The sequence below is a fragment of the Cervus canadensis genome, chromosome 4 (genome assembly GCF_019320065.1).
Source record: "Cervus canadensis isolate Bull #8, Minnesota chromosome 4, ASM1932006v1, whole genome shotgun sequence".
Classification (NCBI taxonomy): domain Eukaryota; kingdom Metazoa; phylum Chordata; class Mammalia; order Artiodactyla; family Cervidae; genus Cervus; species Cervus canadensis.
The window spans coordinates 86,482,970-86,544,492 of NC_057389.1; the positions used below are offsets into that span (position 1 = coordinate 86,482,970).

Sequence of the window (61,523 nt, forward strand, 5' to 3'; positions counted from 1 at the left end):
ATTCACACAAACCAACAGTACTTGAGTGTCTATTATGTGCAGAGCATCTTTTCATGTGCTTAGTGGTTACATGGAAATTCATATCATCACCTTTGTTTTAACAGATGAAGAAATGGGAGCTCAGAGAGGGCTGGCCACTTCTTGAAAGACACATAGCCTGCAGGGGTGTGTGTGTGTGGTGAATGGAGACCAGACAGTCTGATTCTTACCTACTAGCTTAAAATGAGACTGCTGTGAGCATCCGTGTACAAATCTTTGTATACTTTTGTTTCGGTTGGGTAAATACCTAGGTGTGGAATGGCTAGACCCCCTGATAGGTGTATGATTTTTAAGAACTTTTTGAGAACCTACCACACTGCTTTCAGCAGAGGCTGCCCCATTTTGCTCTCCCACCAGCCACTGTGGATGAGAATCCCAGTTGCCCTCTTCTCATCAGCATTTAGTATGCTCAGACTTTCCCATCTTAGCCACTCTGGCAGGTGGCATCTCACTGAGGTCTTCCTGGACTTTTTCCTAAAATTCTTATTGACCATCTGCATGCATTTTGTTGTTGTTGTTGTTAGAGTAAAAGTTAATATTTATGGAGCTGTGCAGTAAACATGCATTGCTAGGTAGGACATGGAAGCAACCTAGATGTCCATCAACAGAGAAATGCATAGATACATATGCATGTACACATATACAATGGAATGTTGTACACATAGACAGCGGAATGTTGTTGCTGTTGTTTAGTTGTTAAGTTGTGTCTGATTCTTTGCAACCTCATCGACTGCAGCATGCCAGGCTTCCCTGTCCTTCACTATCTCCCAGAGTTTGCTCAAATTCATGTCCTTTGGGTATGGTTATTACTCATCCATAAAAAGGAACAAAATGGGGTCATTTGTAGAGACATAGATGGACCTAGAGACGGTCATACAGAATTAAGTTAATCAGAAAGAGAAAAAGCAAACACTGTATATTAGCACATATGTGTGGTATCTGAAAAAGTGGGTATAGATGATCTTGTTTACAAAGCAGAAATAGAGACACAGATGTAGAGAACAAACCTGTGGCTACGGAGCAGGGAAAGGGGAGTTAGCTGGCTCGGGAGATTGGGGCTGACACACCAGTGACACTGTGAGCATGGGTGTGCGCTCAGCCTGTCAGTTACGCCGTAGTCTTTGGGACCCCATGGACTCTAGCGCACCAGGCTCCTCTGCCCATGAAATTTGCCAGGTAAGAACACTGGGGTGGGTTGCCATTTCCTCCTCCAGGGCATCTTCCTGACCCAGGGACCGAACCCGCGTCTCCTGCATTGCAGGTGGATTCTTTACTGCTGAGCCATTGAGGAAGCCCTGGTATTATGAGTATCTACTGTAAAACACAGGGAATTCTACTCAATGCTCTGTGTTGACCTTAATGGGAAGTAAATCCAAAAAGAGAGGATATAAATATACATATAGCTGATTCATTTTGCTGTACCGCAGAAACTAACACAATATTTTAAAGCAATTATACTCCAATAAAAAATTAAAAAGAGGAAAAAAAAAACATTCATTGCATGTTTGCTGCAGGCCAGGCCAGGTCAGACAGACACCAACCCCTCACTCTGATCTTTTTGGGTGGCAAGAAAAAGGAAAAAAGGACAAATAGAGACCCTCTGGGATTGCAGGTTGGGGTGTAAGGCAGGATAATGATGCGACCCCCTCTGGTTCCTCTGATGCTGAGTGTCCATGAGACATGGGTGATGAACACCCTATTTTCAGCTGTGAGGACTGGAGAAGGGCAGGGGCTTGAACACAGTGGAATCTGCCCCCAATTCCAGGGCTGTGCTCTAGCCTCTGATTTCCCCCGATCCCTGGCCTGTGTGCCCCCAGCCTGGCCCCATTCACCTTTGCTCCTGTTCTCAGCTCTGTGCCAAGAAATGGCCTTGCTCCCTGGCCCCTGGACCCCCTCATAAAATTGAACCCCTCAGGGCATGGCAGACCAACTTCCAACGATGGAGGAGGGGAGGAGGCAGTGGGGACAGAAGGATGGGGCCTCCGAGCCATCGAGGCGTGCAGCCCTGGACTTTGTCTCTCTGGGCCTCTGGGTGGAGTAGCCAGAGTTAGTAATTAGCCACCAGCTGGGCCCTGGGACCAGCTCACCATCCCTCTGTGGGCCTCCCTTCCCCATCTTTTCCCCACCTGGTCCCCACCCAGGTCTGGCACAAGGAAGATGCTAAGTGAATGGCTGAGAATGACAAGCCACCCCCTGTGGATTCTGCTCCCTGTTTCAGTATCCTTTAAAACATTTAAGCACTTATTAAGTACCTACTGTGTACTTTACAGGGCTTCCCAGGTGGCACAGTGGTAAAGAATCTGCCTGCCAGCGCAGGAGATGTAGGAGGCATGGGTTTGATCCCTGGGTTAGGAAGATCCCTTGGAGGAGGAAATGGCAACCTACTCCAGTATTCTTGTCTGGAGAATCCCATGGACAGAGGAGCCTGGCAGGCCACAGTCCATAGGGTCCCAAAGAGTTGGACACAATTGAGTGAATGAGCAGGCATACATGTGTACTTTACGGCTACCACCTCCTTGGACACCTCTTATTTTGGCAGCTTTATGAAGGTGTAATTTACATGCCATGAACCACCTGTGTTTAAAATGTACATCTTGATGAGTTTTGTTATATGTCCACCCCCATGTAACCATCGGCACAAGATAGTGAACAGGGGGCATGGGTTCAATTCTTGGTCTGGGAACTAAGACTCCATATGCTGCATGGCGCGGTCAAAAAAAAAAAAGAAAAGAACCCAACAATTTCTCCCTTCAATACTTACTGAGCACCTACTGTGTACCAGGTTTGGGTCTAGAAGCAGCAGTGATCAAAGCAGAGATGCCCTGTAGTATGGTGGGAAGAGGAGAGGAAAGGAAGAGAAAAGATGATTTCACCTGGCAGAAGGGCTCTAGGGAGCCCAGCAGGGTGGTGCTGGGTGGGGATGGCATTGGAAAGTGTGACCAGGGAAGGCCTGGCCCCACTGCCTTCCCTGGAGGAGGGGACAATGGAGCCAAGGTGCCTGGAACCAAGTTTTTGTTCGGGTTTCCTGGTTGTTGGGTCTTTGTTCAAGTGGAGCTTGCCTCTATTGCGGGGATGAGGGGGTACCCTGGGGGCCCCTACCCTCACTGCATGTCCAGCAGGGGTGCCCCCAAGATGAACATCTCAAAGAATCAACCTTTCCTCAGTCCCAATCGACTAATAAATGGAGACTTTGACCTTCCTCTCTCCCATTATCTCAAGACAGGCGAGCCCAGTGTATCAAGGTACAGCTTGGAAGGTGTGTGACGGGATCTGGGCAGGGCCAGGTGGGGAGAGAGTGGGGGTTCTGGCCAGGTCAGGGCTGGGACAGGTGTGCAGAAGGGTACCTCGGGTTCCCCATCTGTGAGGTGGGTCTCCACTTCAGGCATTCCCCCCTCCCCTTTTCAATCATTCAAAACACATGGATCAAAAATGGCTATGATTTTACATTACATTATGATATGCAATGGGATGGCCCTCCAGGTTCCTGTGTTCATGGGATTTCCCAGGCAAGAATACTGGAGTGGGTAGCCGTTCCCTTCTCCAGGGGATCTTCCCAACCCAGGGATCAAACCTGGGTCTCCTGCACTGCAGGTGAATTCTTTACCGCCTGAGCCTCCAGGGAAGCCCAAAGGGGTTACAGGGTGAAACCAAATAAGAACAAACTTTACAAAAAGGCATATCCTAATATGCATATATGGCAGTGAAAATATGTCCCTTTTTGAAACTAACCTTAAAAACCTCTAGAGGGACTTCCCTGATGCTCAAGTTACTAAGGTTCTGAGCTCCCAATGCAGGGGGTTGTGATTTTGATCCCTGGTCAGGGAACTAGATCCCACATGCTACAACTAAGAGTTTGCATGCCTCAACTAAAAAAAAAAAAAAAAAAAGGAGAAGATCCTGCACACCGCAACTAAAAAACCTGCATGTTTTGATGAAGACTGAACATCTCACTTGCTGCAACTAAGACCTGATGTAGCCAAACAAACAAAAACATATAGGAGGGTGAGACACACTGGCACAGCCACCTTAGAGAAAAGGTAGCATTTGAGAAGCAGTTGCAGTGTAGCACCCAGTTTTGAGGGAGTTCATTTGCATTGATCAGTTAGTAGCCCTAACTGAATGCCAATTGTTTGCTGAATATTGTTAAGAAAAAAAGAAACCCTGTCAGATAAAAAACATGTGAGAGCTGCCAGTGTCTTTATTTATAGTATTTTTGTTTATGAATTTTTTTTTAACAATTCCAAGAGTGAATTTTTCTATCTGATGCTTTAACTATGTCTTTCCCATTTGGGTGATTTCCAGATCCCTGTTGTTGACAGCAATGTCATATTTAATTTGAATCTCATTATTTTATTTTTCAATTTATTCACATCCTTTTTTTCTTTCTAATTACCTATTAGTCTGATACATAGTAGATGTTCAATAAATGAGAATAAATAAGCTAAAAAAAATACATGGATTGTGCACCTACTGTGAGTTTAGACCCCATCCTAGGTCTCTTTTCCGAAGATACCAGATAGTAAATATTTTAGTGATGCTGCAAAAACTCAACTCTGCCCTGGTGCAGGGTGAAAGCTGCCAACCTCCATAAATGAATGGGTGTGGCAATGCTCCCATAAAAATCAATCCTGCAGTACCTGGTTTACAGTAGGTGCTTCATTAATGCTTGCTCCCTGCCTGGAATACAGCATGCAACTCACTAATGCCTGATATACAGCAAGTGTTGCATTAATGCATGGTGTGTGCCTAGCTTACAGTAGGCATCACACTGTTTTCTGCCTGGTAATCCTCAGTTACACAGTTGCTGTTCAGTCGTGTCTGGCTTTTTGCGACCCCATGGACTGCAGCAAGCTACACAGTAGACACTACATGAAAAGCTGGTCCATGCCTGATATACAGTAGGTACTGCATAAATGGCTGGTAAATGCCTGGTATACAGCGGGTACTCCATTAATGCTCGCTCCATACCTGGCATATTAGCAGGCTCTGTATAAATGCTAAGCCCAAGCCTGGTATACAGGAGGCGTTCCATTAGTGCTTGTTCCAAGAACGGATGAGAGGAAGTTTTGTTTCCGGTCAGGCATTGCCAGGGAGCCCCGGGAGGCCGTGAGGGCTGGTATCCGAGAGTCTCACGTGGGGCCTGGGTCGCTCAGCCCTGCGACCGCAGCGATGGGTCGAAGACCCCTGCTCCCGGGCCAAGCTGGCCGCCGGTCGGAGCGGGGCCGAGTGGAGCCGAGCACAGATGAGCCGGCCAGCCGAGTCGCCAAGCCGAGTCCTCCACATTCCCAGAATCCCGGGCGGCCCCGCCCAGCTCCCGGGTGCGCGTCCCCCTTCCCACGTCGGCGCAACCTAACCCGCGGGCGCGCCCGCCTCGCTCCGCCCCTCCCCGCCCGCGCGACGCCCCGCCCAGCCCGACCGCTAGTCCCACCCCCGCGGCGGGCGCGCGGGCCGCCGCCCACTCTCATTGGCCGCACCGGCCGCCCGTCGGCGCTGTCCGCTGGCGGGTTAGGTTGTGAGGTGCTGTCGCTCGGTCGCGGCGGCTGCGGTTGGCGGCGGCGGCGGCGGCGGCGGCGGCAGTGGCGGTGGCGGCGCGGGTGGAGGGCGCCCGGGCGGGACCAGCGGCCGAAGGGGACCGGCGCTCGGAGGCGGCCGAGGCGGACCGCCGGCCCGGGGGCCGAGCGCCGAGGGCCGGGCGGGCGCGGCCGGGGCGGCTCGGGACCAGGGCCGGGCCGGCCGGGGGGCGGCGGCGGGGGCGGCCGGTGAGCGGCCGGGGCCGGGACGATGACTCTGGAGTCCATGATGGCGTGTTGCCTGAGCGATGAGGTGAAGGAGTCCAAGCGGATCAACGCCGAGATCGAGAAGCAGCTGCGGCGGGACAAGCGCGACGCCCGGCGCGAGCTCAAGCTGCTGCTGCTCGGTGAGTGGGGCCGGGGCCTGCGGGGTCCCGGCCGGCTATGCGCGTGCCGGCGGGCGGGCGGGCGGGGCGGCCCTGCGTGCTCTCTAGGGCGGGGTCGACCCCCGAGGGGTCAGCGCCTACCCACCTGTGCTGTCCACTGCACGGCCCGGGTCTGGGGTCGGCCCCTACCTTCCTGTGCTGTCCGCTGCGGGCCAAGGTCTGGGGTGCTTTCTGCTGCGGGCCCGGGTCTGGGGTCATCGCCAGGCCACCTGTGCTGTCCGCTGCGATCCCGGATCTGGGGTCAGTGCCTATTCACCTGTGCTGTCTGCTATGGGCCGGGTCTGGGGTCAGCGCCTACCTACCTGTGCTTTCTGCTGCGGGTCCGGGCCTGGCGTCAGTGCCTACCCACCTGTGCTGTCTGCTGCAGGGCCCGAGTCTGGGGTCAGACCCTGCTTACCTGTGCTGTCCGTCTCTGGGCCACCCCATCCCTGTCACATGTGCTGTCTAGTTGAGCCCCTGACGTCAGAGGGGCCTGCCTCTGCCTCTCTTGTCCACATCAATGCCCTGGACCCTCGGAGTGTGCCTGTGCCAGCTCTGCCCATGGCAGGTCCCCAGTCCCTGCAGGGCCAGCCCCTGCCTCAGCTGCCCAGCTGGGGTCCCTTGGGCCCTTTGGGATCAGTTTTGTCTTGGCTGTCCACCTCCAGTCCCTTCAGGGACAGCTTCTGCTTCCAGGTCCGGCCCCCAGAACCCTCGAGGGTCTGCCCTCTGCTCCTTCTCACGAGACCAGCCCCCTCCCTGCACTGGGCTGGCCCCTGTCCCTACCCCGCCAGGTGTGCCCCCTGGCTGACCCTAGCATCTGTTTGGGACCAGACCTTTGGGCTGTAATCCATCAGACGCACCCTTGCTTCCTGGGATCCCTTCTCGACTCTTCCCACAAGGTGGAGCCCTGTTCCCTGCACACGGCCTGTCCCCCTCCACACACACACACCACCATCCCCTCCCCTTTTCCCTCTGGTGGGTCCCCCACCTCCCTTCCCTCTGCCGGGAAGACCTGTATCCCTTCCTTTCCCAGTGGAGTATAGCCCGTGGGGAAGAAGACAGCCTTTCCTTTCTTCTTGGGGCCGGGGTGGGTGGAGCCCTGAAGGAACCTGGGCAGCTTTTCAGAACTGGCCGACTCCTTGACCCCTCTCCTTAGTCCTGGTGGGAGCCTAGGTCCTCCTCCCCATCCTGAGGGAGACCCCTCTCCCAGTCTCCGTCTCCCCACGGATCACCTGTTGCAGGGAGCCGGTTGGCCTGGCGGTTGGCACAGTGTTGTCACCCCAAATAAGGGCTGTTGGAGGACTTACCTCCGCAGTCAAAGGTAAGAAGTGGCACCTGCGAGGACAGCATGGTGCCAGCTGGCTTTTTGCCAGTAGAGCTATACTTTATTCAGAGGTTTGGGAGTTACGGCACGTTAATGTCACCAGGCAGAGGGCCTTACTTGGGGGCTGCGTGAGCTTCCGCCTGCCCTGGGTGCACCCAGGCTCTGAACTGACCTGGGGTTCCAGGATGCGGGTTGGCGGCCTATACTCCTGCACCCTTGCTGGGCATGGGCCGAGGAGCCTGGCAGCGGATCAGAGTGTGTCCAGGGTCAGGACGGGGCATCTGCACCCGCCCAGGAAGCTGTTAAGTCCTAGGCACGGGGGCAGATAGAAAGATGAGCGCTTGCAAGTCCAAGGTGAAGGTTAATGACCCCAGGAGGGCGGCTGTAAATGTGGGGCAGAAGTCCAGGGAACGTGCTGCGAGGGGTGGGGTGGGGGGTGGGGATGCTGAACAGCAGCCCCGCCCACTCGACACCAAGAGCACCCCAGGTCCTGACAACCACAGACGTCCCTGGTCGTGGCCCCGTGTCCCCGAAGAGCAGGGTCACCCCCGTTTGTGTTATTGGAATCAGCTCTGCACTGTGTCAGTACACAGAGTACAGTGTATGTGACAGAGCCGGTGGTGATCGGTGTAGGTTGTTTTGTCACGTGTCTGGGTGCTTAAAAAGTGACTGTTCTTGTTTGTATGGTCCAAAGCCACATATATGCTTGCACTCAACACTCAGTATGTCTGCGAATGTGGCTGATGATTCAGTTTGGTTGGTCTCGTTACTCCTGGCTGCGTCCTTGTGGACAGTCGTCTGTGGTGGGGATCAGGTGACCCCCCAGGTTGGGGACACTGCAGAGGGTAGACCAAGGTCGCCATGGCTCAGCGTCGCTCTCCTGCTTTGCAAGAGAGACCCCAAGCCCAGGTAGAAGCTCCTGGCGGGGATCCCGGGCAGGCTGGCCAGCTTTCACTTCCTGGGACCCCTCTTGGGGCAAGTGCGGAGACCCATGGAAGAGACCCCTTAGGGCAGGTTTCTGCTTCTCAGAGCAGGTTTCCCTAGAGAGCTGAGGCCTGCCACGGGAAGCGCCGCTCTGGGAGCTGAGCAACAGAGCGGCTCGGGGATTTCTAAATAAAGCAGGGCGGTCAGTTCCACAGGCTTCCTGTCCGGCCGGCGGCGGTGGAAAGGCCCGGAATCCGGCCTGGGGTGTGGTGGCCCCAGCGGGAAGGGTGTGCCTGCCCCGCTTTGAGGCACGAGTGGAACGTGGCCGTGGCAGTTGGCGGTGGCCCTGCGTGTCCTCCATGGACCCCGAGAGCTGGACGCCTCTGGGCCACCCCTTGTGGCCCTCTCTCACAACCCACCCCAGAGTGTGTCTTAGGGCCTTAAGAGCTAGGTAGGCGCCGTCCCTGGAGGTGCGGGAGCCTGGACCCATGTCAGGACGCCTCTCCCTCTGTGCCCTGTGTGCTGCGTGGGAGGGAGGCACTCTCCCTTCCCAGGGCCCCCAGGCTGTCTCCAGGCTTGTCCCTGGGCCCTGACTCCTGTACACAGACACGTCCCAGTCTCCAGGAGCCTCGGCTGAGCTGCTGAGAGCCCCGAGGAAGTGCTCCGCTTGAATGTTTAACCACAGGAGGTTTCACTTTCTGATTTTTGTGGTGGAGCCCTGCTCCCTGCAGGTCGTGGTCACTGCTGCTCCGGAGCTGGGGGCTGGGCATTTGGAAGCGGCTGCAGTGGGGACCCCTGGCAGGAGGGAGGGGAGCCCACTTGTCCCTCCTCTGCCCCACACAGTCTTGGGGGCAAAGTTCAGCCCTAGGTGGGTGGGTCTGGTCTGGGCTGAGCCTGGACTCGTGTGTGGAGCCCAGGGCAGTGGTGTGTCTGGTCCCCGCAGGGCTCCTCTCCTATTAGGACAGGGAGCCATGGGCCTGTTGGCCTGGTGTCCATGGTGGGACACCATGGCGTCCGGGGCATCTCCGTGAGCTTTGGGGGTGCCCACGTGCAGGGGTATTTTTCTGGTGGAACTCCGGCTACTCAGCACTGGGACCCCGGCCTCAGGCTTGCCGGCTGCAGGAGTTTGTGCCCCCATGCCCCGGCCCCTCTGTCTCCCAGGTGTCCACAGCCTCTCCTCTGCAGGGCACCTGGCCAGTCGCTGCCAAGGTGTCCCCATTGTTCCCCTCATGACGTGCCCCCTCTAGGCGCCGCCACCCCTCAGCCAGCACAGAGCCCTGCAAGCCTCTGAGACGTTTGCTGGGTGACTCTGCTCAATTGAACACAGTTCCTCCAGGCAGGAGGAATGGGGATGACTGGGTGCCCCAACTTGGACGTCCTCACATCTCTCCTGTGTGTGAGGCTTCCTGCTCAGAGGCCTGTTGCCAGTGCCGGTGGCCCTCTGCTCCGGGGCATGGACAGACGGTGACTCAGGACAGCCCACAGTTCCCACCTGCCTGAGGCCTCCTGCGAGCGGGTGTGGAGGGCCTCCTGCCGTAGCGCTGTCTGTGGGGGTGAAGGCTGTGATGCCTGCGCGGTGCTTGGTGCACAGTGGTGCTCAGCCAGTGCTCGGTGCTGTCTCCTTACCTGATGCTTTGCCCAAGTTCCCCTGTGAGGGGGTTCTGGTCCCTGGTGCATCCTGAGCCTCCATTTCTCTTCTGTGAAAAGACAGCGTCCCTCTGATTCCAGGGCTATGGGTGACATGGGTCAGGTGGAGTGATATGTCAGATGGGAAGCACCCTCCTCACCCATTTCCATTCAGTGTTGCACTGGCCGGTGTCCCGCTGCCGCTATGCAGGCCTCCCTGTCCCTCAGTGAGGTCTCTGGAGCTTGGCCCTCAGAGCCAGGCCCTGTTCTGATCCCAGCCCCCACCATGGAGGTTTGCTCATGGACCTTGATCAGGCCCAGAGCTGGAAGGTCAGAGCCCTCACGGAGGCCGAGGAGGGGGAAGTTTGAATGGGAGGTGGGTCACCCCGTCTCTCCTGAGCCTCAAGTGGGTAGGCGGAGTGGGGGGACTCACAGCAGGTCTCCTGACTCCTGAGAGTCAGACTTCAGGGAGGGCTGCTTTGGGACCCAGCATGTGGAGAGGAGTAGGGCTGGCCCGGAGGGGTCTGGTGTCCTGCGCCTGGAGCCACCTGGACAGGACGAGGCTCTGCCGGCTTAGCAGCCACCGTGAGGAAGTCAGATAAAAGGGTGAGTCCCGAGGCCCATCCCACGTCCTCCCTCTGGCCCTTGTCTGCCTCAAACCCACTGCTGTGGTGTCTTCAAGGCCCTGCGAGTGTCCCCCTGGTACTCCTGCATCCTCTCACTTCCCTGGGTGGCTGGCACACGGACCATGGGGAGACAGACAGACATGAAGTCGGAAGCCCTGAGCCTGCTGAGGTCTGACAGTTACCAGCCATGTGACCTCAGTGAAGCTGCGTGACCTCTGTGTGCCTCAGCCTGCTCACCTGTCCAGTGGGAGGTGGGGTGATAGACCTACCAGTGAATGAATGAATGAATAGGCCAGTGGGGTCAAGGGGAGCATGCAGGCACTGTCCTCGACTACATATACGAGGAGTCTGCGCTTTCTTTGTCCTGGCATCCGATTGGAGTCCTTCTTTGATCTTAGACCTGTTGACACAGGATTTCTGGTTGTGTCTTCAGGAGCCCAGATATCCGGTGGTGTTTTCGCCAGGGCTTCTGGGCTCCTGTGGTCCTGGGCTTCCTGGCTTCACTGCCCATGTCCAGGGGTGAGGGACAGCCACCTGAACCCCAGCTTCTGACGCTGATATTCTCTTGCTGGATGGTGGCCACCTGCTGCACACCAGAGGCCCCGGGGATGAGGTCAGCCCAGCACCTCCCTTCTGCCCTCCAAGTCTCGGCCCTGCCCCCAGCTTTCCCATATCAGAGTGGCGGCTGCGGGCTCAGACCCACTTCCTCCTAATCCGAGGTCTTAGATCTTGGCCGACCTGGCAGGCAGACTGTGGCTTTCTACCTCCCTCGTAGGACTGGCTGCTCTTCTTCCTCTTCTCCAGGCACTCTTGCCTGGGCGGCTGGTGATGCCGCTGAGCGCCCAGAGCTCTGGGCCCGCTGCATCAGGCTGACCCTGTCAGGCCCCACAGCCAGGACCTCCCTCGCCTGGGCTGACATGTTCTTGGTGTAACCACTGGGGATGCAGAGGACCCGGGGTGGGGTCGGGGGTTGGGGGGGCGTGTGACAGAGCCGAGACTGTGGGTGGGGCCAATTTTTTTTGGTTCATTCAGGGAAAATTTGTGTGGTGCCTTCTGTGGGCCAGGCCTGGGCTGGGGCCTGGGGTGCAGGGCTGCAGGCAGACCCCCGCTTTCAGGGAGCCGACTTGAGCTGGTAGGATGTTGGGGGTACTGGAGTGCTTCTTGGAAAACATGAATTAGGGTTTCTGTGCAGAGCTGGGGCAGTGTTTGGGTCAGGGGGTGCCCGATGGGTGGTCAAGTCCTCATGCAAGGTCGGGCCTGTCCTGCTGGCGGGGCCAGGGACCCACAGACACAAGCCTGGGGTCTGAGCATGGCCAGGACGGGAGGGCTGTGGCCGTGGGTGCCCTGTGCGTCCCCTGTGCGGGGGTGAGGCTGGAATGAGGCCAGCACAGGTTCTCCACGGTCTTGCTTGTGCGGCCTTGCTCTTCCCCCTGCAGGCAGCCATTGAAGGGTTTTGAGCTGAAGGACACAAGTGACCAGATCTTCTGGAGGGACTGACGAAGAGCTGGGGTGAGCTGGAGCTGCCTGGGACCCCTCGGCATCAGCCACAGCAGACGGGTCCAGCTGTGAGGGCCAGGCAGGTCTTGTGCCCAGAGACTTCTCTGCGCAGATAGACATTGGGTCGGGTGCACTGGGGCCTGGCTGTTGGCAGCACGTGGGCTGAGTTGGCTCAGGAGACGGGCGTCTGGAGGGGACACCCAGACCCTTTCCTCTCCCCCCATCCTGGGCACAGTTGTGGCCAAGCTCAGGCCTGTGGGCTCCTGTCCCTTGCGCCGCTGTCTTGCTTTGGAGGCTCCCGCAGGGGCTGGCCCCGAGCATGGCTGACACAACCCTTCACTGGTGGGGCCTTGGGGGCCTGGCCTCTGTGGCCACCACCTCCCCCCGCCCCTCACCTTTCTCTGTTCTTCCTGGCAAAGTGACACTGCCTGGACGGGGTCACTGACCATCCCACATCGCTCTCTGTTCCCGGAGTGTCCCTTTTGCTGTGTTCCACCTGGTTTAATTGAGATGCGCCCTGAGCTGTGTGGTGTAAGGGGGGGCACATGAAGACTTGGCGCAGGCATTGTGACATGATCGCCAGTCGAGGCCGTCTCACCCTGTCGCCTCACCAGTGCCTTTTGCTCCTGGCCTGGATCACGACTGTCTTCACAGCGGCTCCTCTGCGCTGGCAGGCTTTGGGCCACGTGCCTTGTCCAGGACCCCCGTGTCTCCAGGGTTGATTGTGTTTCCAGCTTCCTTGGGGTCCATCTTCCGTTTCTCCGTTGGGGCGTGTCCCACGGGCGATGTCTGTGTGGGGCCCTCGGCCGTCCCCGTTGTTCCTGGCCACTCTCTGGCCTGCATTCAGGGCTTCTCAGTGGTCACTCCCTGCCTGTGGTCCCTGGTTGTGGGTGCAGGCCATGTGCTGGTGTGTGTGACCCTTGGTGCTTGGCACTGCCCTTGGGGGGCGCTGTGGGGGCTGCCCACCCCTTTGGCGCCGGTTCTGAGGATGCTGGCTGTGTCTGCCTTGGGGGCAGCTCTCTCTGGTCTCCTGGCGCCCTCGCACTCACGTGGCTTACTTGCCTGTCCTGCAATTGAGGGGGCTCCACACCAGGGGCCCCCCTCTCCACCTCGGCTGAACTGCGGCCTTCAGGGCTTGGGCTTGAGTGGCCACCGTCTGGTGTTTCCAGTGAGAAACCCTTCCAGACGACCAGCAGGGCATGTGTCTTTTTACAGTAGAATTTTATCAGAACCAGTGGTTCTTACCCTGGCGATCCTGCCCCCAGAGGACCTTGGGCCCTGTCGGGGAGCATCCGTGGTGGTTTCACTGAGGGTGGGGGCATCAAGAGGGTGGGGGCAAGGAGACTGCTCCACAGCCCATAGAACCTGTGATGAGCCCGATGGCAGCAGTGTTGGGAGGACCCTGGTCCAGGGGAGACAGCGCTGGACGTGTACTCCTGTGTGCCACCACCTCCTGCCCATCCCCACCCTACCCTGTGCAGTGAGGGTTCATGGAGCTCTCAGGGAGGTGTGGGGTCATCCCCTCCTGCTCCAGAACTGGGGGGCCTTCGTGGGAATGGGCGACTGGCCCTGGTTGGTGTTGTGCAGAGATAGGAAGGGAAGGGGTGCCATAGGGGTAGTCACCACTTGGTGACAGAACCAGAGTTGGGTTTGTTTATTACAAACCCAAGGACCGAGGGCCTTGATGGATATCCTAGAAGGGGCGGCCGCCTGAGGCTCCTGCTTTGTCCAGCTTGAGACTCGGGTCTTCCCAGGGGACCTCCTGCAGTCAGTTATTCAAACATAGGTGGAGGGCCTCCTGCTGCAGGACAATGTGGTCACTGCAGGGCGCTCAGAACCTGTCTCTTCTCCAGGAACTGCCCCTGGGCAAGGAGGCGGGCAGCAGATACCTGAGAGAGACCCCCGCAGGCACGGTGATAGGTCCCAGTGCAGGGGGGCTCCTGCCCCCTGCCCATGGCGCAGGTGGCTGTGAGCTCCACAGTGTGTGGGGAGCATGCAGCCCAGGCCCCCGAGTTGGGGTGGGGGGCGCAGGCCACTCAGACAGGGTGAGGAGGATGAGCCTGGGCAGGTGGGCAGGTGGGTGAGTCTGGGGATTCTGAGTCCCCAAAAGGGGGCCCTGGGCCTTCAGTCCATGGGTGAGTGGGACCCGCATTTGTTATCACGTAGGGATTGAGGCTCTTGCCTGGAGAATCCCAGGGATGGGGGAGCCTGGTGGGCTGATGTCTATGGGGTCACACAGAGTCGGACACGACTGAAGTGACTTAGCAGCAGCAGCAGCAGCAGGGATTGAGGTGATGCATCCTTAGGATGTAGAGTTCTCTCCTGCTGTGCAGTAAAATCACCCTGTAACTTAGTAGCTGAAAACCATAGGCAGGTTCTGAGGAGAGGGTTCGGGCATGGCCCCTCACGTGGCTCCTGTCTATGTGGGCCCCCGCGGAGCTACCCCCAGCCCCTGAGAGAGTCCCAGAGAGACCAGGGAGCCCCTCACGTGGCTCCTGTCTATGTGGGCCCCCGCGGAGCTACCCCCAGCCCCTGAGAGAGTCCCAGAGAGACCAGGGAGCCCCTCACGTGGCTCCTGTCTATGTGGGCCCCCGCGGAGCTACCCCCAGCCCCTGAGAGAGTCCCAGAGAGACCAGGGAGTCCCTCACGTGGCTCCTGTCTATGTGGGCCCCCGCGGAGCTACCCTCAGCCCCTGAGAGAGTCCCAGAGAGACCAGGGAACCCCTCACGTGGCTCCTGTCTATGTGGGCCCCTGCGGAGCTACCCCCAGCCCCTGAGAGAGTCCCAGAGAGACCAGGGAGCCCCTCATGTGGCTCCTGTCTATGTGGGCCCCCGCGGAGCTACCCCCAGCCCCTGAGAGAGTCCCAGAGAGACCAGGGAGTCCCTCACGTGGCTCCTGTCTATGTGGGCCCCTGAGGAGCTATCCCCGGCCCCTGAGAGAGTCCCAGAGAGACCAGGGAGCCCAGTGCCTTCTCTGACTGTCTCGAAGTGCCAGGCTGTCCTTGGTCTGGTTCTGTGGGTTGGAAAGGGGGATCAGGCTCCAGCTCTGCCTGGGAGGCATCACAGAGATTCCTGGACACATTGAAATGTAAAATTGCTGTGGCTGTATTTGGGGGTGAATGAAAGTGGGGAGATGGATTTGCTGCTTAGAGGTGACAGGGCAGTGAGAGGAGCGCTGGTGCTTGTGGGGCCGGGTGGGTGGCGCCGGCACCCCGCGCACTGGGTGAGGAGGGGGAGGACAAAGAGGCCCCTGGGGCCCCTTTCAGGGGGGTTGCAGCTGACTCTGATCCCCAGATCTCGGAGCTAGAGCCTCTTCGTGCCCCTCCCTGAGGTGCACAGATGCCAAACTCAGGCCCCGAAGGAAAGCTGTTCTGGTTGGAAGTCGTGGAAGAGGAGCAGCTAGGGATTGGTGGGACGCTGCCAGACAAGGGTGCCTGGGACCTGGGAGTGAACCTGCAGCCACCCTCAGTTAAGCAGGTGGTGGCCTCTGGGAGAGGCACTTCACTGTTCCAGCGTTTGGTTCCTCGGCTGCGACCGGAGTTGAATTCAGACCCCAGTCGCTGCAGGTGCAGCTGCCGCCCCCCTCCTGTCCCTGCCCACATTGCCGTCCTGACCTCCTCGGAGGCTCAGCTCCCTGGCTCCCGTGTAGACGTGGGTGTGCAGGGGAGGACGCCTGATTCTCGGGGCAGCAGTGGGCCGGGCCAGGCGTGTCCCCGCCTCGCCCGCACTTAGGTGGGGCCCCCCATGGGCTGACACAGGGAACACAGGACTGGGGTCTCACTGGGCCATTTGCAGGCACGGGCGAGAGCGGGAAGAGCACGTTCATCAAGCAGATGCGCATCATCCACGGGGCGGGCTACTCAGAGGAGGACAAGCGGGGCTTCACCAAACTGGTGTACCAGAACATCTTCACCGCCATGCAGGCCATGATCCGCGCCATGGAAACCCTGAAGATCCTCTACAAGTACGAGCAGAACAAGGTGAGGCCGGGGGCCGCTGCACATCCATCGGCAGTTGACAGCCGACCTGCAGGCCTTCCACGTGCTGGATCGGGCCCTCTGGGACCCCAGGGAGTGGCACTTCCTCTTACTTTCTTTTGTAACAGCTTTATTGAGAACATTTACGTATGAAGTCACCCACTTAAAGTGTGCATTTCACTCATTTTTAACATACTCATGGTGTGGTGCAACCATCATCTCTAATTCCAAAACATTCTCATCATACCAGAAAGACACCGTGTCCCCATCAGCAGTCACCTCCCCATCCTCCTGCCCCAGCCCTTGACAACCAGGAACCCACTCTCTGTGTCTGTGGACTGACCTGTTCTGGACGTTTCCCATCGGTGGAGTCACACCCTGTGTATCGTTGTGTGAATGCTTTTCTCACTGAGCGTCATGTTCTCAGGGTCCGTCCACACGGCAGTGAGTGTCAGGGCTTCTCTTTGTGGCTGAGTCATGCTCTGTGTGTGGAGGGACCACAGTTGTTATTCATCAGCCATCGAGGGACGTGAGCTCTTGCGGACATGCCACTGGGGCATTCGTGAGCAAGTTTCTGTTGGTGTGCGCATCCTCGTTCTCCTGGGTGTGTCCCCAGCAGTGGAGTGTGCAGGCCAGGGTCCCTGTTGGTCTGCACTCTGGAGCTGCTGCCCGTCTGCTGTCCGAGTGGTGTTCTCCTAGTTGTGCATCACAGTGGGCTCTTGCTGGCCACCTCCCTTGGCTTTCCTTTTGTGGATCTGTTTTCAGGGGCTCCTCATTCAACCCCAGGAGTTGCCCAGGCTGACAGTGGCACCAGAGTCCACATATGTCTTATAGGGTTTATTTACATTAATCCCTTCACTTTGAGGCTTCAGACAGCTAGTTCACCAGATATTGGCATCTTCCTGCCTTGACTGCTGTCATCAGGGACCCTAGAAGCCCAGTGATGGGTTGGGGGCCTGGCTGGCCTGGCTGTGGGGCCAAGTGTGGGGATCTGCTGGAGGCTCTCGCCCTCTGATTTGTAAGATCACTTCCACTTGAGGCCCCTCCAAGTCCACCTTCGATCATGAAGTTCAGCAGAGTCTGGAACAGGGATCAGCAGATAGAGGCCTGTCTCTGTGAATGGCAGCTTTCTCTGCACAGGCCACGCCTGCTCGCTCACCTGTCACCCATGGCAGGGACAGTGTGGCTGTGGGAACAGACCTCTGGTCCCTGGTCTCCGTGCATCCAGAGTCAGGCAGGTTTTCTGGGGCTGGAGTTGCTTCTCCAAGCCCAGGCTGAGAAGTGGGAGGGGCTGAAGGACATGGCTGTAGGGGGAACTGGAGGCTGGGCACCACAACTGGTAGGGCAAGGGTTTGGGTTCCAGAGCCCAGGCTGGGGCCTCCTCACTCCCTGTTTGGAGTCCACCCCACTGTGTCTCCTCCCCAGTCACTCAGCTGAGTGTGACTGGATCACCGTGAGCACGGGGCTGGGGGGGCGGTTCTCCCGAGAGCCTTCTGCCGCATGTTGTGTGCACACCAGTGTGTACATGTGTGTGTGGTGTACACACGTGCGGCTCTCTGGGCAGCGGTTCTTGAGGAGCGGGTCTCCAAGCCCTGTGCTCCAGGGTCTGTGTGGAGGCTCCATCCTGGAGGCGTGAGTCATCAGGCCACCCTGATGAACCCAGCCTCCCCTCTGTGGTGGGTGGCTCTGGCCCCCAGTCCCGTCCCAGCTGCACACACAGTACCTAGCCCTTCAGAGACCCTGAGGGTTTCCAGAGCCCTATGCCTGGAAACGGGGCAGATTCTTCCCAGGTCAGAGCAGCTCTCTGTCCTTGTTTTCCTCTCCTGTGACCTGGGAACGTGGGAGCTCTACGGTGTTTGTTCCTCCGTCCTGTTCAGAGCCTACTGTCCCCTCCTTTGGGGCACCTGGGCACTGAGGCATGTGGCATTCCTGCTCCTGGGAGCCGCTTCTGTCCTGAGTTTTGCTTTGGGGACCTGGCCCTGGGGAGCGGTCACTGCCTGTCACTTTGCTCTGATTTGTGTTCACGGGAAATGGAAGTCGATGGTTCTGAGTTGGTCACTGGCGCTGTATGTCGCCCCTGCTTACCCCTCCCCCTGCAGGCCAACGCTCTCCTGATCCGGGAGGTGGACGTGGAGAAGGTGACGACCTTTGAGCACCGGTACGTGAGCGCCATCAAGACCCTGTGGAACGACCCCGGCATCCAGGAGTGCTATGACCGCCGGCGCGAGTACCAGCTCTCGGACTCCGCCAAGTAGTGAGTGGGGCCGGGGCGTGCTCGGGGCCGGGGAGGGGACGTGGGGGTGTGGGTGGGGGGGGGGGTGTGAGTCCCAGCTCTCAGACCTCACCAGGTAGTGAGTGGGGCCGGGGCGTGCTGGGGGCTGGGGAGGGGGGGTGGGAGTGTGGGTGGGGGGTGTGAGTCCCAGCTCTCAGACCTCACCAAGCAGTGAGTGGGGCTAGGGCAGTGCCTGGGGCCAGGGGAGGGGAGTGGACAAGGTGCTGGGTGACGCCGTCTGCACACTGCTCTTCAGCTGGGACATGGACAATTCACCCAGGGAGGCGAGCATCTGCGAGGGTTTCTGTTGTCTCTGCCCCTTTTGCTGTGTAGCTAAAACTGTTCCAAAGGAATAGGTCTGGCTTTGAAAAGCTACCCCTCCAGCCCACAGTCTCTCTTGGAACCCCTGCTCCATCCCCAGCCCTGATAGCTGGCCCCCAGAGCTGACGGGGCTCTATCCCATGCCTTCCCTGCAGCCTCATTTTGTCCCTGTCCATTCTTGTCCCAGGTACTTGGGCTGCTTCAGCCCCTCCCAGCCACTCAGAGGCCCAGGGCAGTGGGGAGGGACCCCAGGGGTGGCGGGAGGCCCCTCACAGCCGGCCTGAGCCCACCCCCTACTGTGCTGCAGCTACCTGACGGACGTGGACCGCATTGCCACCTCAGGCTACCTGCCCACCCAGCAGGATGTGCTGCGGGTGCGCGTACCCACCACCGGCATCATCGAGTACCCCTTCGACCTGGAGAACATCATCTTCAGGTGCCCGGGCCCCGGGGGGCACTAGCGAGGGGGTTGTTATCTGGGGCTGTCCCCAGGTTTCCCAGGGAGCTAGGGCCTCATGGCATTGCACAGAGGTGGCCTGGGGAGCATGGCTTCAGACGGAGGAGGATGCGGGTCCCTGCAGGTGGTTGGGGGTCTGGAATCTGGGCCAGAGCAGGGGTGCTCTGGGCAGTGTAGTGACCTGAAGGCCCCTCAGCAACCCTGTCCTGCAGGCCGTGCGGCCAGAGTGGACTCAGGGCTGTCCCTGAGGACAGGCCCTGCCACTCCATGAGACCATAGCTTGTCCAGAGCTGCCAAGCGACAAAGCCAAGGATGTCTCCTGGGACGGCCATAAAATGGGCACATGATGACCACAGATGGGCAACTTAAACCGTAGAAGTGCGTCCTCTCCTGGCTCTGCAGACCAGCTGTCTGGAGTCCAGGTGGCAGCAGGGCTGGGCCCCCCGAGGGCCTGGGCATCATCTCTCCCATCCCTGCTGGCTCTGGTGGTGCTGGCTGCCCGCGGCATTCCCTGGCTCACAGCCACATTGCTGTCTCCCTGTTGTCATCATGTGGCTCCTCCCGTGTCTGTGCCCACATTTCCCTCTTACGGTGACACCACCAGTCCCTGGGTTCAGGACCTTGCTTTGGGGTGACTATGTCCTCACCGGTGATGCCTGCAGGGACCACATTCCCAGATGAGGCTGTACAACTGTAACCAGGGCCCAGGCTCTGGGTGGGGGTCTGCTCTGGCTGCGAGCCCTCCCTCCCCGCCCCCGCCTCACAGGGTCCCCTCTGCTGGGCGAGCCCACCCCAGGTGGGGGCCCAGAGACAATGCTGCTGGCAGATGCTGCCCTGCGCCGGGAAGTGCCAGCTGACTAGGTCAGGTTAGCCTTGAGGTGCCCTCTGGCTGGAGACCCAACTCTGCCCCCTGGGACCCTACTGCTCAGGTGAAGGCTCCTGGGACAGGGAGAGAGCCTGGGGGCCCCCTGCCTGCCCCCCCTCACCCTTTTTCACCCATCAGAGCCCCTGATGATTCCCTCAGGCCCTCAGAAGTTATAGGCATCACCCCACCCATGCCTGAGGGTACATTTTCTGGTGAGAGTTCAGCATTTTTGTCTCTTTCAGATTCTTAACAGAGTCTGGGCTGGCAGAGGTCCGCAGGGCACAGACAGGGCCTGGCTGAGCCTCCTCCCAAACCCCACATCCCGGGTGTCCCTCACGCCGCCTCATTTTGGCCCCCACCCAGCACCTGCTGTGCCCTTTGTCTGGAGCTGCCCCCGCGGCCCTTCCCCACCTTCTCAGGCCGCTGTCCTTATAACTGTCTACTTTAAAAGTAGTGTTCCTCATCATAGAAAACTTAGGAAACTCAAAAGTAGGAAGAGAGACCTGTCACCAGTCACAGCATGTCCCCGTCCCCTCGCCCCGCCTCAACCCTTGCCTTCGCCCCGCCCCGCTGGTATGAGCATCAGTGTTCCTGAGCCTCCGCAGAGAAGCAGCAGACTGGCTCTTGCTGTGGCTGGGAATTCCAGTGTTTGATGGTCTCTGCTGCCTGTGACAGATGACTGAGGGATGGGCTCCGATGCCATCAGGGGGTCCTCGTGGCCCTGGCCGATGCAGCCATCCTGAGGGAGGCAGGGTTTGCTGCGGGGGGCAGTGTCTTCTGCAACCCAGTACTGAGCCTGTGTTCCCCGCTGTGCAGGATGGTGGATGTGGGGGGCCAGAGGTCCGAGCGGAGGAAGTGGATTCACTGCTTTGAGAACGTGACGTCCATCATGTTCCTTGTGGCCCTTAGTGAGTACGACCAAGTGCTGGTGGAGTCGGACAATGAGGTGAGGCCCGCACTGAGCCTGGTGATGGGGGCCACAGGCCCTTTTGGGGGGCCTGATGCCAACCTACCACCCTTCCCGCAGAACCGCATGGAGGAGAGCAAGGCGCTGTTCCGGACCATCGTCACCTACCCCTGGTTCCAGAACTCATCCGTTATCCTCTTCCTCAACAAGAAGGACCTGCTGGAGGACAAGATCCTCCATTCCCACCTGGTGGACTACTTCCCAGAGTTCGACGGTGAGGCGCCGCGCTGGCCATCCCTCACCCTCTCTGGGCCTAGGTGTCCTGGTCTGTGGGGCAGGGAGGGTGCTTCCAGAGGCCGTAGGGAGGCCACAGCACAGTTAGTGTGGCTAAGCTTTGTGGGTGCCTACTGGGACCCTGGAGGGTGGGAGACCTTGGTGTCCCCCAGGGAAGTGTCGTCTGTGGGAGGGGGTGCCCTGCGGTCACCGCTCCCTGGTGTGTCCCCTCCCTCCCCAGGCCTGGGCACTGGGAGGTGGGGGGCACTGGAGATGCAGGTGAACCCGGGACCGTCCCCATCTCCCACCTGGAGATCCCTGGAGGTCTGGGGAGTGGGCAGGGCTCCACCACTCCCACGTTGGCTGGTGGTGGGGAAGGAAGGAGCGTCACCGATGTCCCAGGACATGTCCCCTGAGATGCTGCCTATGGAGCCAGGAGGCCGGGCAGGGCCAGAAGTGTGGGCTCCGGGTGGGGGTGAGGCGGGGGTGGGCGGTGGGTGAGCACAGGAAGCTCTGGGGGGTGGGGTGGGGTGGGGGCTAGGGATGGAGCTGGAGGTGCGTTATTGACACATGCCCCAGCGTGGGGTGTGCTGTGGGCCGAATCCACAGAGGTGAGGTGGGGAGAGGAGGCGGGTGAAGATGAGTGAGGAGTTAGGTGAGGGGGGCTGACCCCAGGCCAGAACAGGGACCTCTTCCCAGAGCCTCCCCCACCCTGCTCACCCTGCCCCGCCCTGCCCCTACCAGGCCCCCAGCGGGACGCGCAGGCCGCCCGGGAGTTCATCCTGAAGATGTTCGTGGACCTAAACCCCGACAGCGACAAGATCATCTACTCTCACTTCACCTGTGCCACCGACACAGAGAACATCCGTTTCGTCTTCGCCGCTGTCAAGGACACCATCCTGCAGCTCAACCTGAAGGAGTACAACCTGGTGTGACCGGGACTCCGCCAGCCGCCCGCCGGTCGCCAGCCGCCCCACCAGTCGGGGTTTCATATTTTTAAACAAATGGTTTTTATTTCACAGTTATCAGGGGACGTACACCTCTCTTCCTACACACCTCGTGCACCTTCTCGTCTTTGTCAGTGGCAGAGGCCGCCTTTTTCTGGCCTTGACTTGTGGCTTGCTTTTTTCTAAAAAAAAAAAACAAAAGGAAAAATAAAAAAAAAAAGAGAGAACCCACAGCAGACAGGCAGAGAGGAGACCCGGCACCAGCGGCGCCGGGTCACAGGACACAGCCGGTTTCCCCTTGATCTCGGAGCCGCGGAGACGCAGTGGCTGGGCTTCTCTTTCTTCCCGTGTTAAGTTATTGACACCCTCACCACAGTCGCTGTGTTTCTGCGCCGGACTCCAAGAAGTGGGGGTGGGTGGCGCCCCCCGCTGCCCGCCCTGGGAAGTGCCTAACCATTTTTTTTTTTTGAGGAAACAAAACTGCAGCCCAGGGCCTCTGGCAGTCCTGCCTTGGGTGGGAGCCCGGGGGTGGGAGCCCAGGTGCGTCAGGTTCTCTGGGCAGGGTTGGTGGGAGGGGGCCTTCCAGCACCTGTGCTCCCCTGGGAGTGCTCCTGGGCTCCAACACCAACCCCGACACCGAGGGGCCCACAGGGACCCAGAGTGGCTCTATTTTGTTGTATTTTGTAGCCATTTCGGGAACAGTGGGTGTGCGGTGGGGACTTTTTCAGAATCTTCTCAGGTCTGTCCCCGGGAGGCAGAGAGAGAGGGAGGGTCGCCCTGGCAGGTCCATGGCCGTTGGGGCGGTGCCCACCGCCCTGCACGTTGCCCAGAACCAAGACCTCAGGCTTGTGGCAGCCGGAGGTGTGCCCTCGGCCTGGTCACGGCCACGGCCAGGCACAGAGGCACCTCCCAGAGGGCCTGAGGGTCGGTTTCTGGGGGAAGGCATGGACCAAGGGCTGCGGTGGTTGGTTTTGTGTGCTTGGCTTCTTGCACCAAGGTGCGGAGAGTGGCCCACTGGTGGGGCTCACACCTGCCCAGCGCATCTGTGCCCTAAACCTGAGCACTGGGGCGGCCCTGGATCCCTGCAGAGAAATGATGGGAGAAGGCAAACCAGCTCCACCCCCACCGCTGCAGCCGACCCCCACCCCACCCCTGCATTCCTGATTGGCGGACCCGGAGTGGGGTGGGGGGCACACTTCCTGGCCTGTTCTCCCCTGGTGTCTTCACCGGAAGGGTCCTCTTTTGTGCCATGTGTCCACGTGTGGGGTTTGTACCCTAGCCCTGACGTGTACCTGGGGGACTGGTGGTGCTGCTGGCAGTGGGCTCCCGCGGTCCCACATCACACAGGGAACTGGATTGGGCTCTCGAGGGGGAGGCGGGGTGGGCGACGTGCACCCAGAGTATTAACTTCCCGACAGGTCAGCGTGCCAATATCCCAGGGCAGGCCCGGCCCCGCAGTGCCAAACCTCCCCGTCCGGCCCGCTAGGACCCCGCCAACTTGGCTCCACCTCGGCGCCGGGAGAATGGGGTGGCAGGGTTCAGGCCCTCCTCGCCCCCAGTGTGAACTTCACCTCTGCGGCGCATCCTGAGTGCCAGCTCCCACCCCCACCATGTCACATCACCCAGCAGAACTGCCCTCCGAGTGCCAACGCCCCAGTGGCGTGAGGAGCCCTGCGGCCGGCGGGGGCGACCTCGCCTGCTTGTATATTAAACAATCCTGATTTCAGACAATTTAAACCTTAATCTATTTAAAAAAGAATATTATATAAAGATGCTGTTTTTAAACCTTTTGTCATTTGAAATGCATGTATCTTCCATGCGGGCTGAGGGGCGGGTGGTCAGCTCAGTGCCGGCCTCGCGGGGCTGCTGGAGCCACCCATGTCCAGGCAGTGAGTCCGCACTGGGGCCCTGACCCCTTAATCCAGAGAGAGCTGGTGGAAATTGACTTTTCATACCTTTCTCCTGAAATGAATTCTGTTTTAAATTGGAATAAATTTTGTTCCTAAACATGTGGCCCCCCTCTGGCTTATTTCCTCTTGCTGGCTGAGGGCGGGGGCAGCAGAGGAGCCCTGAGGTCCCCAGGGTGTCACTGGATCCCATGTGGCTGGGAGGGGTCTTTTCGCCTTCAGGTTGGGGTCTCAGCTCAGGGGAACCACAGCCTGGCTGCCTGGGGTGTGCCTCCTTCCCTGGGCCCAACTGGCCATTCACTGTCACGGATGCTCTTGGAAATATGTGCCCCTCCCCTAACCCAGTTGTGTAAACCAAGATGTTGGACCAGTAATCTTGCTATCTCTCAGTCTTTTTTGCTTTAAAAATTAAAAAAATACATATATTGTGGTAAATACACATACAACTTAGCATCTTTACAATTTTTTAAATCAGATTTTATTTGTGTTCCAATGGGTCATTAGCAATAGGTCTTGTTATGAGGTCGGTTAGTGCATGCATGCCCAGGGTGTTCAACTCTGCAACCCTATGGACTGTAGCCCACCAGGCTCCTCTGTCCATGGGATTTTCCAGGCAAGAATACTGGAGTGGGTTGCCATTTCCTCCTCTAGGGGATCTTCCTGACCCAGGGATTGAAACTGCATCTCCTGTATTGGCAGGCAGATTCTTTACTACCAAGCTACCTGGGAAGCCCCTCTTCACCATTTTTAAATGCACAATTCAGTGACATTGATTTCATTCACCATGTTGTACAACCACCAGCACTAACGGTCTCCAAAACCTTTTTTATCACTTTAAACAGAAAGTCTGTCCCTGTTAAGCAATAACTCCCCACCTCTTCCTCAGCCCCAGGCCCCCTACCACCATATTTTCTATGGAGTCTATCTATAGGAATCTCCTGTGAGTGGAGTCAGACTTTGTCCTTCTGTGTATAGCTTCTCTCACTGAACATCATGTCCTCCAGGTTCATTCATGATGTAGCAGGTGTCAGAACCTCCTTCCTTTTTAAGGCTGAATCATTCCAATGCTGTGGATGGACCACGCTGTGTTTATCCATCATCTGTCAGTGGACACTGGGCATACTTCCGCCTTCTGACTGCCATGAATCATGCCTCTGGGAGCACCGGTGTGCAGGCACCTCTTCAAGACGGCTTTCCATTTTACTGGGTGTAAAGAGAAGTGGAACTGCTGGGTCACACCGTGATGCTATAGTCAACCATTTGAGGAACCACCAGACTGTTTCCACAGCAGCTACCTTATTTTCATGTTCCCACCAGCCGTTCACCCGGTTCCCACTTCTCCACATGGTCCTCCAGTTTTATTTACTCACTCATCAGTGGAATGGAAATGCCCTGAAGACCTGTGTGTGCCAGGCACTGTCCTAGGCACTGCATATACAGGGAGGAGAACAGCATTTATCACCACGACTCAATCTGAACTAACAGCCGGAAAAGAGGCATGGGGAGCAACAGTGGCCGTTTCAGACAGGCTGTTCAGGAAAGGCCTCTCTGAGACGGTGGCATATGAATAAATAACATGCTGGAAGATGTGAAGGGATCTGCGCTGGGCTTAGTTGCTCAGTTGTGTCCGACTCTTTGCAACCCCATGGACTGTAACCCGCCAGTATCCTCTGTCCATGGGATTCTCCAGGCCAGAATACTGGAGTGGGATGCCACGTCCTTCTCCAGGGGATCTTCCCAACCCCGGGATTGAACCCAGGTCTCCCACATTGCAGGTGGATTCTTTACCGTCTGAGCCACCAGGGAAGCCCCAGAATACTGGAGTATTCCTTTTCCAGGGGAAAAGCCTATCCCTTTTCCAGGGGAACTTCCTGACCCAGGAATCGAGGGAGGTGGGACCCTGGAGGGCTGTGGGCAGAAGGGCGGGGCCTGACTCAGTGCTCAGGCGCGCCCTCTGGTGGCTCTTGCGCGGAGGAGAGACTGAGGGGATGAGGGCGGAACCCGGAACTTGGATGGAGGGGACCGCTCTAGACCAGGCAGGACCTGATGGAGCAGAAGAAAGGAGTGGGATTTGGGAGGTGGGGGCGGAGAGGGGGCCCGCAAGACGCTGCCGGCGCACCTGGCTGTCATGCCTTCCTCCGCCGGCAGGTGCCGCTCGCCGGCTTTCCGCGCCCGCCAGCCCGCCACCTGCGGGCACCAACGCGCACCTGCCGGGAATGTTCTCTCCGCATCCCCGTTCCAACATGAAAACTGAGCAACTGAGCCCTTGCCCTGACGGCAGGCGGTGCCCCTGGACCCGGGCACTAGCCACGACCCGGTGTAAAGTGAAAACGCAGGGTCCTTACAATACCAGGAGGCTTTCAAGACGGAAAACCTTTGGACCACCCACCTACGCAGGTGGCCAGGGAGGGGTTCCGGGTGCTTTGGCTGTGGTGAATCCCGCTGCGGTGGACTTGGGTAAGAACCTGGTGCAGACCCTGCTTTGGATACATCCGCAGAAGTGGAATCAAATCTGTGATTCATCAGCTAATAAAGGGAGAGGGCGGGCCTTTGTAGCCCAGGCTTGGGACAACGCTGGTGGGGGAGGTGTGTGTGGCCAACGCAATGGCCAGGGAGGGACCCCGCTGTCGTCTCCCGTCACCTGAGGAGCGCCAGGAACTTTGAAGCTATGTAAACACCCTATTCCTCATTAAACAGAAAGGACTTATTTTTAAGATTTTTTTCTCGTGGGGGGGGGGATGCGGACCATTTTAAAAATCTTTATAGAATTTGTTACAATATTGCTTCTGTTTTCTGTTTTTTGGCCAGGAGGCATGTGGGATCTTAGCTCCCCAGCCAAGGATCAAACCTGCACCCCCTCCACTGGAACGCAAAATCTTGACCACTGGACTTCTAGAAAAGGACATTTTTAATATTGAACAAATAACACTTGAAGGGAGTGGCTCATTTCTAAAGAAAGAAGAGACTATGCATTTGTAGCATTAGTACACAGTATTATTAGTATTATTGATCCCCATACATCTACAATTCTTCCATGATACTTAAAGCAAATGGAAACTCTTATTGGTCACTATGATGATTTGAATAAAGATAGCTTTATAAAAACCTAACAATGCTGAGATAAAGTATTCAATTATCAGAGTACTCTATGGAAATAAAAAGTCACCTAGAAAAAAAAAAAAAGAAAGGAGAAACTTTTGGGTGAGATACATTTAGATCTAGAAAAACTCACCAGAAGGAGCAGGGGTGTACATTGGTACATGCACTTTGGCAAGAGAAGTCATATCTGGGAATGTAAGCCAGGTGTAAGCTGGCAGGTCCACAACTGGGCATTCATTTACAGAGAGTCAAACATAGGTCTTCAGAAAGGCACACCCCAGTGGCCACAGCCACCCCTCTCATTACAGCCCCAAATGCCCATCGACACTAGAATAGATGACTAGCCCCGCATGGTGATGACAGTTAATAATACTGTATTGGGACTCCCCTGGGGGTCCAGTGGTTAAGAATCTGAGCTCCCAATGCAGGGAGCATGTGTTCGATCCCTAGTCTGGGAACTAGATCCCATGTGCTGCACTGCAGCGTGGCCAAAAACCCACACAAAACTGTATTGTACTTTGAAAGTGGCTGAGAGAGTCGGTCTTAAAAGTTCTCATCACAAGAATAACCACTCCATGTGCCAATGGATGCTAACTAGAGTTACTGTGGTGACCATTTCACAATAATACAAATGCAGAAGAATTATGTTGTACAGCTGAAGCACATGTTACATATCAATTATAGCTCACTTTAAAATATATATATAGAAAATGCTAACTAAAAGGATGTATACATGGATGATGGGATGTTCACCCAATGGTATAGTCTATAGAAGTAAGAATTAATGAATTTCAACCACAGGTAATCATATGATTTATGACACAAACAAAATGTTGAGTGATAGATAATTTGCAGAATGTTCAAAAATGACAGAAAAATAACACGAATTTTAGAGTCGCTTAATACGATTGTAAATAAAGAAAGCAGGGAAGTATAGAGGGACATTACAAAAGGGAATCACAAGACGATCAGCTCAGCAAGAGGACATAATAATCCTAAATGTGTCTGCATGAAATAGATGAAGCAAAATATGATACGGCTGAAAGGAAAAGCAGAGAAAGTCACAATTATACTTCAGAACTTCTACAGTCATCTCTTGGTGATCAGCAAAATAAGCAGACAGGATATTAGCAAGAATAGAGATCTAGACAATACCATCAACCAACCAGACCCACAAATATGGTGAAATGATTTGGGGCAAAGATACAAATGCAGTTCAACAGAGAAAGGACTGTCTTTTCAGCAAATGGTGCTGGAAAAATGGGATATCCTATGCAAAAACAAACAAACAAACAAACAAACAAAAAACCCTCTATCTAAACAAAAAGGAACACAAGATGGATCATAGGTCTAAATGTGAAATGTAAAACAATAAAACTCTTAGAAGAAAACAGAGAGCTTCTTGGGACTCCCCTGGTGATCCACTGGCTAAGACTCTGTGCTCCCAATGCAGGGTGCCCAGGTTCGAGCCTTAGTCAGGGAATTTGATTCCATATGCTGCAACTAAGAGTTCACATGCCACAACTAAAAATAGATTCAGTGTGCGCAATTAAGGCCTACCACAGCTGAATACATAAATAAATAAATAATAGGGCCCCTAAGTTTTGGACACGACTGAGTGACTGAACACACACACAGAAGAGAACTTCTTTGTGGCCTTGGGTCTGGCAAAAGGTTCTTAGTGACAGCAGAGAAAGCATGACCTGTGAAGGGGGGAAAAACTGATGAACTGAGCATCATCGAAATGAAGCACAAAGGACGTAGCTAAGAGAATGAAAAGCCAAACCACAAGATGAAAAAGAAATTTCAAACCCCACACCCCATAAAACGACTTGTATCCAGAATATATAAAGAATTCTCAAGACATAATAACAGGAAAACAAGCCCCCTGGCAAAATATTTGAACAGATGCTTCACCAAAAAAGATTCGTGGATGGCACGTAAGTACATGCAAAGATGTTCAACATCATTAGCTGATCAGGGAGATGCAGATTAAAATCCACAATGAAGTACCATTTACATGCATCTTTGTTGTTCAGTCGCTCAGTCATGTCCGATTCTTTGTGACCCTATGGACTGCAACATGCCAGGCTTCTCTGTCCTTCACCATCTCCTGGAGCTTGCTCAAACTCATGTCCATTGAGACAGTGATGCCATTCAACCATCTCATCCTCTGTCATCCCCTTCTCCTCCTGCCTTCAGTGTTTCCCAGCATCAGGGTCTTTTCTAATGAGTCAGCTCTTCGCATCAGGTGGCCAAAATATTGGAGCTTCAGTTTTAGCATCAGTCCTTCTAATGAATATTCAGGGTTGATTCCTTTAGGATTGACTGGTTTGATCTCCTTGCAGTTCAAGGGACTCTCAAGAGTCTTCTCCAACACCACAGCTCAAAAGCATCAATTCTTTGGTATTCAGCTTTCTTTATGGTCCAACTCTCACATCCATATGTGGCTACTGGAAAAACCATAGCTTTGACTGTATGGACCTTTGTTGGCAAAGTAATGTCTCTGCTTTTTAATACACTGTTGAGGTTGGTCATAGCTTTTCTTCCAAGGAGCAAGGGTCTTTTAATTTTCTGACTGCAATCACCATCTGCAGTGATTTTGGAGTCCAAGAAAATAAAGCATCTTAAAATGGCTAAAATAAAAAATAGGACAATACCCAGTGCTGATGAGGATGCAGAAAAACAGGAACTCTCAGGTGTTGGCACTGGGGATGAAAAACAGCACAGCCACACTGGAAAACCAGCCATTTCTTACAAAGTTACACATACAATTACCCTATAACTCAAGCAGCCTGCTTCTAAGAATTTATCCTAGAGAAATGAACACTGATGATATTTATATAATATGTTTATTGCAGCACTGTTCACGATTGCCCCAAACTGGGAGCAAGTCAGATGGCCCTCTACAGGTGAACGGATAAAGGGTGATGAGCCCACACAAAGGAGAAGTACTGGACAGTCCAAAGGAAAGGGTTCCTGACACACCCAACTGCATGGACAGGTCTCAGATGCTAAGTGAAAGAAGCCAATCTCAAAAGCTACACAATGTATGCTTCTGTTTATATGACATTCTCAAAAAGATTTTTACAAAAACAGGGACTTTCCCTGGTGGTCCAGTGGCTAAGACTCTGCGCTCCCAATGCAGGGGGCCTGGGTTTAATCCCTGGTCAGGGAACTAGATCCCACATTCTGGTACAGCCAAATAAATAAAAATAAATAAAAAGATTCAAAAAACCATAGCAATGAAAAGCAGATCCACAGTTTCCAGGGGTGAGGGCTGGGGTGAGTGTCTGGCTACAAAGCAGTATCTGGAGGAGGTTCTTCAGGTAGCAGAACCACGTTCTGTCAACTGTACATTTGTTAAAACTTAGAACCCTACACCAAAGAAAGTGTCTACCAAGCCACATAAATTGAAAAAATGAAACACGAAATAAATCTTATAACCAAAAAGTACCCCCCAAACACAGATGTACCATAGAAATCGCTGTAGTGATTACCTGGCCAGAGGGGGTGGTGGGAGGCTGTTCATGTAGGAAAGAGCATGTGGGGGCCCTCATGGGGCTGATGACACCCTGAATCTTGGCCGGGGTGGGGATCACATGGGTGTTGGTTTCACAGGAAATGATTAGGTTAATATATTTTGATGTTTTCTGTGTTTTCCATGTGCGTTTGCATTTAAAGAATTATTATTATTTATATTAATATTATTTGGCAGCCCTGTGGTATCTTAGTTCCCTAACCTGGGACCAAAACCCACCGTCCTCCGCTTTGGCAATGTGGAGTCTTGACCACCGAACCACCAGGGAAGTCCATATTTGTGTAGATGCACAGAGCTCACCTGTTTTTCCTACATCAACTAATAGGTGAAAGGTGTCCCACCGGGAACGGAGGAAGCAACCTTTTCCTGTTTGGGGAACTGAGAAGATTTGCTGTAAGGCTAGAGAAATTCACAGAATCTGGGCCCTGGAGCAAAAGGAACCAAGGCACTGCTTGTTTTTTCTCAGGAGGTCAGCGGGAGCCAAGGAAGGTATTAGACCAGTGCCTATTGCCCTGGCCCCATGTCACGTGCTGAAGGCCTGGTATCCTTCGGGAAATAGTCAGCGGGGTGGCCCCAGGGGCTCCCCGCCTCGCCCTACCATCCGCCCTCCATCCCGTGACTCAGCCTGGCTTCCCAGTTTTGCCAAGCTGGTCACCTCTGTTCTCTCTGCCCAGCTCTGCACGGCACAGACTTATTTCTGTTTTTCTTCACCTGCCTGGGAGCGGGAAGTTACCCAGATCTCGGGGCCCCAGGGAGCATCCCCTCCCCACGGCCATCCGGTCACGGGGCGGGGACGGGGGTAGGCAGGGCAGCACCGGCCGGGCCCCAGTGACCCAAGGGGGCCCCTATCGAACTTCCCATCTGCCAGTCGTTATGAATCAACAGCAAGAAAACCACACCGGTCGTGGCTAGGGCGTGGTGGAGGGAGACGGTTGCTGCTGTGTCCCAAGTGCAGCACGCACCCTTTCTGGGTCTCACCAGCACCTCTGGGAGGGGCCCGGAGACTGGGCAGGATTCTGTGTTTCTCTGGGGAGAGGGGTGTTTGGGAACTTTCTAGAATTTTCTAGAACTTCTCCAAGAGTGTTCTGCTTCCAAACACAGCAAAGTACCGGATTGGAGGCAGTCAGTGGGGGCCCAGCCACAATTCACCCTCTGGTCCCCCTCTACTTCTGGAGACCTGAGGGCTGAGGGGTCTGGGCATGGTGACCTCTTGGCTTTTTTGGGAGCAGCTTCCACTCCCAAGATTCTCACTATGGCCAGGCTCCCTGTCCGGCTTCTCGTCCTGGTCCCAAAGGTTGTCTTGTCAGGGTGACCTTCTTTGCCTCCCCCTGCCCCATGTTTCAAGTCAAAAATGAGCTCCCTCACATCTCCCATCCCCCTCCCTGGGCTTTATTTTCCTCTCACACAAACTTTATCACCATCTGATAGGCTCGGATATACATATATTTAAGGTATTTATCTGTCAAGGGTATCACGCAGGGAGGTAGGGGGGAGTTTGACATGTCAGACTCTTCTTTGCATAGACTGCCTGCCCCACAGGAGGCGCCACATACATATTTGGAGGAAGAATGAATGGCCCTGGCTCTAAAGCTGCCGGCTCTGCATTGAAAGCCTGGGGCCCCAAGGGTGGGAGAGCCTCCCCCAGGAGTCATGCCTGGTCGTACCTCCGTGTCCCCATCTGTGCAGGGGGCTGGCAAGGAACTTGGGGGTGCTGTCTGCGTGAAACCCACTTCCCTCAATACACAAAAGCACTTAAAGCAGTATGTGCCCCTGGGCCTTGGATGTTCTTTTAAAAAAATATCAGGATGGGGCACTTCCCTTGGCAGTCCAGTGGTTAAGACTCCAGGCTTCCAATGCAGGGGCACAGATTTGATCCTTGGTGGGGGAACTAAAATTCCACATGTTCCTCAGGATGGCCAAAAAGTTATAAAAAAAAAAATAATAAAGATGGTGATAGGTATTCTGAGGATTGCCTCTAATTGGCCCAGAGGAAGGGAAGAGGGGCGTGGGCCAGGGCGGGCGTCAGAGGCCCAGGGAGGACAGACAACCGGGTCCACCCCTTCTCCAGAATGAGGAAGGAGGCCCAGCGTGCACCCAGGCGGCTGGCCTTTCCTCCCCGGCCCGCCCTCCCCCGAGGCGCCCACCTCATCTCTGAGCTCTTCTGCCGTCAACCTGTCTGGCCCGGCCAGGCAGGTCTGGGGATGGGCGGGGAGCCCTGAGCCAGCATCTTTTCTCCTCCTCCACCCCGGAGCTGGCAGGCAGGCCTAGAGAAGCTGGGCCGCCCAGTAACCCAGGCCAGGAAGCCAGGGGGTCCCTGGTGGGGGTGACCCCCACGACGAGGGAGGCCCTTCCCGCCGGCTGCCAGGAGCCCTCCCCAGAGCAGCCGGGCTGGGGTTCCTCCTGAGGCAGGGGCAGGGGCAGGGGCGATGCCGCCTCGTGCCCACTGAGGCCCCGCCATGGCCCGCTCGCTCACCTGGCGCTGCTGTCCCTGGTGTCTGACCGAGGACGAGAAGTCGGCAGCCCGGATCGACCAGGAGATCAACAAGATCCTCCTGGAGCAGAAGAAGCGCGACCGAGGGGAGCTGAAACTGCTGCTTCTGGGTGAGTCGGAGGCCATCCAGGGCGGGGCAGCCTGGGAGCCCACTTTCAGGATGAGTCGACTGAGGCTCGGTTTCTCCTCCCAGGGAGTGAGCTGTGAGCCCGTTTCCCTGGCCCAGCCACCTCCCAGGCATCTGCAGGGGTGGAGGTTGCTCAGTTGGGTGGCCCGATTCCAGCCTGGCTGGCCCAGCCAGCCCTACAGGCTCCCAAGTCATGAGAAGGGAATGAGCTGCCTAACGCCGGGACCTCCAGCCTAGCCCTGAGACCGTGGAGAGTCCAGGACCCTTCCGTCCCTCTGAGGGCTTGACCTGGGTTTGTTCTGGTGGTTTATCAGGACAAGTCCTGCGGGCAAAGCGTGACCAAGCACCTTTGATGGATTGATTAGTTGATGGATCAGTTCATTCATTCAAGATGTACTGCATAATTCCTGGAGGTGGGGTGCAATAGCAGGGGAGATGGAATGTTGTGTGTCCCTGACTTTAGGGACTTCAGCTTCTGGTGACGGAGCCAGACCATAAGCCCGTAAACTAACAAGGAGATAAAATAATTTCCGGCAGCAAGAAGAGGAGGTCAACAAAACCCTGTGAGGGAGTTGGGGTGATTCAGGTGTGATGGATTGCAAGGCTCCGAAGTTGTGACCTGTGAGACCTCACGTCTTATGGTCCACATGTGTCCACTCCCCCAGCCACTTTGCCCTGTGTGTGGCCCCGCAGGCCTAAGCCCAGGGACCCCAACCTTGAAGGGTCTCCTGGGAATGCCTGAGTCCTGGACGAGGGCTGGGGAAGGCCCTGGGTTCCCAAAATCCCACCTGCCTGCCCTGGGACAAAAGGCAGGGCTTGGTCATCTGGATAGCTGCCCTGTCTCTTCTCCTGCTCAGTGGGAAGGGGCAGCCCTCAGGGGTGGAAAGAGAGGAGAAAGTGGGGCACAGGACTTCAGTGAAGCCGTCTGAGCCTGGAAGGGGTTTTTATTTTTGTTTTGTTTTTTTGGCCTCGCCCCACATGGCATGTGGGCTCTTAGTTCCCTGGCCAGGGATTGAACCTATGGTCCCTGCTGTAGAATCTCAGAGTCTTCCTTTGGAAGTCACAGGAAAGTTTTAATTAAGACTTGAATAGCTATCTCTATTCATTTTCTGTAATAACTAGGCTTTTATATATGATATTGTATTTACTATTTTTTAATAAATAGGGCCACGTAGGCTATTCTTTTGTGAGCTTTGGTTACTGGTATCTTCCAAAGAATTTGGCTCTTTGAAGTTTTCAAGTATACAGACATACGATTGTTTCTAACATTCCCCTGTCATCCTTTCATGTCTGTTGGATTTGTAGTGATGTCTCTTTTTTCATTCTTTGTCTTCTCTCCCTTTTGGGGAAGCTAGGAGCTCAGTTGGGCTAGGGGTTTGTTAGTGTTAGCGATCCTTCCTTGCACATCTCAGGTTTCTCTAACCGTACCTCAGGACCTCTGCACTTGCCGTTCTCCCCGCAAAGGGCTGTCAGCATCCCCGCAAGCCTTTGCCTGGCCGGTGTGTCTCAGCTCAAGTGTCACCTCCTCAGAGACGTCTTCCCTGATTTCTCTGGCTTCAAAGTCAGACCCGTCCTTCTTCCTCTGCACAATTTTTCTTCATAGCACTCACTTCACGACACTCTTTCCTGTGTTTTCCTGTTTCCTTGTTCACTGTCTGTCTCTCCAGTTACACAGTAAGCAACAGAGAGGTAGAGACCATGTCCATCTTATTCACTCTTGTGTCCCCAGCATTATTTCAGGAGGACAGTGACCTGATCATGAGGGTATGCCTGATGCATGCTTTATAAATGAGTGAATGAATGAATGAATCCAGTTTCTGGGGTGATTTTCCCCAGAGTTATACTGTATCTTCCTAGAGCTGTCGGAGTCCTTTTCTCCACTGACTATGGGACAGCCAGCCCCAAATCAGGAAGCCACTTCTGCTTGTTGTGGGGGGGAGGGGAGAAGGGATGTTGTCCACGTGTCCAAGCACTGATGTGGCCCTGTGGACAGCCTGCTGGACTGTGGTTTCAACCACCCCCATCCAAGCCCCAAGGGCTGCCTCCACACCTGCCCTCCTTCTTAAAAACAGGAATTGAATTCAAAAGTTTTTTGTTTTCTTCTGGGAGGTGGTTGATCCTTTTGAGGAAGAAGCCCAAGGGACAAGGGGTCTGTCCCTGGTAGGAAGTAGTCACCACATTGAGAAGGGGAAGAGTCTGAATAAAACAATTAAAGGAGCCATCTCTGGGACTTCCCCGGTGGTCCAGTGGTCAAGACTCCAAGCTTCCATGGCAGGGGGTGCAGGTTTGACCCCTTTTTGTGGAACTAAGATCTTGCCTGCCGTGCAGTGCGCCCCCCTCCAATAATAATAATAAAGAAGCCAGCTTTGTCTGTACTATGTGAGGTGGGAACCATTCCTATCCCCAGATGGGGAAACCAAGGCCCAGAGAGGTGAAGCGACTCGCCCAAAGTCATAGAGCCAGGACTGGAGCCTAGAAATCCGGTTTCAAAGTCCATGATCTTGACTGCCCTGTGAATGTGCCTCCACAGAACCCCAGTGACAGATGGGGAAACTGAGGCCCAGGGAGGTGGCAGGATTGGGTCTGGGGACTGTAGCGGGTTTGGAGGCAGAGCTGGGCATGGAAGCTGGGCTGTGTGGTCTCCAGCTGCACGGGCCTGACTCCCCGTGCCCCAGGAGCCCCGTCTCCCGGGAGTGGAAAGCGGGGTGGGGGCTGCGGTTCCCCATGGAAGGAGCCACCCAGTGTCTCGTGATGCCTGGGACTTGGCGCAGCTCCTGGTCTCTGCATTTCCACTTCCTCCCCCGTGCCCAGGAGGAAGCGGCCACTTCCCGTCTGGGCTGCGAGGCTTTGCCAGGTGGAGACAGCTCTCCTACATCTTTCAGCGTCATTTGGGGAGCTTCCTGAATCACACCACGAGAGGCTCCTGAATCCTCAGTGGTTCCAGGAGGCATGGCTGCAAAGGTGAAGTGTTTCACTTCAAGTTGGGACTCACACGTGAGTCATGAAACCCAAGTTGTGGGTGGCAACTGGGATTTTTTTTTTTCTTTAATGAAACAGTGCATCCCAACAAAATTAACAGTTGCTTGGTGAGATCTATGTTTGTGCTCCCAGAGGAGCAGCCCAGAGGAAGGTCAAAGAATGCAGTCCCCTGCCGTAGGTCTCACTGCCATTTTGGCAGCACCCAGAGGAGCCGATGAGCTTCCGAGTGTGTGGAGAAAAGTCCTATTAACTGATACTTTGATGATGCCTGACTCAGCCTACCGGCCACTTCCTATTTTGCTGGTGAAGGATCCACAAGGGCTTGTTTTCACTCCTCTGCTTCTCCATTAGCTGTGTGACCTTGGGAAAGTCACTGCACCTCTCTGAGCCCCCACATCTCCACTGTGAATGGGAACACAGCGGGAATGTTTGTGAGGATCCACCAAGGTCAGTCAGAGAGGACCTGGGCTCAGGGCCTGGCAGATGCTAAGACTTAAATCATTGTCACTGGGAAGACACGGATGATGACAATGATTCAAACAGCACCTGGGGAACTTCCCAGAATGATCATGAAAGAGCCCAAGAACTCCAGACTCAAAACTGGGTTTTAGTCCCAATCTGGCCACTCACCAACTGCAGGATCCAACCAATCTGGGACTCAGTTTTTCCACCTGAAAAGTGGAACCAAGGGCCAGTCTTCTTGTGGGCTTGGGGGAGCTGGTGCATGGACCCCCCACCACACTGGGAGGGTGAGGTCAGGGGGGCAGAACTCACAGCCACCTCTACCATCTCCAAATCACAGAAGCATCAGAGACCAGCCTATCTCAGACTTCCCAGGTAGTACAGTGATTAGGACTCCTTGCTTCCATTGCAGGGGGTGCAGGGTCAATCCCTGGTTGGAGAACTAAGGTCCCACATGCCATGTGATGTGGCCAAATAAATAAATAAACAGAGCTGTTAAAACACAGAGACCAGCCCATCTCCCCAGGTTTCCCAGTGGGAGGTGAGGTTGTGGGTTTATCTCACCAACTGTGATAGTCAGATGTCCCACTGCAGGAATATTTAGTGAGTTTGATGTATCTCTGTCCTGAAGCCCAAGGAATTTCAGAATCTGAGACAGGTGGCTCCATACTGAAGGGGTGGTGTCTGTTTGTTGTTAATTTGTTTATAGTAAACATTTTATTTATTTAATTGTTGGCCATGCGGGATCTTAGTTCTTCATCCAGGGATCGAACCCATGCCCCCTGCATTGAAAGCACGGAATCTTGACCACTGGACCACCAGGGAAGTCCTGGAAACTTTTTATTTTGGAATCACTTTCAATGGACAAAAACATGGCAAAAACTGCACAGAAAATTCCCGACTTCTGAACCGCTTCCTCTATGATGACTTCTTACGTAGGTGCTGTGGGCTGTCATAGCTGAGATAGTAACATGGGAACTGCACCCTCATGTTTCTATGAACTCAACTCCAAAGTTTAGATTTCACTGGTTTTTCCACAAAGGCCCTTTTTCTGTTTCAGCCTCCAACGTAGTATCTCACCTGGCTTTTGAGGGGTTTCCCCCCACTTTAACTTTACATTTTGAAATACTTTCAGAGTTCTAGAAAAGTTGTACTGGATCCTTCTGAAAATGTTAATATTTTATCTCATGCCCTTTATTCCCTCACCATACACACATGTGTGTATATTTGTAGTTTACATAATGTATGTCTGTAGCTTACTTGCTATATATTTATTTTTAAGAATGCAATTGTATTTAAAAATATTTATTCATTTGGCTGCTCTGGGTCTTAGTTGCAGCATATAGAATCTTTAGTTGCAGCAGCAGATCATTTAGTTTTGGCATGTGGGATCTAGTTCCCTGACCAGGGATTGAACCCAGGACCCCTGCATTGTGAGTGCAGAGTCTTAGCCACTGGACCACCAGAGAAGTCCCACTTTGCTATACATTTATATATTTAGTATGGATATATTCATTGTTTTTTGATCCATTTGTGAGTACAGTTGCAGCCCCGATCTTTTTTTAAATTTTATTTATTTTTAATTGGAGGATAATTACTTTTCACCTTTTTATCCCCCAAATACTTCCATGGATTTGGGTCTCACTAAAAAGCAAAGACCCCCAAGATGATGATGAGTGGCCGATGCATGTGATACAGTCTTGTCTCCATCACGTCCGTCCCACCAGTGTTTCCAGTTTCCCCATGAATGTCCTTTAGGGTAACAGAAAAGTGACTCTTTTTCTTGGATCTCAAGTGTAGTGGTGTCACCAGCTCACCCCTCACTGCCCTCAAATGTGCTGGGGGTGGGGAGGGACTGGAGCCCCCCCACGGATGATACAAGAGAGCACTCCCTCTTCCGCCACTTCCCACACTCCCTGCCTCCTCCCCACTATGTTCCCACTGCTCCCGGTTCCTCTTTCTGGCTCCAGCCAGGCTACCCCTTCCCTTTCTGTGGCTGGTCTCAGTTCCTCCTGCACGAGTGCCCCCCGCCCTTGGAGGGACCCCATGCCAGGGAGGTGTTGGAGGAGGCTTCCTGGCCATGTACCTCTCACCTGGATGTCAAGCCCATTTCACAGATGAGAAAACAGAGGCTCCAAGAGGGAGATATCGGGGCTCAGACAGCAGCGAGCCAGGCCTTCCTCTTTGAGCTCCTGGTCCTGGGCTCTGGAAGATTCTAGTGTTAATATCACAGACCCACATCTGGCTTTTGGGCTGTGCAACCCTGCAGTCAGAAGGGCCCCGAGGGTCCATCCTGCACTTGGCCCTGGAAATTCTGTAGATGAGCCTGCAAGGACCCTCATCCCACCCTGTTCCACTGTGAGGTTGTGTGGGTTCTGTCTCCCAAGTATCTCATGTGAATGTCCCCTTCTCTCTCGCTCCACGTGGCCACCTGGGTCAGCCTGAACCATCTGGCTGGTGGGAAGTCCTCCCTGAAGTAACCAGAGGGCACCTGTGAGCACCTGAGTCAGGCCCCGCACCTCCTCTGCCCACAGCCTTCCAGGCTTCCACCTCCCTGAGGGTAAAAGCCCAAGTTCTCCTGTAGCCCACAAGCCTCTGCATGACCCGCCCCATCCCCTCCCTGCCCTCCCCTCCTCCCGCCCCCTCGCTCACTCTGCTCCGGCCACAGGGGTCTCCCAGCTGTTTGTCAAACACACCAGGTACAGTCCTGCCCCAGGGCCTTTGCACATACTGTGTCCGCTGCCTGATGCTCCCTTTCCCCACATCTTGACACGGGAGCCACCTTCTCAGCCTTCAGATCTCAACCCCAATGTCACCTCCACTGAGAAGTGTTCCATGCACTTAGCTGTAGTAGTCACTTAATCACTCTATTTGTCCTATTGTATTTCCTTCATAAAACTTTCCCTACCTGAAATAATTATAGCAAATAATGATAACAGTAATTATAATTATGGTAAAGACTACTACTGCTAATAGTAGTGAACACGAATGTAACTCTTCCTATATTAAAGCGCATTCTAAGCCAGGGGTCCACAGACTTTTTCTGTAAAGGGCCAAATAGAAAATCGTTTCAGGCTTCCCAGGTGGCTCAGTGGTAAAGAATCTCCCTGCCACATGGGAGACTTGGGTTCAATCCCTGGGTCGAGAGGATCCTCTAGAGAAGGAAATGGCAACCGACTCTAGTATTCTTGCCGGGAGAATCCCATGGACAGAGGAGCCTGGTGGGCCACAGTCCATTGGGTCTCTAAAGAGACAAGACTTAGCAACTAAACAGTGCGGAACAGTAAATCTTCTCAGCTTTGCAAGCTGGAGAGTCTCTGACTACTCAACTGTGCTGCTGTCCCAAGAAACCAGCCCTAGATAATTTATATACAACCAGGTGTGGCCATGTGCCAATTAAAACTTTATTTGCTGTGCTGTGCTTAGCCGTGTCCAACTTTTCGAGATCCCAAGGACTGGAACCCACCAGGCTCCTCTGTCCATGGGGCTTCTCCAGGCAAGAATACTGGAGGGCGTTGCCATGCCCTTCTCCCGGGGAATCTTCCTGACCCAGGGGTCAAACCCAGGTCTCCTGCATTGCAGGAGGATTCTTTACCTTAATCTGAGCCATCAGAAAAGCTCATGAATACTGGAGTGGGCAGCCTATCCTTTCTCCAGGGGATCTTCCCTACCCAGAAGTCAAACTGGGGTCTCCTGCATTTCAGGTGGATTCTTTACCAGCTGAGCTACCAGGAAAGCCCAGAACTTCATTTACTGACCCTGAAACCTGAATTTCATGTAATTTTCAGGTGTCATCAAACAGTGTCTAGATTCCTCTCAGCCATTTAAAAATGCAAAAACTAACCATTTAAAAGCTGTAAAAATTGTAATGGTGAAAATAATTAGAAATGTAAAAACCATGCAGACTGTAAAAATTTGCTGGCCGTGCAAAAGCAGGTGACTGTCAGGCATTCCCTGGAGGTCCACTGGTTAGGACGCACTTTCACTGCCAAGGGCCTGGTTGGATCCTTGGTTGGGGAGAACTGAGATCCCACAGGTTGTGCTGCTCAGCCAAAAACAAAAACAAAATACAAACCAAACAAAAAACAGGGACTTCCCCGGGTAACTAGTGGGTAAGGCATCAAGCTCCCAATGCAGGGGGCCTGGGTTTGACTCCTGGTTGGGAAACTAGATCCCGCATGCTGCCAAGAAGACCCAGCGCAGCCAAATAAATAATAACAATAAAACAGAAAATCAAATCAAACAAACAAAAATGGAACAAAAACAGGCGCCAACAAGCTTTGCCTGAGGACCAGTGGTTTGCCGACCCTCCAGGACTACGTTTCCATGAACCAGTTTAACCCTCACATCCACCCAGCAAACCACGTTTTACAGGTGGAGACCCAAAGGCTCAGAGCCGTGAAGGCGCTCGCCCAGGGTCACGGAGCCGGGATTTGAGCCCCATTGCCTGGGAGTGGTGGGTGCTAGGTCTCAGGAGCCCCTTGAGGGCTGAGCTGACCATGGTGGCCATCTCCCCAGGTCCCGGTGAGAGTGGAAAGAGCACGTTTATCAAGCAGATGCGTATCATCCACGGGGCGGGCTACTCGGAGGAGGACCGCAAGAACTTCCGGCCCCTAGTCTACCAGAACATCTTCGTATCCATGAGGACCATGATCGAGGCTATGGAACGGCTACAGATCCCCTTCAGCTGGCCCGAGAGCGAGGTGAGCCCCGTGGGGAGGGGGCTCTCTTAGGGCTTCCAGGTGGGACTGCATCCCCTCAGGTTGCCTAAGTTCTTAAGAGCTGCCCCCTCCAAGGTTTCTTGAGATCCTGGTGTACATGTCAGGCAGCTTAGCACCAATTGGTGGCTCAGTCGGTAAAGAATTCGCCTGCAATGCAGGAGACCCAGGTTCGATCCCTTGGTCACGAAGATTCCCCCCACCCCCCGAGAAGGGCATGGCAACCCACTCCAGTATTCTTGCCTGGGAAATCTCACAGACGGAGGAGCCTGGTGAGCTACAAGTCCATGGGGTCACAAAGAGCTGGACAGGGATGAGAAACTAAACAGTTTCACCTTCAGCACCAGCATATACCCGCCCCCAAGGGTTCCCCTGTGGACCCCCAGGGTGCAGTCATCTCTCCCTTCACCTTATGATGCCTGGTAGGAGTCCTGAGTGGGCATGTGTTTTGTTCTAGAAGTATTATTATGGTGGATTGGTTCCTGAGCCCTGTCCCACCCTGCTGAGGGGACAGTGCTATGCAGACCATGTGTCACATCACCCTTCTTTTTATATTTCTTTGTTTTATTTTATTTTTGGCTGCACCAGATTGCATGTGGGATCTTAGTTCCCTGACCAGGGATCAAACTTGCACCTCCTGCATTGGAAGCAGGGAGTCTTAACCACTGGAACACCAGGGAAGTCTCCACCCTTCTTTTTAAATATTTTATTGTATGAAGAACATTAGACATGAAATCTACTCTCTTAGCAAATTTTAAGTGCACAATACAGTATCAGTAACTGCAGATACAATGTCATAAAGAAAGAATTCTAGAAGGTGTTCCCCTTGCCTTAGGGAAACTTTATTCACATCAACCCCCAACCTCTCCCCTCAGCCCATTCTATTCTCTGTGTCCTTGTACTTGCTGCTTCCAGATTCTTTGTGATTCTAAGTAGAATCATGCAGGATCTGTCCTGTGACTGGCTTATCTCACTTAACGTGGTGTCCTCAAGGTTTATCTACATTGTCCGCTGTTGCAGAATTTGCTTCTTTTTAAAGGCTGCATAGTAGTCCCTATATCTACATCCTTATTCATTCATCCATTGATGGACATTTAGGTTCTTTCCACATCTTGGCTACTGTAAATAACGCTGCAATGAGCCTGAAAGTGCAGTTATCTTTTCAAGATCCTGATTTCATACCCAGGAGTGGAATTGCTGGATCATATGATAGCTCTATTTTTTTTATATATATATTGTAGTGGTTTTTGTCATACATTGACATGAATCAGCCATGGACCTACATGTATTCCCCATCCAGATCCCCCCTCCCACCTCCCTCTCCACCCGATTCCTCTGTGTCTTCCCAGTGCACCAGGCCCGAGCACTTGTCTCATGCATCCAGCCTGGGCTAGATGATATATATCACCCTAGATAATATACATGTTTCGATGCTGTTCTCTCGAAACTTCCCACCCTCGCCTTCTCCCACAGAGTCCAAAATTCCGTTCTGTACATCTGTGTCTCTTTTTCTATTTTGCATATAGGGTTATCATTACCATCTTTCTAAATTCCATATATATTCGTTAGTATGCTGTATTGTATCTTTCTGGCTTACTTCACTCTGTATAATGGGCTCCAGTTTCATCCATCTCATTAGAGCTGATTCAAATGAATTCTTTTTAATGGCTGAGTAATATTCCATGGTGTATATGTACCACAGCTTCCTTATCCATTCGTCTGTTGATGGATAGCTCTATTTTTAAAAAACAAATTATTTGCTTATTTACTTTTTTGGCTGCTGCACGCAGCTTGTGAGATCTTAGTTCCCTGACCAGAAATTGAATCTGGACCCTCAGCAGTAAAAGTGTGGAATCCTAACCACTGGGCTGCCAGGGAATTCCTGGTGGCTCTATTTTTAATTTGGGGGGGACCTCCAAACTGTTTTCCACAGTGGCTGTACCAGTTTACATTCCCCACAGCAGTGTATAAGGGTCCTGACCCCTAAGACCTCAGGGTTGGTTCCCTAAGACTCTTAGGGAGTCTTCTCTCCTTAGCTCGTAGACGGCTGTCCTCTCTCTGTATCCTCACATGGCCATCCTTCTGTTGTGTTCGTGTCCCAATCTCTTCTTATAAGGGTACTAGTCACTCTGGACTAGGGCCACCTTCATGACCTCATGGTAGCTTAATTACCTCTATAAAAAGATAATTTAAACATAAACAAGAGCGCCTGCTTCCGGTGCAAAGAAAAGCAGACGGATGGAGCAGAGGCTGCTGCCCCGCTCACGGTCACCCGAACTGGTGCTCCTTCGCGAGCGCCCCTGCTGCCCCTGCGGTCTGCAGACACGAGCCAAGGGGGCAGAGACGTCAGGAGGGCAGCCCCGCCCCCCGCCCACCCTGTCCGGCTGCTCTGACCCGCCCCGTCCGTCCCTTCCCAGCACCACGCCAGCGTGATCATGAGCCAGGACCCCTACAAGGTGACCAAATTCGAGAAGCGCCACGCCGTGGCCATGCAGCGGCTGTGGGAGGACGCCGGCATCCGCGCCTGCTATGAGCGCCGGCGAGAGTTCCACCTGCTTGACTCGGCTGTGTAGTGAGTCTGGGGTCCACGGGCCGGGTTAGGGGCTGGGGTCTGGGGCGGGAGGCTGTGCTTGGACACAGTCGGAGGAGACCCATTCCCAGGTACCGGAGCAGGCAGAGGGGCCCCAAGGCCGGCTGGCTTCCACTGCGGGGGTGCTGTGGGTGGTCTTGACTCCCAGGTAAGGGTGTTTCTGGGGTGACGTTGCTCCACAGGTGACCCAGTTCCTGGGGTGCACTGTTACCGGGGTGACACAGCGCCTGGGGTGATGCTGTTTCTGGAGTGACATAGCTCTTGGGGTGATGTTTCTGGGGTGACACCGTTTCTGGCGTGAGACCATTTCTGGGGTGATGCTGTCCTGGGCTCGACGCTGGGCGTCTAGTTCTCAAGGATATCACTGCTCTTGTGGCAGTGACATATACCTGGGGTGACACCCTCCGCAGAGAGACACACTGCCCTGAGGCTGACGCTGCTTCTCCCTGAGGCTCCCGTGGCCTCAGGCTAGGCTCCTCAGCCACCTGGGACCCACAGAAATGCTGGCCCCTCTCTGGGGGCTCTCCTCCCCCAGCAGGGTCCTCATGGGGCCCTGAGTCAGGGGAAATCTGAGAAGCAAAGGGAGGTTGCAAGGCCAGCACTCAGGGCTTCCGGCTCCACAGCTACCTGTCGAATCTGGACCGTATCACGGAAGAGGGCTACATCCCTACTGCGCAGGACGTGCTCCGAAGCCGCATGCCCACCACCGGGATCAACGAGTACTGCTTCTCTGTGCAGAAAACCAACCTGCGGTGAGCACAGAGCTTGGAGGCTCTTGTAGGAGGGGCAAAGGAGCTGCAGCGCTGAGGGCTGAGTTGTCTGTCCCAGCCCACAAAGGGCCTGTCAGGCTGCGGGAGGCAAAGCTGGGCATAGACATCTCCATCCCCACCATGGAGTCAGGACTGGGACCTGGAAGGGCCCACACTTAGCCTCCAGAGTTCTGGGAGAGGAAGTCTTCCTGGAGGAGGAGGCATTGGTCTTAGGGCATTGAAGAATGATTAGGAGTTCACTAGAGCTATGGGGTGATGGGAAGGTGGAAACAGAGACTGTGCGGTCAGGGCTAGATCAGAGGGATTAATTTGGGGCTGGGGAAGCTCAGAGGCTGATCCCTCTAGTGATCAATGAGGGGTTCAGGCTGGGTGTCATGAGACCCAGGAGGAGGCAGGAGCCATGGTTCAGGCAGACAGGGTTGGGAAGGGTCTGGGTAAGTGGCCATGAGGATGGAAATGAGGGAATGGTGCAAGAAATGTTTCTGATGTAGAATGGGTGAGCATGGGAAATAGAGCAAGCAGTCAAAAAAGACTCGCTGTGAGTTTCCCATCAAGATGATGGTGTAGATGGTAAAAACCACTGTGGTGGTGATAGAGTGGGAGGTGTTAGAAAAGCCAATGGAGTTATTTGGGGCAGGTTGGGTCTGAGGAGTCTGGACCATCTGGGAGATGGCTGGGCACAAACAGGCCTGAGCTGGAAGACAGAGAGGTGTGGGGGTCCAGTGCAGCCAAGAATGGTCCATGCAGAGCCACAGCCAGTGTCAAAGACCAAGAAAAGGTCAGAGACACAAGCAACTTCTGGGAGTGGCCTTTAGAGAATCTTCAGTGACCTTAGCAAGATGGTGGCAGAGAGCTGTGAAGGTGTGCCTGAGAACCTCCAGTGCTCAACCCACTCATGTGTGATCTCTTGTTTCCTTGAATGGCCCTCCCTCCTGGCTCCATGCTTTTGAAACAAGAAGGTTCATAATTTACTGTTTGCATTTGAGCCTCCTCCACTAGATGGAGAGCCCCTTGAAGTTACAGCTTGAGACTGATTCTACTGCTTCTCTGATTGGTATCTTATGTGATATTGAGTGAGGGTGTGTGCTTAGCTGCTTCAGTCGTGTCCAACTCTTGGCGACTCCCTGAGCTGTAGCCCGCCAGGCTCCTCTGTCCATGGGATTTTTCTGACAAGAATACAGGAGTCTGCTGCCATGCCCTCCTCTAGGCGATCTCTCCAATCCAGGGATTCAATCCACGTCTCCTTCGTCTCCTGCGTTGCAGGTGTATTCTTGACTATTGAGCCATCGGGGAAGCCATTGCTTGGGTGGATGAATGGATAGATGGATAGGTAGGTGGATAGATGGATCAATGGGTGGCTGTATGAATGGATAGATGGATAGATAAATGGATGAATGGATGAATGGTTGGGTGAATATGTGGACAGATGGGTGACTAGATGCATGAGTGGAAAGATGGATAAACGAGGGAGTGGGTGGATGGACGAACAGGTGGATGGGTGAGTTGGTGAAAGTTTAGGAGTAAAAGTAGTGGTTGGGGAAGTTCAGAGGAAAGACTGGGTGGAGGAGGGGAATTTTCAGAAGGGGAAACTTGAGTCCATTCTCAAGGCAAAGGTGAGGGCTCAGAGGAAAGGGAGACTGAGCTGGGAGGCTGGAGAGTAAGCAAACCTCACAGCTGTCTCAGCCTCTGGAGCCCCATTCTAAGCCGCTGCCTCCCCCATCTGACTCTGGACACAGGGTCTAAGGGAATCTGGGGATCACCAGAAAGGCCAGTTTTGAGACTCAGGAGCCTCAGGCACCAGCCTGGATTTTCCTCCTGTACATCGGGGCAAGTCTCTTCTTGCTCTGAGGCTTCTGGCATTTCCTGCCTGCTGCCTGAGTAATGGTCGCATCCCCAGGGAAATGACGCAGGGTTTGTTATCAGCAACCCATATTTCTTAGAAGAGACAACAGGAAGGAGGGAGGGCTCAGGTTTTTGTTGTGGTGTGTCTGGGGGTGGAGGCAAACGCTTGTCCTGGGACGCAAACAGAGGGGGTGGCTCTTGCCCATCTGTGTGGCTGCTGGACACTCCCGTGGTCACCCGGATCACAGCCAATGGGAAACTGAGTTTTGCAGCTTCCCCTGGGTCATCAGTCAAAACAGGGAAGGCTGAGGATGTGCCCAACCGGCTGTCCCCTACTGTGGGGTAGAAGGCAGCCCAGTGCAACAGAAGTACAGGATGTCCCCTCTCTTTTCTGTACTTCAGTTTCCTCATCTATAAAATGGGTATCATAGTGATGCCTGCCCCATGGAGTGAAAGGCAGTCACTCACAGGTGGCTAGCATCTATTCTTGCTGCTATTAATGTTGATTGTGGCATGTCCTGGCCAGGACTGGGGTCTGGGGTGCCATGTCTCAGGGTCCCTGATTGGGTCTGAGCTCTGACAGGAGGTGGTTTCCCCGCAGGATCGTGGACGTCGGGGGCCAGAAGTCAGAACGCAAGAAGTGGATCCATTGCTTCGAGAATGTGATTGCCCTCATCTACCTGGCCTCGCTGAGTGAATATGACCAGTGTTTGGAGGAGAACAACCAAGAGGTGAGGTGCCACTGGGGGTGTGGGGGTGCCGTCTCCCCTACTCCTTACTCACTCCTTGGCCCAGGGACCCTCAACTGAGCAGGAAACCCTACCGCCACTCTTGAGGGAGTCTTTGTGTGTCTGGCGTGGCTTTGAGCTTCACCGTCCATTCTTTTGTGGCCAGACCATTGAACCCCAATGCACAGATCCACACGTATTTGTGAGACAAGGACCCTGGGGACACACACACACACACACGCACACACAGTTGGATACTCAAGCTTCAAGGCACACCACCCTATTCCCACACCCGGAGGCACAGTGTGTCCTGTCCTGGGAGAATGGGTCATGCTGCGGGAATGGGGCTATGTCCTGTTTTTATTCAGGATTTTCATGAATTCTTCTCCTAATTCAGCTTCCCTGATGGCTCAGTGGTAAAGAATCCACCTGCAATGCAAGAGATGCAGGAGATGCAGGTTGAATTCCTGGTTTGGGAAGATTCCCTGGAGGAGGAAATGGCAACCCACTCCAGTATCCTTGCCTGGGAGATCCCATGTACAGAAGAGCCTGGCAGGCTACAGTCCATGGGGTCACAAGGAGTCAGACACGACCAAAGCGACTGAGCACCTTGAAGATTGGGCACACTATTATCTCTGACATGCGCACTTTTCAGGGTTAAAGTCTCACATAGGCAGTTTCAGGATCCAAGGGTCAGGTGTTATAATTTGTACTTTCGGGCTGAGTCAGATAGAATCAAACTGAATGAGATAGAATCAATTTGAGGTCATTTTGACACAGATCTTGCTTGAATCGAGCCACACACCACGTCCCACTTTGCTTGGGCTGCTGTGATGAAGTCCCACAAACTGGGAGGTAGGGCTGGTTGGGGGGAGTGGGTGGTAGAGCTGAAACAATAGAAATTTATTGTCTCATGGTCCTGGAGGCCAGAAACCCAAGGTCAAGGTGTCAGTGGGGCTGTCTCCTTCTGACCCTGTGAAAGAGAGTCTGTTCGCGGCTCTCCCAGCTTCTGGCCTGCTGACAATCTTTGGGGCCCCTTGATTGGAGAAGACACCACCCCATTTCTGCCTCCATCTTCACATGGCCATCTCCCTGTGTCCTAGTTTAAAAAAATAATTTTAAAACTTTTTTGGCCATGCTGCGTGGCATGTGAGATCTTAGTTCCCCAACCAAGAATGGAGCCCTTGCCCCCTGCATTGTAAACGTAGAGTCTTAACCACTGGGCCACCAGGGAAGTCCTTTGATTTCCCCTTCTTATAAGGACATTGAAGTCAGAGCCCACCCTACTCCAGTGTGACCGATTCTTAACTAATTACATCTTCAAAGACCAAATCAGGTCTCATTCTGAAGTTCCAGGTGGACATGAATTTGGTGGTGGGGTACACCAGCCCAGCCAGTACTGGCACAAAACCATCTTGGGCATACACAGGCAGCCGGCCCCACTGCCCTGAGTCTCAGCCCGGCGGGAACTGGGGAGCCTCAAGCTGCTGGATGGTGGGCTGCCAGCCCCATCTCCACCTGTGGGGAGGGCTCCTGTTCAGGCCGAGCATCCATCTGGATTCATGACCAGCTTGTGCCTCCCAACCCAGAACCGAATGAAGGAGAGTCTGGCCCTGTTTGGGACCATCCTGGAACTGCCCTGGTTCAAAAGCACTTCCGTCATCCTCTTCCTCAACAAAACCGACATCCTGGAGGAGAAGATCCCCACCTCCCACCTGGCTACCTACTTCCCCAGTTTCCGGGGTGAGTGGTTCTAGAACTTTCTATACCCTTCACTTCCCAAAAGCAGCTCCCAAGAGAGACGCTGGTTCAGGCCACACCTCAGCCTGGAGTGCAGTCGGACAGACCTGCATTCCAGACCCATCTCTGATCTCTGCCGGAGATCTCTGAGTCTCAGCTTCCCCCTCTGTCGAATGGGGAGAAGGTAACAGAAGCCTTAATACTGGGTGCTGGAAACAGCAGAAATTTCCCCCTCATAGTTTAGGAGGCCAGAAGTCTGAAGTGAAGATGCCAGCAGTGTTGGTTCCTTCTAGAGGCTCTGGGGGAGAGCCTGTCCCAGGCCCCCCTCCTCATTTCTGGCGGTCACCTGTAACCCTTAGCAGTCCTTGGCTTGTAGCTGCGAGTCTCCAGTCTCTACCTCTGTTACCACGTGACTCTCCCTGTCTCTGGTTGTCTCTTCTCTTCTTCCTTTCTTTGTTTTTGGCTATGCTGGGTCTTTGTTGCTGCGTGTGGGCTTTCTCTAGCTGTGGGGATCGGGGGCTATTCTTCATTGTGGTGCACAGGCTTCTTATTGTGGTGGCTTCTCTTGTTGTGGAGCACAGGCTATAGGTGCATGGGCTACAGTAGTTGTGGCTTATGGGACCTAGAGCTCAGGCTGAGATGGCCTGGGAATCTTCCCAGACCAGGGATCGAACCCATGTCCCCCTGCATTGGCAGGTGGATTCTTATCCACTGTGCCACCAAGGAAGTCCCCATTTCTTCTTTTCTTACAAGGACACCAGTCATTGGGTTTAGGACCTGACCTAACCTAGTGTGATCTCATTTCAGCTTAACCAATTACACGCGCAAAACCCGCTATTTGTAAATAAGGTCATATTCTGAGATTCTGAGTGGACATGGATTTGGTGTATTCACCAAATTATGAGTTTTGTGTATTCATCCTAATACACAATCAACCACAGTAAGTGAAACCCTTAGCATGAGCCTAGTGTGTAAGTTTTGAGGATGTCACCACAGGTGTGTGGAGAAGGCAATGGCACCCCACCCCAGTACTCTTGCCTGGAAAATCCCATGGATGGAGGAGCCTGGTAGGCTGCAGTCCATGGGGTCGCTAAGAGTCAGGCACGACTGAGCGACTTCACTTTCACTTTTCACTTTCATGCACTGGAGAAGGAAATGGCACCCCACTCCAGTGTTCTTGCTGGAGAATCCCAGGGACAGAGGAGCCTGGTGGGCTGCCCGTCTATGGGGTTACACAGAGTCGGACGTGACTGAAGCGACTTAGCAGCATCAGCAGCAGTAGTAGCAGCCACAGGTGTGACCACTGGTCTGTCAGAGCCTGTGTGGCCAGTCTCACCCAATCTTACCCACAAGACTTGAGGTCTGGGTGACAGTCAGCTTGTTCCAGGAAGGTGATCTGGACACTCTTCTCCATCTTCCCAGAGCATCCCCTGGGCAATTCTGGAAGTGGGACCATGACTTGGAGAGTTTGGAAACAGGGATAAAGTAGATCATTTTGAGGATGGTTTGTTTTCCTTCATGTCGCAGGGAACCCCCATAACTCATCCTTTTCTCCCAGCTACAGAGGCTGAAACACCCTTTGCTAACTTCTGACTCACAGTCTTCTCTCCTCTCTACTAAATAATGTTCATGACAATAATAATAAGCCAATAACAGCTAATACATCTAACACTAATGGAAGCACCTTCATGTACTGACTTGTTAAAAATGCTCATTAAAAAATCGCCGTCCAGTAGCACTCTTGTTTTTCACCACTATAGAGATGGGGAAACTGAAGCACAGAGAGACAGTCATTTGCCAAAAGTCACACAGCTAGTGACTGGCTGAGGCAGGATTCCCACCCAAGTTTCCTGGATCCAAAGCTGGCAGGTTGTAACCATTATGGGAACCTGCCTTTCTGACAGAATGATGATAGTACAGACTCCTGAAAGCTTCTCTGATTGAACACGGAGCCCTCGACATGATTGTGTTTAGTCTTCACAACACCTCAGGGAGGCGTAGGACTGTTATGATCCCTGTTTTAAACAAATGAGGAAACAGACTCTCCGAGCTTAGGTGGATTAACAGATAAGGTAACTCAACTTGTAAGTAGTGGAGGTGGGTCTTGGGGGGTTCCAGAAGCCCTTGACTCACTATATATATATATATATATATATCACATATGTGTGTGACCATGTGTGTATGTATATATGTATACACACACGCACACACATACGTATATGAATGAGAGATGGCGGGGTGGAAATCCCATGTGTGCCCCATCAGGGCAGTCATCCCTCCCCTTCTCTTTCATCTCCCCAGGATGTCTTTCTCTGGACCTCCAGGCTCCAAGCCCAGCTAAGAGAGAGGGTCTTTAACACGGTTCTGTGCAGTCTCAGAGACCAGCCTCATTGGTCCATTCCAGACCATGTGACCCACATGAGCCTACCCGAGGCTCCTACTGGCTGGGCCTCAGTCATGTGAATAGCTAGAAACACAAAAGATGGTGGTGGCTGGCAGGCACCCTGCCGGATGATTCCTGCAGCCCCGATGTTGTCCAGAGTCTACCTTGGTCCCAGGAGGGAGGGGCTCTCACCTGCCACACGAGCCGCGTGCTCTGACTGCCCACCCCTGTCCCCAGGCCCCAAGCAGGACGCGGAGGCAGCCAAGAAGTTCATTCTGGACATGTACACCCGCATGTACGCCGGCTGCGTGGACGGTGCCGACGGGGGAAGGAAGGGCCCGCGCTCCCGCCGCCTCTTCAGCCACTACACGTGCGCCACGGACACACAGAACATCCGCAAGGTTTTCAAGGACGTACGGGACTCGGTCCTGGCCCGCTACCTGGACGAGATCAACCTGCTCTGACCCAGGCCTGCCGCTCCGAACTCGGACCCGCTCCGAACTCGGAACCTGCGGGCAGGGGGCGCGGGGCGGGCCGGCGCTCAGTTAGCCCAGATGCCCCATGTCGCTGCAGCCCCAGACCCAGGTGGAGGAAGGACCACGAGTGAGCCGGCGTGGAAGGCCGGTCGCTACCCCCTTCCTTCTCCGCCCCTCGTCAGGACAGCCTCTGGATCCCCCTTCCCTCGACTCACTTTACCTCCTCGGAGAGAAAACACAGTGGCCGTTTAGGAGGCCAAGGTGCAGGAAAGGGTGGAAAGAGCAAGGGATCCAGGACTTGAGTGGGTGGGGCTCTCTCAGGACCCCCCTGTAGGTATGTCCTCTCTTAGGCAGAGACCCTTTGGGGCTTCTGTGCCGGCCCCGGGATGGGGGGAGTGGTCCTTCATGCCGGGGACGCGGGATCTGGCGCCCCCTAGCGGACAGGAGCCGCCATCCCAGCCTGAGGTCTGGGCAGCTCAGGGACTTCCGTTTTCTTGGGAGAAAGAGACGCCCTTTCAGAGCCTCTTGGCTCAAAGTGTGTCTTGCCCCGGTTTGCAGATGAAGGAAACCGAGGTCCACAGGTATACCCCTTCCTTCCTAGGCTGGAGGCCGGGAGCACTGCATCTTACAACCTTCTGTATTTATTCCCTCACCTTCTGCATGGCCCCTTGCAGGGTGGACATTAAAGAAATGACATTCTGGAGACCTTTGGTTTCTTAGGGGCGTCCTGTGTAACACCCCACCTCCCCAGCCCTGGCCCCCGCTGTCCTGTCGCAAGTCTCCTTTCCCGGACAGGGTAGCTACATGGCAAAGGAAGGGAAAAGTTCTACTTGTCCATCCGCTGTGCAGGGCACGGAACACACAGATGTGCGGGACTGTGTGCACTTCAAGCCAGGAAGTGAAGTCCAGCCTCTCTCTGTGGCCGTGGGGTCCTATTAGCTGGCCCTCTGTTGCTCCTTACCCAAAATTCCAGCAGCAGCCACCAGCCATCTCTGATGGAGACGATGATGACTCTACTCACCATATCCTGGTCTCAGGGCAGCCCCATGTGGCACAAATCCCATCGCCCCCATTTTACAGATGAGGAGACTGAGGCACATGAGAAACTGAATAATTTGACTAAGACTACACACCTGAAGATGGCTGAGCCAAGACTTTATTATTCATTCAACAGTTTTTTTTATTTCTTTTAAATTTTTTTCCCTGCACCCCACAGTGTGGGTGATCTTATGTCCCCAACCAGGGATTGAACCCGTGGCCCCTGCAGTGGATGCCCAGAATCTTAACCAGTGGACCACCAGGGAAGTCTGTTGTTTTTCAATTTTTAAAAAATTAACTATTTTTTAGAATAGTCTTAGGTTTATAGAAAAATTGTGAATACAGAGTTGCCTTATAAAACCACATCTGATTTCCCATATTATTAATATATTAATATGGTGTGGTGGCTCAGACAGTAAAGAATCCACCTGCAATGCCGGAGACATGGGTTCAATCTCCTGGTCAGGAAGATCCCCTGGAGAAAAGAATCATAACCCACTCCAGTATTCTTATCTGGAGAATCCCATGGACAGGGGAGCCTGGCAGGCTACAGTCCATGGGATCACACGAGTGATTAACACACACAAATGTTGAAACATTATTAACTGAAGTCTACTCTATATTCAGATTTCCTGTTTTCCCCTAATGCCCTTTTTCTGTCCTGGGACACCACCCAGGATCCCTCATGACATTTTGTCATTGCATCTCTTTAGGGTCCTCTGCACTGGGATGGTTTCTCAGACTGTCCTTGTCTTTGATGACCTTGACCATTTTGAAGAGTGCTGGTCAGCTCTGTGGCTTGTCCAGGGCTCCAGTAGTCAAGTACCCCAGACAGAGGGACTTAAAACCACAGAAATGTAATCTCTCAGAGTTCTGGAGGCAGCGTCTGAGACTAAAGTGTCAGCAGGGCTGAGCTCCCTCCAGAGGCTCCAGGGGAAGGTCCTTCCTGTCTCTTCCCGCTTCTGGTGGCTCTGTGTCCCTTGGCTTGTGGTGGCATCCCTCCAGTCTCTGCCTCTGTCCTCACATGGTCATTTCCTCTTGTGTGTGTCTGTGTCCAATTTTGCTCTTCTTACAGAGACACCTGGAGGAGGAAATGGCAGTCCACTCCAGTATTCTTGCCTGGAGAATTCCATGGACAGAGGAGCCTGGTGGGCTACAGTCCATGGGGTCACAAAGAGTTAGACACACCTGAGCGACTGAACAACAACAGAGACACCAGTCATACTGAATTAGATGAACCTGACCTCATTCTAACTTGATTGTATCTGCAACGATCCTATTTCCAAAGAAGGTCATATTCCCAGATACCATACCTGGGTTAGGACCTCAGCCGTCTCCTAGCAGGTGTTTTGTCAGACGTCCTTTAGTTGTTTTGTCTAATGTTTTTTCTTATGGTTAGACTGAGGTTTATTTTTTGATCTGGAGAGCAGAGAGGTGAAGAAAATTTTGTCCCATTATAGCAAGAGTGCATGCATGTATGCTAAGTCACTTCTGTTGTGTCTGACTCTTTGTGACCGCAGGCTTCTCTGTCCATGGGATTTTCCAGGCAAAAATACTGGAGTGGGCTGCCATGCCCTTCTCCAGGGGATCTTCCCGACCCAGGAATTGAACCCTCATCTCTTACATCTCCTGCATTGGCAGGCAGGTTCTTTACCACTAGTGCCACCTGGGAAGCCCCTATAGTGAAATTACCTGCTGTCAACATGAACTTGGTTCCCAGTCCGAGTCAGGTAGCCAACTCTTTTTAGAATCTTTCTAAGATGGAGGGGCTTCTCAGTGCTTGACTCTGCATTCCAGTGCATGGGGTCTGGGTTCAATCCCTGGTCAGGGAACTAAATCCCACATGCCACAACTAAGACCTGGTCCAGCCAAATAAGTAAACAAGTAAGTAAATAAATTTTTAAAAAATAAAACCTTTGTAAGATGGAAAATATAAAACCTCCCAATGCAGGGAGACTAGCCATTAAGACTCTCATGAGTCTGAGGCACTTTTGCTTTCATGGGCTTCTTCCTTGATAAAACAATATTTAAAATTATTTTTTACAACCCAGTTGGTAGAAAGAAGAATGAAATTCCAGACTGGGTTTGTTGTTATGTATTCATGACTAGCCTATTCATTTTCCTCTTTGGATCTTAAAAGGGAATGAAAATTAACACATCTCATGGACCCCTGAAAGTGCTGTGAGCCCTGAGCCTGAAGGCTAAGTTGACCTTGAACGTAGTACACAAACCCCGTCATCTCACAAGTGATAGTTCTTCACGCCTGTTCCATGCATATCTCTCCATCCTCCCTCCCTGCCCCTTCTGCCTCTTGAAAGTGAAAGTCAGAGTGGGTAGCCATTCCCTTCTCCAGGGGATCTTCCTGACCCAGGGATCGAACCCTCATGTCCTGCATCTCCTGCATTGCAGGCGAATTCTTTACTGTCTGAGTCACCAGAGAAATCTGCCTCTTGGTTACTTTCATTTTCCCTGATACAGTACCATTTCATTCACATCTTTCTAGAATATAAAGACCTTTCTAGGGACTCTGAGCTTCCAATGGAGAGGGCTTGGGTTCCACCCCCTGCAGGGGAAGTAAGATCGCACATGCCTCTCATGGCACTGCCAAAAACAAGCAAAAAGACAATACCAATAAAAGCTTAAAAGCTTAAAATTGTAAAAAACAAAAGACAAAACTCACTTCTAAAAAGAATAAGTATAATGCAACATGAATACGTCTAAAAAAGTTAGCAATGATCCCTGTGTATTTAATGTCCAGTAGGTACTCACATTTCCCCATGTGTCTTGTAAATGTCTTTTCTAAAGCCTTTTTTTTTTTTTTTTTTTGGCCGCACTGTATGGCTTGTGGGATCTTAATTTCCCCACCAGGGACTGAACGAGGGCCCTTGGTAGTGAAAGCTCGGAGTTCTAACCACTGGACCACCAAGGGATTCCCTAAAGCTTTTCATTTTGTAATCATTTTAGATTTACGGAAAAGTTGCAGCAATAGTGTAGAGTTCCAGAACACCCTTCACCCAGCTTCCTCTGATGTGAACCTCTTAGGTAACATGCTATGAACCAGGTTATAGAAGCTGGGGAATTCACATCAACCATCCTGCTATTACCTAACCTCTAGACTTGCTAGAATTTGGTCAGTTTTTCCCCTCTTCTGCCCTCTGTCTGGGCCAGGATTCCACACTGCACCTCCTGATCTTCGTCTCCTTCCTGGCTGATGGTTCCTCAGCCTTTGTCATGGCCTGTTTAAAGAATTCTGCCTGGTTATTTTGTAGAACAGTCCCACAGTTTGGGTTTGTCTGAGGTTTGCTCACAATGTGATTAACGCCATGCATTTTGGGCAAGAGTCCTGCAGGGTCGCTCTCAGACGGGTGGGTCCCTGGTGGGAAAATGTCTCATCACAGTTGATGAAATGCTATCTGTGGCTTTTTTTTTCACAGTTGGTTCGTTTGAGTCACGACCCAAACAAAGCCTACATGTGGTGTTTGGTTGCTGTTCAGTTCAGTCACTCAGTTGTATCTGACTCATTGGGACCCCGTGGACTGTAGCCTGCCAGGCTCCTCTGTCTCCTTGGAATTTTCTGGGCAAGAACACTGGAGTGGGTTGCCATTTCCTTCTTGAGGGGATCTTCCCGACTCAGGGATCGAGCCCATGTCTCTTGCATCTCCTGCACTGGCAGGTGGATTCTTTACCACTACACCACCTGGGAAACCTCTTGGTTTTTCTATCTCTTAAGAAGCTTTTCACCTATAACTATCACTCAACCTTTTTTTTTTTTTTTTGCCATTTATTTGTTGAATAAATGAGATTATTTGTCTGGTAGAGTTTCTCAGCTTCCTAACTGGTGGGCTGCTTTCCAGGTGTGGCTCAATGGGCTCCTCTGTGCCCTGTAATCCCTGTGAATGACCTGCCTAGATATATGAACAGACTTTCTAGGTGGTGTGAGCTCCCCAGATGACACATAGCATCTCATTGGTTCTCTGTCTGTATCTGTGTCTCTCCCCATGAGACGTGTAACCGCACAACAGCCAGTTGGTCCTGTGTCTGTGTGTATGTCCCTCTCTCTTCTCATTAAAATTGGCCAGTGGGTTCAGGGGGCATCAGTCTGACTCATCCATTGTGACTCTCCCAATAAGAAATTTCTCTCTCCTAATAATCTTAGTGGCCACCGATGATCATCACTTACATACATCATTCAGGGTTGCAAAAATGGTGGCTTTGAATACTTGCAATTTCTTCTGCATTTATTGCCTGCAATTTTTCTATTCAACAACCCAGCTCACCCAAAAGAACTGAAAGCAAGGTCTTGGAAGAGATATTTGTACACCCATGTTCACAGCAGCATTATTTCTAATAGCCAAAAGGAGGAAGCAATCCAAATGTCCATTGAGAGATGGATGGTTAAACAAATACGGTCCGTCCATACAATGAAATATGATTTAGCCTCAACAAGGAAGGAGATCCTGACACACGCTACAACATGCATGAACCTTGGGGACCTTATGCTCAGTGAAGTAATCCAGACACAGAAGGACACACACTGGCTGATCCCACTCACAGGAGGTCCCTAGAGGAGTCAGATCCACAGAGACAGGAAGTAGATGGTGGGGCCAGAGACTGGGGGAGGGGGAGAAGGAATCAATGTTTCATGGGGGCAGAGTTTCCATTTGGGAAGATGAGAAAGCTCTGGAGATGGTGGTGGTGGTGGCTGCAAGACAATGTGAATGTTTTTAAAGCCACTTTCTGCCCTTAAAAATGGTTAAAGTGATAATTCATGCCACATGTGTTTTACCATGATTAAAAAAAATTTAATGTATTATGATCAAAATATCTTTCCCCTATCAAGTAATTGGTTATCCAGAAATAAAAGCTGTGCAGGAAAGAAAAGGTTAAGGCCTGATTCTTGATTTTCTTTAGCATTTTTCATAATAATGAGTTAGTTCCTTAATAGCCACGAAAGATCACCAAAGGGTTTTATTTTCTCCTTCGTGTCACTATAAACTCATGGATGTAACTTTAGATGTGCTTCTACACACCATACATCTTGTTCTTCCCTTCGTTGTTCAGTTGCTCAGCCATGTCCGACTTTTTGTGACCCCCATGGACTGCAGCATGCCAGGCTTCCCTGTCCTTCACTATCTTCCAGAGTTTGCTCAAACTCATGTCCATTGAGTCAGTGATGCTATCCAACCATCTCATCCTCTGTCACCCCCTTCTCCTCCTGCCCTCAATCTTTCCCAGTATCAGGGTCTTTTCCAATGAGTCGGCTCCTCGCATCAGGTGGCTAAAGGATTGTAGCTTTAGCTTCAGCATCAGTCATTCTAAAGAGTATTCAGAGTTGATTTCCTTTAGGATTAACTGGTTTGATTTCCTTGCTGTCCAAGACACTCGAGAGTCTTCTCAAGCACCACAGTTCTAAAGCATCAATTCTTTGGTGCTCAGCCTTCTTTATGGTCCAGCTCTCACATCCATACATGACTGCTGGAAAATCTATAGCTTTGACAATATGGACATTTTTCTGCAAGGTGATGTCTCTGCTATTTTCCTTCTCTGGCCAATGGTAGCCTCTGCGAGTTGGCCCCTAAGTCCTTGTGATGTGACGCAGTGGTCTTAAGAGCTCATAGTTCTGGCATAGTGAGACACTTTCTGATCATCTCATACTTCACAGCTCCAGCCTTGGATCCAGTCGTTTCCCTAAGGAGCCCTGTTTCCTTTTTTTTCTAAAAAAAAATTAACGTATTAATTTTGTTCATTTGGCTGTACTGGGTCTTAAGTTAGTTGCAGCATGTGGGATCCAGTTCCCTGACAAAGGATCGAGTCTGGGCTCCCTGAGATAAGCACGGAGTCTTATCCACTGGACCAGCAGGGAAGGCCCCCGGCTTCCTCTTGATATTTAGAGACCATCACAAGACCACAAAGTTAAGAAATCCACATTTTCTTCACTTATCTTTTGACTCTGAAAATATTTCAGGCCTACAGAAGTTGCAAGATGATGATAATGAATCCCCATAAAGGCTTCCTCTAGGTCAGCATGGCTCACTACCTACTCTAAGCCTGCTTTGTAAATAAAGTTTTATTGGCACATGACCACACCCATTCATTTACAAATCGTTGGGGGCAGCTTTCTTCATGACAGCAGAGTCACTGTGACAGAGACTGCCTGGCCCTCAACACCAACGATTGTTAGTTTGGCTCTTTGCAGAAAAAGTCTGCCCACCCTTGAGCTAGAGCTTCCCACAGTTAATCTTTTGCTTTACATTTCTCTATAATCATAAAGTATATAATCTATTCCCTAAAGAATATGCACAAAATAATTTTGTTCTTTTTCTTAATCTTTTCTAAATAATTTGACAGTTAGCTGGCGGCATCATGCACTTTGACTCAAAAACAAAACAAAAACCCATGTATTTCCTGCAAACAAAAAAACACCTCTTGTTAAGTACCCAGGATGGTCAAATTCAGGAAATCTAGCACTGAGGTAATAATAGAATCTAATATACAGCCTGTATGAAAGTGTCACAAGTTGTTTTAATATTGTCTTATATAGCAACGCTCCCCTCCCCACCCTTCACTCTCCACCAGTGGTGTATTCAGTCGAGGATCACTTATTGCACATAATTCCATGTATCTCTGATCTCCTTTCTTCTAAGTCAGCTTCAGGCTTTTCGTTGTTGCTGTTGTTGTCTCTTAATACCTTTCAGGCTTCCCAGGTGGCTCAGTGGTAAAGAATCTATCTCCAATGCAGGAGATGAGGAGATGTGAGTTTGATTTCTGAGTGGGGAAAATCCCCTGGAGGAGGAAATGGCAACCCACTCCAGTATTCTTGCCTGAGAAATCCCAGGGAGAAAGGAGCCTAGTGGGCTATGATCCATGGGGTCTCAAAAGAGTTGGACAGGACTGAAGTGACTTAGTGTGTGCGCATGCATGCGCTCGCGCACACACACACACACACACACTTTATAGCTGTTACGACCTTGTCCCTCAGTGTGGGTTTGTCTGATAGCTCCCATGATCAAATGCAGGTGGTCTATGTTTGGTAGGAATATCCCAGAAGCAATGTGTCCTCCTCGGTGCCTCATATCAGGAGGCCCACAAAAGCCCATGTTGTCCTCATTCCCAGTGTGTTCACCTGGATGGCTTGGTTAAGAAGCTATTCACTTCTTAGTAAGGCATTTGTAATTGCTAAGAAGCTATTCACTTCTTAGTAAAGGTTCTAAGTAAGGCATTTGTAATTGCTAAGTCATCTGTAGGAACATACTTTGAGATTACTTCTTCTCCTCAAACTTCCACCCAATCACTTTAACATCCACTGATGAATTTATTTTTTACTGTGCTGGGTCTTTGTTGCTGAGCACAGGCTTTCTCTAGTTGTGGCGAGCGGGGGCTACTCTCTACTTGCAGTGCTGGGCTTCTCATTGCAGTGACTTCTCCTATTGTGGAGCACAGGATCTGGGGCACTTGGGCTTTGAAAACTGTGGCTCCCTAGCTCTAGAGCCCAAATTCAATAGTAGTGGTGCACGGGCTTAGCTGCTCCTCAGCATATGGGATCCTCCCAGACCAGGGATCAAACTGGTATCTCCTGCACTAGAAGGCAGATTATTTACCACTGAGCCACCGGGGAAGCTCTCCACTGATCAATCTTGTTTGGGTCCATTATTGCTGGGCTAATTATCAAAAGGTGATTTTTTTTCTAACTCTTTTTGAGTGAATGCCTGGGAGTGGAATTGCTGGATCATACGGAAAGATCATTCCTTTTTTCTAATTTTTAAAAAATATTTATTTATTTGGCTGCACCGGGTCTTAGTTGTGGCATGTGGGATGTAGTTACCCGACCAAGGATCAAACCTGGGCCCTCTGTATTGGGAGCATGGGGTCCTAGCTACTAGACCACCAGGGAAGTCCCTTCAAAATTGTTTTTTACTGTGGTAAAATAAACATAACATAAATGAACATGTTGAGCATCCATTTCAGAGGTAGGACTGAATGAATACATTTGTAATGTTTGCAAATGTCACCACCACATTCTATCTGCAGAACTCTTTCTTTTCACCTTATAAAACTGAAACTCTCTTCTCATTAAATACTAAATCTGAATTCTTCCTCCCCTGCCCCTGCATCCACCATCCTATTTTCTGTCTATATGATTTTAAGACCATCCATCGATGCTTTCCAACTGTGATGCTGGAGAAGACTCTTGAATGTCCCCTGGACTGCACAGAGAACAAACCAGTCAATCCAAAAGAAAATCAACCCTGAATATTCACTGGAAGGACTGATGCTGAAACTGAAGCTCCAATACTTTGGCCACGTGATGCAAAGAGCTGACTCATTGGAAAAGACCCCGATGCTGGCAAAGATTGAAGGCAGGAGGAGAAGGGGGCAACGGAGGATGAGATAGTTAGATAGCATCACTGACTCCATTGACGTGAATTTGAGCAAATTCTGGGAGAAAGGGAAGGACAGGGAAGATTGGCATGCTTCAGTTCATGGTGACACGATTTAGTGACTGAACAACAATGGTTCACAATCAAATTGTCCCAGATTTGTCCAGCCTGTATCTCTCTGATGGGTCCCATCCTTCTGGGAGCCCTTCCTTACTCTTTGATGCACCAAGAGATTCCAGCCTCACCTTGTATACTTCCTGGATTC

The 61,523-nt window shown here is 53.0% G+C and overlaps 2 protein-coding genes and 1 non-coding gene across 3 annotated transcripts; 2 read left to right on the top strand and 1 right to left on the bottom strand.

The window, feature by feature from the left end:
* The first annotated feature begins 5,809 nt into the window (after positions 1–5,809).
* On the top strand, positions 5,810–23,996 carry GNA11 (G protein subunit alpha 11). Its single transcript, XM_043466150.1, has 7 exons — positions 5,810–5,956; positions 15,766–15,950; positions 18,047–18,201; positions 18,848–18,976; positions 20,679–20,808; positions 20,890–21,043; positions 21,787–23,996. The coding sequence occupies exons 1-7, from the start codon at positions 5,821–5,823 to the stop codon at positions 21,975–21,977; spliced, it is 1,080 nt and encodes a 359-aa protein (XP_043322085.1). The 5' UTR covers positions 5,810–5,820; the 3' UTR covers positions 21,978–23,996.
* An 8,611-nt stretch (positions 23,997–32,607) lies between these two features.
* GNA15 (G protein subunit alpha 15) lies at positions 32,608–52,545 on the top strand. The gene is made up of 7 exons (XM_043466146.1): positions 32,608–33,137; positions 41,114–41,298; positions 43,731–43,885; positions 44,527–44,655; positions 47,117–47,246; positions 48,833–48,986; positions 51,604–52,545. Exons 1-7 carry the CDS (start codon positions 32,993–32,995, stop codon positions 51,828–51,830), a joined length of 1,125 nt encoding a protein of 374 aa, XP_043322081.1. The 5' UTR covers positions 32,608–32,992; the 3' UTR covers positions 51,831–52,545.
* Positions 37,992–38,064, bottom strand: TRNAV-CAC. The gene has a single exon. It is a non-coding gene; the product is annotated as a tRNA-Val (tRNA).
* Positions 52,546–61,523: the final 8,978 nt, after the last annotated feature.

Coding starts and splice junctions, on each gene's coding strand:
- GNA11 (XM_043466150.1), top strand. CDS start 5,821: ATGACTCTGGAGTCCATGATGGCGTGTTGCCTGAGCGATGAGGTGAAG. Junction 5,957..15,765: donor GCTCAAGCTGCTGCTGCTCG/GTGAGTGGGGCC, acceptor GGCCATTTGCAG/GCACGGGCGAGAGCGGGAAG. Junction 18,202..18,847: donor CTCTCGGACTCCGCCAAGTA/GTGAGTGGGGCC, acceptor ACTGTGCTGCAG/CTACCTGACGGACGTGGACC.
- GNA15 (XM_043466146.1), top strand. CDS start 32,993: ATGGCCCGCTCGCTCACCTGGCGCTGCTGTCCCTGGTGTCTGACCGAG. Junction 41,299..43,730: donor TCAGCTGGCCCGAGAGCGAG/GTGAGCCCCGTG, acceptor GTCCCTTCCCAG/CACCACGCCAGCGTGATCAT. Junction 44,656..47,116: donor GTGCAGAAAACCAACCTGCG/GTGAGCACAGAG, acceptor GTTTCCCCGCAG/GATCGTGGACGTCGGGGGCC.